The sequence below is a fragment of the Hermetia illucens genome, chromosome 3 (assembly GCF_905115235.1).
Source record: "Hermetia illucens chromosome 3, iHerIll2.2.curated.20191125, whole genome shotgun sequence".
NCBI classification, from domain to species: domain Eukaryota; kingdom Metazoa; phylum Arthropoda; class Insecta; order Diptera; family Stratiomyidae; genus Hermetia; species Hermetia illucens.
This window is the reverse complement of record NC_051851.1, coordinates 44,996,510-45,058,494: the sequence shown is the minus strand read 5'-3', so window position 1 is coordinate 45,058,494 and position 61,985 is coordinate 44,996,510. Positions and strand designations below refer to the sequence as shown.

Here is a 61,985-nt window from a genome sequence, read left to right as displayed (position 1 = left end):
TTATTTGTCATTTCTTTTTCAATGAGATTTATATTCTGCATGCGGAAGCAAAAGATCTCATGGACACATTTGCACTCGATTTATCTTAGCAATAAAACCAAAAAAAAGTGCCGGTACTTATTCACTTCCAGAATTACTGTAGGTTTACTTAGCATCAATATACAAACATAGAATCGATATTCATTTGGGATTAGTTCCTGAATATTAAGTTAGTGCACTACTTCATCTTGGTTAGAAGCACTATTGAGTACAATTGAGAGAATTGAAAAGCATTTAGACAGACTTAGTCCGTATCTTCCTGGTAATTTCCAATCTGGTTCGTTAAGAACAGGTTTGATAAAGGCTTCTATACAAACACGAGTATTTATCAATAATAGACAATAGAGGAAGTGTTTTTTCCTAATCATGTGAAATTCCTGAAATCAGCTTGGTTTCGAATCGCTAATATATTTGGATATGAGGTGATCACCAGATAGATCACTAGACATTTTTTTAAGGTGATAAAGTAATAGCATCATTTTAATATTAATATTAGTTTAAAACATTTTAAAATTTTATTTTTGGTTTTTCAGTTTTAGGTGTCTTTTTTGACTTAAGGGGGTCATCCGGTGTGAAGGGCGTTTTTTTGGCTTTTTTAAAATTTTTTTGTGAAGAACTGGATAAAGATACAAATGCAAATTTGTCACCATAGATTTATTAATATCTTGAGCGTTCATAATAATTTTTCCAGCCCGATTGCATAGTTCGTTATTGAAATACAGAGCAATTTATACACCCATCTCCAAAAAAAAAGATGTTTTTATGCTGCCACGCTAGAGAGCGGTGCGATCATCTTAAAGAAAAAATTTAAACGGCACTTCAACGTACAGACTTAACTACAGTGCCCAAACTAGGATTATTAAAAAATATGGAAAGGTAAATTTTTGATGCCGTGTTAAACTTTTTTTGTGAATTTTGGTGTTTTTTCACGACTTCTTCAATGAATTAAAAAGAAACTATTGAGTATATCGCAATTATCCTAGTTTGCGGACCGTAGAAATATGTTCTGAATAAGTTCTGAAAATTTGAAAGAATTTCGTTGGATAGATTTTGGGCTATGGTGGCAGTCGATGTTCAACATGCAGTTTCGAGAAAAACGCATTTTTTAAATGCGTAGAATGAGATTTTTAGCCATAAAACCTTAACTGACCATTAATTTACTATACCTAGTCCATAAACCTTAGGTTTCTAGAAGAAACACATGTACAGCCTTGGCTTCAATTTTTGTCCTTTTAGTGAAGTCATTCGAACGTCATTCGGATCGATAAATACAAGCTTTATTACGGCGATCGACATAAATCTGGCATGTAACTTATCACGTGTTTAACGCTATAATTTCCGAACGACTCTGAATATCAAAAAATCACTTTTCCCATATATTTTACACTATATCTAGATACAATTGATACTAAAAAAAAAATTCGATTCCGCGGATCCGACACACGGGATGACCCCCTTAACGAAAACGGTTGCCTTTGCCATATCCTCTTATAGGAACAAGGCAGGAAAATAAGATTAAAAATTAAATAGACCTTTTAACCAAATGTTCAAGTTTTGGACAATTTTTAAAATTTTAGATAAAGTCTTCTCAGAATGTAATAATATAAATTTGGGTTAGATCGGTCAATAATTCTTTGAAACAGAATACGAGAAGTTTTCAAAAATGCAGTTTCGAACTAACAACGCTTCAATTGGAAAATAGTTGCTTTTAGCGACCATTAACTTCCAGTTGTGATTACAGTTACATTTGCCACTGAAATTCTTTTCAAATGTATTACCGTCAACTCCCGTCCTCGGTATAACATTTTAATTTTTGAGTCAGGTAGTTGTGAAGCGCCATTACGATATCGAGCAGAAGATGCGGGCAGGTCAATTGTGGTGTTCGCCCTTTCATCTTTTTCATAACCATCCTGTACGCTGTTCCCTAGGGGCTTTGGTCTGCCTCTACGCAAAGTTCCTTGAAGCATTCTCGCTTGCTGGTCCGTATAGCCTGCTTAAGGGTACCTCGAAGGTTCACATATACTTGCCGTTTCTCGCCGAAGTCCATTCTTCCTCTAGACCGTTGGCAGATCCTTCTAGCAAGAAAACATGCATCCCGAATCCCGCAATATCTTCATTCCACCAATAGTTTGAGCGCCTTTTTGCGAGGAGTCGACGCCTCGGCATAGCAGCGACGCATACTCTCTATGCATTCCTACCTTTTCTGTAGCCCCACCACCGGGATTTTGTCCTCCCAATCCACAGCCCACGCGTTGAAATCACACACTATGATCTTGGGGTTTCGACTTCTTGCATCCGAAACTACCGTACCTAGCATTCCTTCGAATTCTGTTATCGTCGCGCTTGGTGGAGCATAGCGACTATATATATAGATACCAGCTATTTTTGTCCCGACGAATCCAACTTCTGGAAACTCCATCACGTCTTGAATGGCTTGATTTCCACACGCCCATATTGCCATCTGGCCAGTTACATCAACAGTCCAGACATCACTCTTATTATTGCGATAAGGCCCGCTGATTCGCTTCTTATAGATGGTCTGCGAGAGAAGGTCTTGCGCTGGCTCGCAGTGGTTGAGGTTGATTTGTATCAACCTCATTTCTTTACTGCATTCAAGGCTCTCCTAAACATTGGGCATCTGCTGCTGCCTGCAACGTGCCGACAGTCGATGCCCTTTTTCTCCTTGCAAAGCATACATCCAGGCTCAGCCTCCCTGAACATATGACCTTCGCCCTCACATTATCTGCAACTTTTCGACCTCGGTACAAAATTTTAATTTTTGAGCCAGGGAGTGTAGTTAATTATCGTGAAATAGATGTCAACAAAAAGATTTAAATATACCCTACAGTTTCAACACTACCCTTGGAAATGGTCATTTCCCAAAAGAAATGCCAATCCTCATACTTTTTTCATAACCTCGCAAAAACTTCCGTTATCAAAATCATGGAGACTTAAAGGTCTATTCTATTTCTGTAAATAAGGAATATGCTTAGTTCCAATAAAAAGTACTAATTTTTAAGGGGCTATATATGTTTAGAGTCTTAAAAAACGATTTTTCCATGATTTTCCCGTAAATTCATTTGATATTTTATTCAACTCTTCAGGAGTATGAAAAAATCTATTATTAACAAATTTTCACCAAACGGTTTTCCGCTGATACGATCATAATTTTAAATTAAGTTTTGGCAAAAAAGTCAAATTTTGACGTCACAATTAAAATATTTTATTGAAACAATCCTCTTCTTTAATTATAAAAATCTGGTGTATTTTACTAGATAATCAACTGAAGAACTTGCACTTCTTGTTCAGCCTTTGTCCCGTTTCCATTCATTCGATGTTGAGACCAATCTGAGTAAGTGAGTTCTCGTCAGCGTGAATTACGTAGTCATACCATCGAGGACGCTTCTCTCGCTACTTTTTCAAATCGGTGCAACGCCATATCGATCGCGGATGTCCTCATTTCGGATGTGATCATCGCATGTACTGTCCGCGTTGGATCAGCAACGCAATATGTTTGTCTCCATCCATTGTTCTTTATAGACAGTCAACCACTTAGTACCATAGAAGGCGATGTTTGAGACCATTGTTGATGCGTCGACCATAAAGAACGCCCCTTGTCGAACCCAACTTCATTCAAATTGCGCTGATATTTGAAACATTTTTATAATGCAATTAACCATTGCCTGATAACGTTGATCCGACATATTTTAATCGATTAGTTCTGTGAAATTGTCCTCCCCGCAAAATGCTGAAGCTCTTTCCAAGCCATCTGTTGACACATGGTTGCACGCCTCTTTGCTAGCCAGGCTCGGGGATGTGGGAGGCGAGGTCCTTTGAGCGCTTCGATCCCTCACGTGCCATTTCCTCCACTTGTTAGGTTTTTGTGGGATAACTCTTCCCTCTAGGTTACCTACAGCCACTCAGGATGGTTGTTTGATCATCGCAATATCATTAGTTCATTACAAATGGCGCCCAACGTGGGGCCCAACATTTCCTAGGTTTCAATTGCTTGAACCAGTGGAAGATAGCCTGTTCTGACTTACAATTTGTGTCGGATAGAGGATCAATAGATTGTCAACAATGTACCCGGCTTGACCCCGGGTACACTTGCTTTCACCCTTCCAGTTTTAGGTTTCACGCCTTTCCTCCCCCGGAAGCAAGTGTTCTTAAGCCTCATTTTCCCACCTTGTAGATTAGAATGTTCTGTCCTTTCCTTGGTACAATACCACAAGACTAGTCGTTTGTTGTGTTTGCCTTTGAGACTTAACGGGCCTTTGCGGCAAGTTTAGCGGGAAGTTATACAAGGAATTGAACATTAAGGGATAAAGAAATCCTCAAGATTCATTTTTGAGTTGACTGATTATGGTTTCGATATTTGATTACTTAAATTAATTTGCATATTGATATTAATCTTTTCTTATTATTAATTTTTTTTGGTTTTGATCTAAATTTCGATTAATTGTTTTACTTTTATCGTCTTAAAAATTTGGCTTTCCTCGTATATAGAAATCGTTCATCCTTCTTTCTGGTTACATTTGGTTTTAGGAACTTGCAATTATGTCACAACAAGGTTACTTTCACGTCGGCAATATCGCCTTCCCGCGACGTCAACGCACTGGAGCTCTGTTGAGCTTCACCTTTCAGCGCACCGCAGGGATTGGCATGAGTCCACGAGGAAGGCTCATGTCGGTTGGGTTTATCCTTCCACGCAGAATGTTGAGACGACGACGACTATGTCGTTTCACAAGTTGAAGGACTGGTTCGAGAGCGATTATCTGCGCTTCGAGCCTCGAACCCAAATATGCATTCGGGGTATCAGGCACCACAATAGCAGCCTGCATCAACTCGTGTCTCGCATGAAGGAGGCGGATGTGCCGATGGACGAAGAACAACTAAGTTTTACAGACTTGTCGATGAACGGATCGTAAATTTTTATAGACTTGACGATAGGTCCGGATACGAGAGCTTTCACAGACATGATGTACATGTATGGTTACGACTCGGACGATGACGACACCCTCTACGGATGCCAGACGCGACCGCTTCATACTTCCACAATAGATTGTATGTAAATAATTATGGCATCCTGAGATCTGGTTTTTGATGGCACCTCAACATCTCTGTCCATCAACCAGTTCTCTTCCTCGTGGACACTGACACACGCAACCTTACAGGGGATTTTGATCTGCTGTGTACACACCCTATTCAGAGACAGAGCAGCAGATTGGTACTGGAACTACCTCCAGTTTGTCGGACGAATCGTGGGGACCTCTTTTTGTGAGGCTCTTCGCCACTCCAAATGCTTTTCCCCATGTCACATGTTAACGTTTGCATTTTCATCCACATAACCATGCATGGTGACGTCACGGAAACTTTCAGAAATGGCAATTTCGACTCGATTTTGACTGCGTGGGATAATCAAAATTGAGGAACGCGTTCGCGTTCTATGTCGCACCGCTAGATTCTTGTAGCGCAAATACATCAATCTTCCTGCGAATTCCTGCGATATAATCCCTTATGAAGAGAGTCTAAATTGTTAACACTAAATGATCCCGCGTTTATAACTAATCACAAATGTTAGCTTGAATATATCGCCTTGAACTTCGGGGAGAAATGCATCTCCCCATTGACTTATATCATCGATTGCAGCTGCCTGGATGAGAGGGGGAATAATGGGGCCTATTTCTCACTTGATTTTTATATATAACTGCTTAATATTTGCGTAATAAGACATTAACGTAATAACCACAAAGATAAATTATATGGGGAGGAAAACAATATCTTACTATACTGCTGACATTATCGGTTTCATGACGTTGCGATGGTCGTGTGCGCCAGCCTCTAGATCTCGTTACCTTGGGGTTCCAATCCTGTTCGGTCATGGATGCTTATAATCATTTTTGTTTTGTCTGCTATAGACTTATCACTGCCATAGCATTAAGTGAAGGGAAACTAAGGCAGTCTTTTCTTAAAAAACTTAAAAAACTTCACAAAGAAATGAAGAGGAAACATGCGATAGCTTTCATCCGCTCTAAAACAGATGGGTGGTTATCCCAACACGCTGATAAGGGTTGCATTTAGAATCAAATTTTGTCGGACGCTTGATTTATGAAGTATGCAGAAACAAATACCAAAAAGGAATGAGCTAAAGAAGCTACCTCATATCTGAGTATTTAGTACTACGTATTTGGTACTCCTAGGATGAATTGAAGGCGACCTTCTGACCAATTGTTAATATACTATTATTCAATTTATTTGGGTATACTCGTATATCGGAATGAGATGTATTTTGATGCCAAATAAGTTGCGTAGAGAATACCAAATGACGACGTGGAGCACACGGTCAAAAGCTTTCTCTAAATCCAAAAATGCAATGTGCTTCTAGATTTCAGATAGGTGCATCATCGTAATTTTTTCAGACTTTTGGGTTGGTAGTTTCTGAAAATGTGTTCTGCCTCACTTTAAGTTTGCACTTTTTGACCCCTTACTCCCCTATTTTGCAACGGATATCTGCTCGTGGCTGTAGTTATTGGGATCTTTCATATGATACCCCACATGCGATGAGTCAAAGTTTTGGAGAGACCATCAATGGGTCGATCAATTTGACTATCTAGTAGGCGTGGTCTCTGCCAAGGGTGGCACCGAACTGGGTGTCGCTCGACGCAATATCAGGGTAAGATTCATTTCCCTACCTTGTATAAAATGCTGAAATGCAGTTATCTCAACACCAAGGTCAAATTGGGACTTTTCTATACTAATGTCCTTTCTGTGTTCCCATAAGTGAGTAGCACAAGTAACCACCACTGTCACTCGAAAGCTCCAAGCGGAAAAAGTGTGTGGCGGACCTTCAGACTGACAAATCACTCGATTGGGGAAGCAGAGAGATTAACGCAAAAGGGGCAGCCTATTAGAAACATTTGCCCAGGTATATATACTATTGGGCAACAAAGGTTTTTGGACACTGATCAGAAGGAGGTCCGGTTCAATTGTAGATCTAACTTTTGTCAGCTTTGCACTGTCGCGTAATACGTCCTGGCAAGTCAGCGAGGACTTCACGTTCAGGGAACACCAGGCAATCACTTTTGAACTATAGAGAAAGCCACAGGGCAAGAGACCCGCAAGCCGAAAGCCAAAATCTAAAACAACGTTCGGTTGATTTGAAAAGGCAATGGATGAGCACGTATTCATAAAGGTCTCAATAGACCAATCTAATATAGCAGCCACTTCCACGGATGGAACTCTCCATATAACGCAATGCATTGATAAAGCGTGTGACACGTGCATGCCTGGGAAATTCATATCCCCCGGTAGAATACCCAACTACTGGTAGAGCTGGCTAGCTTCCGTTCAGCTTCAGAATTAAATTAACCCGAGAGAATAGCCCAAGCAAGAGATTTCTAAAAGTGATGACGATTCCTACAGTAACAACATATGACCTTTTGGAGAACTGTAGCAGAACAGGCTTGACCGGGAACGCGATCAATGAAAAGGATAGTGTTAGCAGGTACTGTGAGGCCGTGACCCTGGAAGTAAGAAATCCGTTCAATTTGGCTGGTAGGCGTTTAAGCTCCTGCCAAACATTGTTGTACCGACTATCTCGTTGCTATTATCGGTTGCTATTTGGCAGGAGTACGTTATTTCAGCAGGTATCCGAAAGTGGACTATGGAACAACTATGGAACAACATCATGGATACAATGATATCGCTATCTCCCTATCCCGGAAGAAGGAAGGAAGGCCACGATGCTGGGTTACGCCCGATGATATAGCATTGGTTGCTGTCACAAAGGATGTGGATGATGCTGAGTTATACTTATGCGAAGCAATCAATGCCATTAAGGCCTAGTTAGATACTGTTGGACTAACACTTGCGAAGGCCAAGATGGAAGCATTACCAATTGCCGTAAGCCGCCCGCATTAAACCTGGCAACCATATCATCACTTCCAAGGAGTGGTAGGCACGAAGCTATATTTTCAACAACATTAGTTGCATGTTTGCAACAAAACGCAAGTGTGGCTCTGGGAAGTATGAAGCTGAACTTGGGAGGACTACAGTATACTTGTGGGCTAGGGTGGTGAGTTTCATCTTGTTGTCAAATCTCATACAACCCACATAAACTAAGTACAGTATATAGGAGTGCAGCCCTAAGGGTGTGCTCTGCTTCAGAACTGTCTCAAATTAAGCAGCATTCGTCACCTCAAGAATGATGCCAATTGACATCTTAGCAAACGAGATATCCTTTAGCACAGGTGAAAAAGACCCAACTCTAGATATCTATAGGTACATGGAAACAACGATAGGACCACTCAGACATGGTTGTTAGACATATATGTATATCTTTCTTAAAAAAAAGATGGTTTTCGTGTTGAAAAAAAAAAAACAAGGCTTACAAAGCGTTTTTTAAGCGAAACCCTCAGACTTTCGTAATTGAAATCCTTGCAGGTAATTGTCAACACTTGTACGAATTGTCCGCACTATTTCATAAATCCGTGTAACAAAACCCGTTCTAGAACGTTTATGCAAATTTTTTTATTTTTTCTGCTCCAAGATTTGGTGCTTGTTACATTAAGGTTGATTTTGGAGTGCTTTTGTTGCCGACAGAGATCAACCTTGAGTAGAAGATGTGCAAACTGCCGGAGTAAATTTGTAGTATCTGTACAATTATGTCGTTTTGTTTTGGCACACAACCTGCATGCTATTGTAACGAAGACTTTACTTCGAGATGACTCCTCGCATGTCAAATCCATTATGTATGTTTCGGGACTTCTATCCAAAGAGCTCATATCTGGTTTCAATTGACAGGATTCTGGTATCAAGATACCGTGCAGGAAGTTGATGGAACAATTAGGTACATAAATGAAATGAGTGGTGTACTTTTACGTATTTCAATAGTTCTGATTCGAATAATATTGATCTAGACGTGCGGTTAAAGTAAGGTATTCGTATGATTGCTTTACCTCTATGACTGTCTAGTGGCAATGCGCCGAAATAAATAATGAGAACTCATCCTAGCCGATTTACGATATTTTAATTTAAAAAATAGTGCCCTTGGTGGTCAGTCAAGCCTCCACTGTCAGATGATGCAACGGGCCGATGATGCTTTTGGCTCCTTGTTGAATTGCTAGGGGGATAGCAAGAGGAACAATGAGTTGGCGATCTCCAGTATTTCATTATATTTTTTTCGTTTTCTAAAATTCTCGGGTTTAGGCTGCTGAAGTTCGGTTAAGTATTTGTTGGACCAACGATTCCAGGATTCTTCTTTAATGTGGGAAACTAGCTTCCATCTTGTGCTAAAACTCCCTCTTGAGGGTGATATATATGCATCGACTATTGCTTCCTATGGGTTACTGATGAGAAAATGCCCCGGTATTAATGCAGTTGAATCGTCCAGGTGCTACTGTCCCGGTGGTGAGAGTATAATTTTCTATGTCTTCTTTTAGCTAAATGATTGAAATTCAGAAGTTTCAATGAAAATATTATATCATCAGCAACGCACATCATACCATAGTATAGCTTTCTTGACGATTTGGTGATTCACATGGAACTACATGTGTTCAAATTTGGCGTGCATAAGTACCATGATTGCGTTGAGTTCTCGCCGGGGTGGATCTAAAATGTTTATGGAAATAAAAGTTACTAGGCGGCTTAACCGCGCTCCACGACGGATCGCATCTTCATTTGATGCCTTTCTCCCTCAGATGATGCGTACTATAGGGTCCTTGCCCTACATCGGCATCTCTAGACTGTTTTGTGGGAGATGCTTCCTTCTCCGAAATGAAGATTTCTGGGATTTAAGATTTGAATATCCATTAGAAATATTTAATTGCGAATGCATTTTTTTCTATGAGAATATGTTCCCAGTACTATGTCTTTGAAGTTTCATATTAATTACAGTATTTCTGCTAAAAGTATTTTCTGAATTTGATACCACTCCTCAATACTGTTGAAGCACACAATTTCTACCGGAAATGCAGATACACCGTATAATAATAATAATAAAATAAAACTCGGTGTTTCTAATGAACGCAATTTGACTATTCGATATTTATCGATACTACAATAATTATTACTCAACCTTGCTCAAATAGCTGCAGAAATTTATTGTTTTCCATTGACATGCAGTTAAAATCTTCCAAATGATTAGCAGACGATAAGGAAGATCTGGGTACTTTTTTCAGTGTCGGTGGCAATTACCGCATTTCGTGAATGAATTGCTATTTGAAATACTCGCACTCTTAGTAGAATGAATCACAGACGTCTTCATAATAAAAGTGAGCAGATTAGTAACTATCTTTCCGGTCAGTACGTTGCTCTACTTACTTAGGGCCTTTTCCATAGTTCTTCCACTATGCTATGACTCATATTTCATATGCGTCGCTCAGACTAGTGATATACTGACAGATACTGCGATTATGCTGAAAAGATTAATAGTTGTTTGGTTTCGAGGAATGAAAGTCATCTTCATAATTGACTAAAAAGTCTTGGGTCAAAATCACGTTCTTGGTAACAAACAAGAAATTTGAATGGCAACCGCAGCCTAGGTCAATAACTAGAATTCCTGGAAGAATACAATTAGAAATGAAGTAAATAATATAACCAATACAAAAGTTCAGTAATAATTATGCAGTTTCTTTTCACCGAAAGCACATGTAAAGATAAGATGTACCTATGATCAAATTGAGTAGATAACTATGATCAAGAAAGATATTTAATCATAGTTCAACTTTCAAATTTTGTAGGGCTGGCTACTTCAGCGGGCAACACATGCTCAATTTCAGAAGTGTCCATTTGAGTTCAAGTGTTTCAGGAAGAAGTATTAGTGCATCATATCATAATTGGCATGACAGAGTTTGTAATTATCTCACACGGTGTTACCCTGACGCCATTTCGCGCAAAATAGTGCCATTGGGCTGATGTGCAGAGCTTTTTGTGAGGTGCAACACTCATTCTACGATATTTTATCATTACTTAATAAAACAATATTTCTATATTAAGTGTTTTAATTCGTTTTCGAACGTTTCTAGGAACTATGCCACGAAAATATCAAAATAAAGCTAGTGTTGTTCCGATTAGCTTTGAAGCAATTTTGGCAGAAATTAAATTGTCGGCAGGCGATCCCCCGATTTACCTCCGTTCGGCTAGCGAAAGATTCGAGTCGATTCCTTCCACTTTATCACGTCATTTAAAAAAGTTTAACGCGTAGTTCCCACCAGCTGAACCAAGTTTTACCAGCGTTTTATTACCGTTCTTGATAGAAAGCCTGTGATTTTCCTAATTGTAAACTAAAATTTCCTTTTTAAGGTTTTGTTTAAAAAAAAACCTTATTAAAATCTGATAATTGTCTCTCTGTCTGTTCGTCTGTCCGTCTTTTTGTTTCGCCAGGTTGCAGCAGCGTGTGGGATTTTTACCTACTAAAATCACTCCCACTTTCTCCTTCTTCCTTCCCCACGGATTCGCCGCAGGGCATTACTTCGCCGGGTGGACTGCGCTTTAAGCAACCGAGCCTTCCGTTCTTCGCATCCTGCATGACAGGAATTGTGTCAGATGTTAGTTAACTGGATCCACTCTTCAATACGGGGAATCAAAGTGTGGGTCCAGCGACTCCTCTGCGAGTCATCTCACCGTTGCTGCCATTTCTCCAGCGACTCTCGCCTTGCCGCCTTTCGGTATTCTGTACCCTTTTCAGAAGAAATCATTTTCCTTTTCTCGTACAGGCAGGGTGTCTCACTTGCCAGAATGTCTATCGGGATCATTCCCGTAATAATACACGCTGCGTCGCCTGATATTGTTCTGAAGGCGCTGCTCACCCTTAGCGCCACTAAGTGGTAAGTTATATTTACCCTCCTCCGATTATTCTCACACGCTAATAATACGATGGTATTTGCCGCTTTCTCACAGGCATAGTCCAGGTCTTCTTTTTTTTCAGCCTTTGTCCCGTTCATAAGCGGGGTCGGCTCGTCGTGATCGGCTTCGCCATTTGGCTGTATCAAATTCCTGATCTGGGTGCATTCTCGAGGCTTTCAAATCCCCATCCAGCGTATCAAGCCACCGTTGCTTAGGTCTGCCTTTTGGTCGTTTACCACCGACTTCGATGTTCAGACCAATCTTGGCAAGTGAATTCTCGTTTGCACGAATTGCGTGACCATACCATCGAAGACGCCTCTTCCGCAATTTTTCCACGATCGGTGCAACCCCATAACGATCGCGGATATCCTCATTTCGGATGTGATCTAAACGTGTCACGCCACTAGTCCAACGAAGCATCTTCGTCTCCATTACCGCAAGACGCCGTTCATTGTCTTTTATAGTCGGCCAACACTCAGAACCATAGAGGGCGACTGGACGGACGACATTGCGGTAAATTTTAGATTTAAGACGTTCGTTGATACGTCGATCACAAAGAACACCAGTTGTGGAACGCCACTTCATCCATGTTGCGTTAATGCGTGAAGCAATTTTATGATGCAGTTCTCCATTGGCTGATAGCGTTGACCCGGGGTATTTAAATCGCTCAGTTCTGGGCAGATCATTGCCGCTGACAGTGATTGTGCCTGTTTCATGAGGATCGGTCATCAAAAATTCAGTTTTGTTTAAATTCAATCTGAGACCGTGTTGTATGCGGCGATCATTCCATTTTTGGACAAGTTGCTCGAGATCATTTTTGCTATCAGATGCTAGGAAAACATCATCTGCATAAAGCAGTGTGTAGGGCGCTGGACGTTGGATATCCCGTGTGACGGTTTCCATAACAAGGACAAAGAGGAGTGGTGAGAGGGCGCTTCCTTGATGAACACCAACAGAGACACGAAGCGGTTTTGATACACCCGCCATACTTCGAACTTTACTTTTCGGATCATGGTAGAGCAATTGAACCCAGCGCACGAGTTCTTCTGGCACGAAGTGTTGTCGTAAAGCATACCAGATGAGTTCGTGTGGCACACGGTCAAACGCTTTCTCTAGATCCAGAAAGGCAATGTAAAGAGGGCGATGCTTCTCACGGTGTTTCTCCATGAGTAACCGTGCAGCGTGTAATGCGTCAGTAGTTCGGCAGTTCTTGACAAATCCGGCTTGATTCACGGTTATTTCAACGATTTCGCGAATACGGTTGTCAAGAATGCGTTCAAAAATCTTCATGGTATGGGAAAGTAACCGGATCGGACGGTAATTTGAACATTCTGCAGGACTACCTCTTTTTTTCCATATTGGAACAGTGGTACTTTCTTGCCAGTCAGATGGTGTTCTTCCTTCCTGAATAACCCGGTTAAAGAATTCACTGAGCTACAGTGTTGGGTCCCAGCTCTTCGCTTTCCAGAGCTCAGATGCAATATCGTCAGGTCCTGTTACTTTCCCCGATTTCATTTGTTTTATTGCCTCCTCGACTTCAGTTGCGCTGACTGGTGGAACTGGCCCAAATGTCGGCAATGATTGTGGAAGTGGAGGATGAGCAAATTCTTCAGTTGAAATTTTTTTTTCACGGACCTTCATTTCAACATCATCATTCCAAAGTCAAGTATCTTGGTTGGTGTACCGCTTACCCGGCTTGGTGACCCCGAGGGTTGCAGAGGCCGCTTTGTGGATCGTGTCTTTTATTTGGTTCCATGGTTCTTCCACATTCGTAATGGTCGGCAATCGTATGAATGAGACCGTTTCTTCTTTCTTCTCACCAAATCGCCACCATTTAATGCGCCGCGGGCCAGTGCGTTCCTTACGCTGTTTTATCGGTGGCTTAATTCGCAGGACGGCAATCAACGGCCGATGTTGAGGTGCGATGGTCTCATATGGAACGACTTTGCAATCAGTGACAGTGGTAAAATGTTGGCGTCTTATGAAAATATAGTCAATTTGCGTTTTACTATTCCCACTATAAAATGTAGGCAGATGAGACAATCGTTTGATGAAACAAGTACGTACGAATCGTTTGAAGAACCAAGAACCAAGTACAAGGTCATGGGTGTCCGCAAAATCAATTATACGTTCGCCACCCTCATTGCGCGTTCCGAACCCCTTTCCCCCATGGCACCTGTTACCGTCTGCCTTTTCACCCACATGACCATTAAGGTCGCCAGCAATAATTATATAATCGTCAGCAGGCACGTGACAAGTCTTTTCATCGATAAGTTGCCAGAAGGCATCTTTCTCGGCATCAGGTCGACCTGTCTGTGGTGCATACGCGCTGAAGAAGTGAATAGTGCGATCAGCTGATATAATGGTGAGCTTCATCAACCGATCATCAAATCGTTCGACTTCTTTAATGGCATCACGGAATCCCTCTGAGATGGCAATGCCAACACCATATTGAGTGTGTGGGTTACCAAAATAGAGAAGTTTGTAGCCATTTTAAACGCGTTTGCGTTCAATGTCGCAACTTTTGGCACCAGACCATCGGGTTTTTTGCAGAGCGCAGAGATCAATGCGCCTTTTCCGAAGGGCTCTTGCGAGCTCCTCGGTCTTTCCAACATTTGGGTACCAACATTTACCGTGCAGATACGTATTTGTTTTGTTCGTTGTGTGCGGACTAACTAACTAACTTGCTTACGTCCTGACGCTGTCCATGCGTCAAGAACCCTTGCCCATTTCTCGACAGGACCGGGGCCCGTCCTGCCGCGTCGACTGAGGTGGACGCCCTAGTAATTCTCCGAGGCCTGTGACTCAATCCGATCATCATATTTGTAACGGCATTGTATGCATTTGCTTGGTCGCGGGGCCTGTCACCAAGAGAGATCCGGTAGGATTTAGCATAGTAGAATAACTCCAACTATACTCTATTTATCTCTTTCCCTGATCTCAGCATTTTCTGTTTGTTTTACTGAGGATAGTACAGAGTACGTTGCCTCAAACCCTCCTCCTTTACCTGGGTTTGGGACCAGCATACTATGTTAATAGCATGGCGGAGTTAAAAAAAAAAAAAATCCTGATCCGATTACAGATATCTTCTCCTTAAGGTTATATACTGTGATGGTTTGAATAAATCAATTTTTTTCGTCGTTTATTTCGAAAGTAGGGCATATTGAAAATGTATTTCTAAAATCTCAGATTGTAATTTAAAGTATTTATTAAGTCATAGCGTAAAGAATGTAGCGCGCTGCAATTGGTAGCTGCTTCAATCGTGCCTTCCCCATTATATCCTCGATTTTGGAACATCTCATCAAGAAGGTATATATTATAAGGAAGTGTTTTTAGAATTTTTTTTTTTTTTTTTTGATAAAAAGATACCAGTAGGCCCTCTTAAGGAAGATAAAAGCTTGCTAAATTCCATGATATGGGAAGCAATAGGTGCGGTTGACTTGCAGGACCGTTAAAAGTTTCAGAACAATAACAAATTTTGATTTCTCGCTATTCAGATGTCCTTGACTTGCCCCAGTGGCAAAACCACTTTTATTGGCATTTCAATGCTCATAAATGTGCAACGAGTTGGAAACAGTATTGAAGGACACACCGGATTTGAAAGCGTCTCGTGTTGAACCCGTACCTCATTGCCGCAGAGCGTATATGGACACAAACCGGAAGTGATTCTCAAAGACTTAGTCCGCTAACCTCTACAACCTTCCGCGTTCATCACTGCATTCTTGCTCAGATTATAGAAAGCCCGCATAAGATTTCACAGTCGGGCTTTCCTCTACCCTCGGAGCGATCTTGACGGACTTACGTAAGAAAGGGGTGAAAGCAATTAGGCCAGGTCAATTCGTGAACTATGACCAATCTCAGGTCAATTCAATAATTCATACTATATGTACTTCATTATTGAATTTTTCATGTACGTGTATTTCAACTGGATTACTTTTTATCAAATGTGGATCTTATACTAAAGTTTAAATTCATATGACTTTTATCCAATTAGTTTTGAGATTTTTAAGATATTTTAGTATATTATTGTGTGTCTGCCTCTGCTGGTTTCCACTGACTTACTGATTAAAACGCAAACATATACGGTTACAAATAAAGAGTTTTTTACGTTCCTTTTAAAGAACTCATGTCCATCGGACTAACAAAATGTTACTCCGTCTCCTGAGAAAACTCGTATTTGATTTATAGAGGTCATCAACGTCAGGCTACTACTAACCAAATCCTTGAATTCCGATAAGCGTGTGACCTACACCTACGATAGGTATTAGACATTGAGCTATACAATTGGGCTATAATATATATATAATATAATAGTTATGTTACACTACGAAATCACCCTGTGCTCAAACAGGCGTTCACTACTTGGAAAATGATAACAAAGTATTTAAGGCTTAACGGTACATGGAAGAATAAAGGATGAAAATAACTTGAAAAAGGAATTTATTGTTACTTCTCGAAACGTCAAGAATGCATTCCTTTCTTGAATGTTATTTTCATTGACATCTTTTTATCAACTTAGCATTATGATCGTAATACTGCGAATTTTTGAAATATTCTTAAACTAGATGTAAAGAAACTGGAATGAGAAAAGATATAAAAGTAATAAATTGTTTAGTTGAAGTTTTCAAGAAGACTGTTGACCGTAACAGACATTGAAAGCGAATTTTATTCTAAACGCTAGTGAAGTCGATTCTTCACCATGGTCACGTGAATATTTTACAATAAATTAATTAGAATTCAGAAGTTTAAATAAAAAGGAGGCCAAATTTGTATCTTCGTCACTTTCTTTGTTTTGTTTAATTTATTTTTTATGGTTTTAAAGTTTCTAGAACTTTACTTGGAGTCATTTTGCTCTAGACTTCTTTAAATATTTCGTGGATTTGTCGATAAATTGCTTCAGTGCGTTCTACTATAAGTTTTGATGGTAAATTATTGAGTGAAAGAGATATTCCTTTGGTTTCTATTGATCGTTTTAACTAAACAACTTGATACTTTAACATCTTCGTATGAAAGAACAGACAATTTTTTGAATATAGTAGAATCTGTTACTGTTGTCGAATTAATAATAAACAATGGATATCACATCTTTAAATATATTTAACCTAAGGGACCTTAGCAGTTAACTTAATCTAAGGCTATTAATAATGAACTTAAACTAATAAGGTTTATATATTGATCGAAGGTGGTGGGTCGCACCTGGATCATAAAAAACTTCCAATCGTTATAGTCGATTTATTTGGACAGATGGCGAGGAGGAGGCTGAGAGAGAAGAGGGTTAAGAACGCCGGGAGCTGTTTTGCTTGGATAGAGGGACGCACTGAGAGTGGGATTGGCAATTGCATCATTAAACATATGAATTTTCAGTCAGTTACCTGGATGGTTGAAATTATCCCTGTCCGATCTGCCTTTAGTTTTTCCATTTCGAATATTTTGTTATTCTACTTCTTAAACGTAACACATATATCATCATCATCAACGGCGCAACAACCGGTATCCGGTCTAGGCCAGACATCCAGGTTTTGCGCCGAGGTCCACCAATTCGATATCCCTAAAAGCTGTCTGGCGTCCTGACCTACGCCATCGCTCCATCTTAGGCAGGGCCTGCCTCGTCTTCTTTTTCTACCATAGATATTGCCCTTATAGACTTTCCGGGTGGGATCATCCTCATCCATACGGATTAAGTGACCCGGCCACCGTAACCTATTGAATCGGATTTTATCCACAACCGGACGGTCATGGAATCGCTTATAGATTTCGTCATTGTGTAGGCTACGGAATCGTCCATCCTCTTGTAGGGGGCCAAGAGTTCGCAATTTTTCTTGCTAAGAACCCAAGTTTCCGAGGAATGCATGAGGACTGGCAAGATCATTGTCTTGTACAGTAAGAGCTTTGACCCTATTTTGAGACGTTTCGAGTGGAACAGTCTTTGTAAGCTGAAATAGGCTCTTTTGGCTGACAATAACCGTGCGCGGATTTCATCATCGTAGCTTTTATCGGTTATGATTTTCGACCCTAGATAGGAGAAATTGTCAAAGGTCTCAAAGTTGTATTCTCCTATCCTTATTCTTCTTCGTGTTTGACCAGTGCGGTTTGATGTTTTTGGTTGAATCGTCTTCTGTGCTGACGTTGCCACCATGTATTTTGTCTTGCCTTCATTGATGTGCAGCCCAAGATCTCGCGCCTATTGCCGCCTGCTCGATCTGGATGAAGGCAGTTTGTACGTCTCGGGTGGTTCTTCCCATGATGTCGATATCGTCAGCATAGGCCAGTAGTTGGGTGGACTTGAAGAGGATCGTACCTCTTGCATTTATCTCAGCATCACGGATCTCTTTCTGGAGGCCAGGTTAAAGAGGACACATGATCCCCTTGTCGTAGGCCGTTGTTGATGACGAATGGTCTTGAGAGTGATCCTGCTGCTTTTATCTGGCCTCGCACATTGGTCAGGGTCAGCCTAGTCAGTCTTATTAATTTCGTCGGGATATCGAATTCTCTCATGGCCGTGTACAGTTTTACCCTGGCTATGCTATCATAGGCGGCTTTAAAGTCGATGAACAGATGGTGCCACTGTTGTCCATATTCCGTTTTTCCATCGCTTGCAACACAGAGAAAATCTGATCTGTTGCTGATTTGCCTGGAGTGAAGCCTCTTTGGTATTAGCCAATGATGTTCTGGGCGTATGGGGCTATCCGGCCTAGCAAGATAGTGGAGAATATCTTATAGATGGTACTCAGCAACGTGATACCTCTAGAATTGCTGCACTGTGTGATATCTCCCTTTTTATGTATGAGACAGATAATGCCTCGTTGCCAATCGTCAGGCATTGATTCGCTGTTCCATACCTTGAGCACAAGTTGCTGAACCACTTGGTGTAACTGGTCGCCTCCATATTTAACCAATTCGGCTGTAATTCTATCGGCTCCTGGCGACTTATGATTTTTTAGCTGATGGATTGCACGGACTGTTTCTCCTAAACTTGGTGGTGGCAGTATTTGTCCGTCGTCTTCAGTTGGCGGGACCTCCAACTCGCCGATGTTCTGGTTGTTCAGTAGCTCATCAAAATACTCAACCCATCGTTCCAATATGCCCATTCTGTCGGAAATCAGATTTCCCTTTTTTGTCTCGGCAGGATGAGCATCGAGGTGTGTAAGGCTTCATCCTGCTGACTTGTTGGTAAAACTTGCGCGCCTGGTGCGGTTGCTCCCTGTACTTTTCTAGTTCACAGACTTGTTGGTTCTCCCAGGCTTCCTTTTTCCGTCTGTGAAGTCGCTTCTCCGCTCGACGGAGTTCGTGATAAGTCTCTGCGCGTGCCCGCGTTCTTTGAGAATGCAACATTACTCGGTATGCGGCATTCTTCCGTTCCGTTGCTAGCTTACATTCATCGTCTAACCAGCCGTTCCGACTCCTTTTGCGGCTTGGACCAAGTATGCTTGCGGCCGTATCCATGATAACGTTCTTCAGGTGATTGTGAAGATCATTTGTTGATGATTCATCTCCAGGTCCTCTGTTGACTGCGCTTATTGCGGCATCCATTTCCCTCTTATAGATGTCGCGGAGGGTTGTGTTGTCGATGGCTTCAGTGTTCACTCTCACCTGATTGTCAGAGGGGATTCTAGGGGGTATTGTTATTCGAGCTCGGAGCACCATGCCAACCACCAGCCGAGTCTATATTGGCCCCCTATATGTTCTGACCATTATGAATGGCTGAGAGGTGGCGGCGTTCGATCAACACGTGGTAAATTTGGTTGAAAGTGGTCCCGTCTGGAGAGGCCCAAGTTTAATTGTGGAGCGCTTTCCGCACAAACCAGGTACTTCCAACAACCATTTCGTGTGACCCTGCTAATTGAATAATCCGCAGTCCGTTATCATTTGTTTTTTCGTGTAAGCTATGGGAGCCAGCGCATCGCCTGAATACGAGCTCCTTCTCTACTTGGCTGCTAAAATCCCCAAGTATGATTTTGATATCATATCTGGGACAGGCTTCGAGGGTTCGTTCTACTGCCTCGTAGAACCTTCCTTAAAAAGGAAAACTAATATGTACGCTTATAACTTGTCGCTCATATGAGCTCATTTGATATGATGACATCAGACACGTCTTAGAAATAGCAGACTTTGACCATCTATAACTGTATTAATAATAGTTGGATTCAGTTCAAACTTCTCAGAATGATATCCAATTTTATCACTTATACTGGCGCCACTGTAATTCTAGGATGAACTTAAGGGGTGTTTCCTGGAAAATTACGAAAAATATGATGATATGGTTTAACAATTTTATTTTGTGGGCAGATATCGGAAGGGGATGTATTTTGGGACCTAGATTTCATATAGATGCATCATTGTGATTTTTTCCAAACTTTTCAGTTGGATAAGTTCTGTGAACGAGACCTGTTTCATGTATGTATGTATTCAATATAAAAAAGGGAACCAGTTGGGCAGATTACTAATTGAGGCCTTTCATTTGATATCCTACACGGCTACATTCAGTGGACTAAATCCACTTCGCATATATGCTGCCCTCCCTTTATAGATGGTGCCACTTACTATATGTAAAGGTTTCACAAAACACACCAAATTTAATGAGAAAATGCGAAACAAACAGACAAACACTGGATCGATTTTAATAAGGTTTTATTTCACGCAAAACGTTTAAAAAACACGACGCCTTAAACGATGTCTATCCCTCAAAGCACCATACCGAAGTTTTTGGGAAATTGGGGGAACCCTCTATGAGTTCATGCTACGATTTAAAGATTTGTCAGTAAAATGGTCTGAGTTTGGTGTAAATGCTACAACTACTTCTTCTACTTCTTCTTTTTCTTTAACCTTTGTCTCGTTCAAATGCGGGGTCGGCTCGTCGTGATCGGCTTCGTCATTTAGCTCTATCAAATGCTTGATATGGATGGCATATCGAGGCTTTTAAATCCCCATCCAGAGTATCAAGCCAGCGTTGTTTTGGCCGGCCTTTTGGTCGTTTACCATTGGCTTCGATGTTCAGACCAATCTTGCCAAGTGAATTCTCGTTAGCGCGAATTACGTGACCATACCATCGAAGACGCCTCTCCCGCAATTTTTCCACGATCGGCGCAACCTCATATCGATCGCAGATATCCTCATTTCGGATGTGATCAAAACGAGTCACACCACTAGTCCAACGAAACATTTTCGTCTCCATTACCACAAGACGTCGTTCATTGTCTCTTATAGTCGTCCAACAATCAGAACCATAGAGGGCGACAGGACGGACGACAATGCGGTAAATTTTAGATTTGACACGCTCGTTGATACGTCGATCATAAAGAACAAGTTGTGGAACGCCACTTCATCTAGGTTGCGTTAATGCGTGAAGAAATTTCATAACGCAGTTCTCCATTGGTTGATAGCGTTGACCCGAAGTATTTAAATCGCTCAGTTCTGGGCAGATTACCGCCGCTGACTGTGATTGTGCCTGTTTCATGAGGATCGGTCGTCAAAAATTCAGTTCTACTCAGATTCAATCTGAGACCGTGTTGCATGAGGGGATCATTCCATTTTTGGACAAGTTGCTCGAGATTATTTTTGCTATTAGATGCTAGGAAAATACTATTTGCATAAAGCAGTGTGTAGGGCACTGGACGTTGGATGTACCGTGTGACGGTGTCCATAACAAGAACAACTTCTAATTAATTAGAAATTACCTGTTTGTGTAAATTTACTGTAACTAAAATCACTGAATGTCAATATCACACTAAAATTAGTAGTCTGGCAAGTTGAAGCGTTAAGTTTCCGGTTTGCAATAGAGGTGGGGAGTGCGGGATAGATAATCTCCTTCATGGGCTCAGAAACTATACAACTGGAAGTTTGAAAAAAATCCCAAAGCTGTTATCTAAATCTAGAAATGCCCTCCATACCGATATTTGCTTAAATATAGTTAATAATAGAATTTTTATACATTTATTATTAGTATATTTTTAGAAATTGGCTGGAAACGCCCCTTTAAGTTTATCCTAGAATCATCAGGTTTGTAGGAGTATACAATATGCCGAGCTTGGTAGCAATCGCACTATTACTAAAGTTTTAATAGGTCAAGGTAGTTTCTTTTGTGCAAATTTACTGCAGTTTAAAACACTAAATATCAATACCACAATAAAATTAGTGGTCTGAAGTGGTAAGTGCATCTAATTACAAGCTACGTGCAAATGGAACAGTTCTACACTCAAATATTTTTACACCAGAAATACACAAAACTTTTCAAACCTGAAGCATTGAGCTTCCGGTTTTCGACTTGTTGTTATTTTCGAGATAATAGTTTATTGGTTTATTATCACCGGATCCGTACAATCTATTTGGAGACGCCATCAGGAATTTTAGAGAAATGTGGCAACGTAATTTGTGCGCTTGGTTTGGGCGTTTAGGGTTTCGGCTTTAAAACAGGAGCCTGATTGCCTTTTTAGCCAGTGGCTGTGGTTGGAGAGTATACCGCTCTTAATAGAGAGAATAAATTTCAGTATTATTTAATGGTTACATTACAAAAACTGTATATTAAATACCAAAGCCAATCATGCAGATTAATGCAAATAATTGCCTTGATCAAATTAGTTATAATTGAACTTAATAATAAATTAGGAAACGTGAATATAGTTCAAAAGAAAACAATATATGCTAATATATAAAATAAAGAAATACGAATATACACACATACGCATATTAATGTATATCTAAGAGTATTGACCGCATCCGGGATTCAAACTTGTCCATCTGGATTGGATTACTATCTTAAATCAGTCAATGATATTTAAATTTCACGGTGAATTACCTTTGTTGACTCATTGTTTGTTCACTTTTAATCTATAAACAATTAGACGCCGGGTAGAATAGTAGCCAATGTATAACATAATAGAAAGGGTTTTGTAGTCTTGTTCTGTCATAAACTTTGAGAAAAAAATACCATTTTGAAAAAACTATAGACCATATGAATGTTAAAGACAAAGATGTAAAATAGACTAATTTTAGTTTGAATATTTAATTCTATAATGTTTGTAGTCAAAACCTAAATTAACCTGCGGATATTTCCAATTCCTTCCTTCTTTTTATTTCCTTGTTATTGCTATCTTTTGGAAAGATTGGAATTGTTATTGATGCCACAACTAATGTTTAGTGACGAGAGCAAGTTCACTGAAATATTCTTACAAAATTTCCCGAATATATAACTTTGCATTTCTGTAGAATGTTCCTTTCTGCATCTGATTGGGAGAGCGCCATCGCACAGTGCGGCCGAACAATGGGGCATTGGGACGAAAATCAACATTGGTTGTTAAACATTAAGATTGTATTTATTTATAAATATATATAGTAGAAAACTTCCTAACATTATTATTTTAGCCTTAATTTATAATTAGATCGCAAAAAATTGAATTCTTAATTTTTTTGTTTTTTTTTTTAAATTTAATATTATATTATTGATAATTCAGTCAAATAATAACAAAACCTAATTCAATAAAGTAAATAAAATAATGTAATTAGAGTAAAATAAGGCAACTGTTCAAATCTGCAAATAAAATATTAATCTGTAGCAGATTCGATTAATTCTATGGCTTCACCATAATGAGCGACGAATTCGTGGTAACTTTCGATATCCTTTATATGGCGCGGTTAATATCTTTTTTCTTTGACATACGTTTACCCGATATTAGACGATCTGATGTCAGGAGTATTACTATCTTCCCGACTTGTTTTGCGCGTATGATATAACTGATTATGTCTAATGCCTTTATGTCTGGCTTCTTCAGAAGCCACGCCTATCCGAAGATAGAAAAACTGTATGTCACGACCATGAATTAATATTTTATGTACAGTGATTGGCCTATAATACCACCTATATAGGTTCAAATACAATTCAAAAGGATTAAAATTGCTCTTCGGTTTTTTTTTTAAGTTTTATTGGCCGGTAAAAAAATGTTAATGATGGACGAAGATTTACCCATAGGTCTTGGTTATTTGCGTCTTTCAATTTAAGAGGCACTAAGGCAACCACAAAAAAAAAACTCGTCGGTCTTTGTGGAAGAATTGACGAATTTTTTATTTTTACTTGCTATCAGCTGAGCTTTTGTCAAACCCCCACTTACAAATAAGATATAAATTGGAAGTGAACTCGGAAGTGTCAACCATTTTAAGACCAATTATTTGTTGTAAAGTCTGGTAAATCCTGCAAGGTTACTTCTGCAGTTGTTAATCACATTTATGCGAGCTAGAAAAGAACTTTTTATTTGTCTTAAGACCTTTACAGAAAGGAAGCAGTGCTCATGAATTGAGTTATTAATGTACAAAGAATTGTATACTTTCTTTCATTGAGGCCTAAGTCGAAATACAAATGCAAGGATATCAGCAGATGACCGTGATATTTATGAATGTGGTTGAGTTATTGAGAAAGATTATTGAAATGTTTGTCATTTTCCGGCGTCAGATAAAACTTCCTGTGGACATCTAGAAGATATTAAATTTTGAACAAGACGTCTTTTAGCTCTTAATAATGCTTCAGAAAAGGCTTAAAACTTCGGAAATATAAATATTTCTATCGAGCCACTCAGAATTATGTTGGACAAGATATTTTCTTGCACCCGAAGTAGTTTTCCATTTTTTGCCCAAAGCTAGACAATAATTGTTGGAAATTTTAGTAATTTCTTCTTCTCCAGCAACAGAATACTCGTCTCTTATTTTTAGAATATCCTTTTATTTAGAGGTAATTGCCGATGATTTTTCTCTTGTCGTTGGAAATCCGAAGTTCCAACAAATCGGAACTTTCGATGAAACCATCTTTAAAAAAAAAACCCACAGAGGTTATTGTTCCAGTTAATTGAAGATAATTTTTATATCCAAATCAATTGAAACTACAGGATGTATTGCGTCGAAATGGAGATTTTTGAATTTAAACATTAATATCGATGTTAGAATTTTTTTGCAAAATAAACACTCTCACACCGTTAAATTAAACGTACTACAATTCGCAAAGATGTTTTTGAAACAAATTTCAAAACTCAACTGACAAATCGCATTAATTATATGTTTACCTTTGTAGTCACACATGCATAAAAATACGCTCTTCATCTGCTTATAAACATTCATTAATTTGCTGTTATACATATCTGAAATAAACTGCATAGTTCTAAACCGCCAGTGATATATATATATATTTATATTCGATTTTTGTCCACTGAGAGCCGCACTATGATCGACACGAACAGTATAGACAGACAGACAATTAAACAAGCTTTGCGATTCCTACAAAACCCTTACATCTTGTAATTGAAAATCAACTGGCCAAACAAGGCATATTAATTTTGAGACTCGTGTTTCATTAGAATAGCAGGAATTTGGGTCCAGTGTCTGAGGCACTTTGTAGGTCATGGTTAGAAAATTGAAGAGATAAGATCCGTTAATATATATCATATAATAGTATAATATATTACATTGATGGATGCGTATTAATATATGTTTGAAAGTAATGGGCTGGTGTTTTGATACAAAGAGAATTAGAATCATGCATTCTCTTGCTACTAGCTCGTGATTGCCACTGTAAATTAGTTTCTCAAAAGTGGATTATTCCTGTTTTAAAATACTCCAAAGTTGGAGAGCAAAAAGTGGACGTAATTTGACTTAATGTCCATGACTAAGTAAAATAAGCTGATGACCAGGCGTCTTTTTTGCTATGTATTAACCAGAAACCGATCCAATATTTTACAATCGTTTTATAAATTAAATAGCTGATGGAGGAGCAACACCTTAGATATGAGGGTCTACAAGGAAAAAAAGTATACTAATTTCGATAACCACATAATGGATATCGATATTTACGTATATAATCACATGATTTAATCTTTAATAATGAATTTATTGGAGACTGTAGAGCATTCTGGTATATCCAGAAAGAACCAGTTTCATGTTTGTGTTCATCGATTTTTGTTAAATATGAATATTCGTAGATGCCTCCATCTATCGAAAACTTTAAATACAGTATATTAGCTAGTTTGGTTTCGAGCCAAGATGAAGTCTGCACGCATTTTGATTATTTTTCCTTTGGTGTTTCTAATATTCCTTAATAAAGTCTCAAACGGACAGGATGACATATATTTTCCATTAGATACTGAAAGGGCTGAAGGTGAGAATTGTAGGCGAAGTGACGGAGTGGCGGGGACTTGCAGGAGAGTTGAAAATTGCCAGCGATCTGTTCGTCATCTTCGGGACGAGGATTTCTGCTCATTTTCTGGACGTATGGCAATATATTGTTGCCCCAATTCTGCGCCGAGATTGGGTACATCTGAGATTCCCATTACATCTGTGGACGAGCGTGAGTGTATTGTTTTAGTGTTTGCTAGAATTGTTGTGTAAATTTCAGTTTTAAACTCTTTTACAACCGCAAAATGGAGTTTAAATCAAACTGATTTGAATGAAGGACAATGTGACACCAACCAAAAAAAAAATATATGTACTGAACAATGATTTCTTTTTTGACCAGTTTGCGAAGCATTTTATCCTAGACAGCAGCCACATTACAATATCTTGATAACTGGTGGAAGAAAATCTTTAGCTAATCAGCATCCCTATATGGTAATATGATGGTAAATATAATCATACCTAAGAAATAATTTGAGTTTCTCTATCAAGGCTGCAATCGGCTGGAGGGATTTTGATGGCGAAATTCAGTGGAGATGTGGAGGTAGCGTTGTTTCGCGTAAATTTGTATTAACTGCAGCACACTGCACCATGGTAAGAAGGTAAGTCTTTATCTCTTGTAGGAATGTCATTAATCATCCAGACTTGGGGTGTAATATGGAATCTTTATATCATGGTTGGTTGTTTACCCGATTTACATGCATATCTATCTTTGCAAGATTTAGGTGGTCAAAACGATTTTTCGGTATGTGCAATTTTGAAACAAAACCTTATTGAAACTAGTTCATTGTGTATCTTCCTGTCCATTTACCTGTCTGTCTTCTCTGTCATTCTATTTGTTTCTAAAAAGTATTTTTCTAAAAAAAAGTTACACCTATTGACATGAAATTTTGCGTGAGTATTCGAACTGTATGCAGCGTTTTACGTTTAGTTTAGGGAGGGTCGTCAATATATGCAAAAAGGGAGATATTTCTTTTAGCGAATATAACCATGTGGGCAATCAAATAAAGAGCCTCAATTAGTATAAGGTTTTTATTGTAGAATTTACTTATGACTTCTTTCCAGCGAGATGGTAATTTGTAAATATCATTTTTAAAAAATGATCTATTTTTAGAGGCGAAAAACTCAACTAGTGCTTGGTTAACATCGACTTGAGTTTTGAATTTTTGTCCCTGTAAAAGGTTGTGCAACGAGAGAAACAAATGATCATCGAAGAGTGCTAGGTCTGGGGGGATGGGACAGAATTTCCTAGCCTAGCTCTGCAATTTTCTGACGAATATTGCTTTATTTAAATCATCCATTTGCTTACAGTATCTCTTGGAATTTAGCTTTTCACCAGGTTTAAAAAGCTCATAATGTATTGATCGTTGGATGTTCCACTATACACACAACATTCTTTTCTTCAGGTTCAAGCTCGGCTTAAAAGTGCGGGGGGCAGGCTGTCCGGGCTTGCAATATTCTGTTTTCGTCACGATATTTTCGTATGTAATCTATTTTTCGTCATCAGTTGCCATCCGGTTCAAGAAAGCTTCATTTTTTTACCGAGCAAGCAGAGATATGCATATGAGAACTCCACGATGCATATTTTTCTCGCTTAACTCATGAGGCATCCATTTGGGATATTTATAAACCAATCCGAGTTTCCGAATATGGTCTGAAATTATCGAGTTGAACTCAGCTTCTCTGCGATCTCCGATGATGTCTTGTCTATCTATCATAGTCGTGATAATGTCGTCATCGAAATCACCTGCTTCAAATTTTTCAAACCCTCTTCTGCATGTTCTATCCGAAACTGCACCTGTACCAACAATTTTCACTAAATGTCGACACGCTTCTGCACCATTTTTCCCTTGTTGAAACTCTAACAAAATACAGTGGAGTAAATGATCTTTATCGGTAGCCATGTTTTCACGATCGTGTCTCACTTAATAATGACATGAGACATCTTTGTTTGTTATTTAGAAGAGTACACGTGTGTAAATGCAATGATAAAGAGAGGCGGTCATATATATCTCAAATCAACATGTACGTGTGGATGGAAACTTGAAGTGATACTATTGGACAGAACTTTCCGGTAGACTTAATACTTTCCCAAACAGATCTTAGTTTTGACGCCAGTCTCAAAAGAGGGAATTGAAGCACCAGAAAAGGATCACTTAAATTATGGGGCCATTCCCATTCCCAGAAATAACCAAAACGGAAAAATATGAAAAAAAAATTTAAAGCAGCTACTATAAGATACTCAAACCTCAATTTAATCATTTCTGCTAAAATAAAGTTAATAATAGTATATTACTTTATTTTGAGAAATTGAGTGGAAACCTCACTTAAGTTCACCTTAGAATCATAAAAATTATAACGAAGTAATGTAAACTATGATATATGATGATATAACATATAATATGATACTGCCAAGTTTAGTGAAAATCGTACTAATGCCATTTTCCCTGTTGTGTAAATTTATTGGGATCCAATAGACTATGTACACATTCGTGCTAGGTAGAAATAGAGCAGTTGTGCACTCGAATATTTTTATCCAGAATATACACAAAACCTTTCATACCCCAAACACCCAGCTTCCGAAAATGATTTGAAGAGGCACAAAAGGACTCAAGAAAAGGTCCTCATCAGAGTCGGCTTCAGCATCAGATGTTTGTTAATATTTCATTTGTTGAGAGCCATTACAATCCCATTTTAAAATTATCTTTAAGGGTTTCCTTTATTGGCATTGAGCGTTATCAGCACTTCCTCCATAGTGAGAAGCGCGTAACGGTAAGGTCCAATAAATTTTGAAGATTGCTGTCTTCGCAGGTAGTTGTCATTTGCAAGGAGTCCTTGGAAGAGTAACATTCTTGTTTTGCTTTTAACAAATGGTGCTGAAAGCAATATCTTATTAAAATGTCCATCTGTGTGTCTGTCGCACGCACTCGGAAACAGTGATACTTATTAACAAGATATTTACTAGAAAGGTTGGAACTGTGAACCACATATATGTTGTCAATTACATTTTCCCACGTTGAATTTAAGAAGAGGTCCTCATACACGTAAAAAAGGGTGTACATTCTTTTCACCAAATGTAGCAAGGGGGGGGGGGGGGGCGGTGCGGTATCAAATAAAAGGTATCGATTAGTACTTTTCGAAGCTGATTTTATTTTTAACATTGGTTGCAAAGTACAGGAGTGCGGGGGTGTTAAAGGGGTTAGTTACATTAAAGCCACGTTCTCAGAAACTACCTAACCGAAAAATCTGAAAAATACGGTGGTCCATGGATATAGTATTTAGGTCTTAAAATAGTCTCCATTACGATAACTGTTCAAGTAAAGCTAATAGTAGTTTATTATCATATTTTTAAAATTTTCTGAGACCCCCTCCCGCTTAATTTGAACCTAGATATGCAAAAAGATTGGTTTCAATATGAAGCATCATTTTGGAAAGTTTAGCGGAAGTCCTGCTGTTGTTATCAAAATTGTATTATAATAGGTCAGAAGTGCCCTTTTCACGTCAAATTACTACTCCCTAAGAAATAAAATATCAGTACCACATCAAATTTAATAATGGGTGCATTCAATAAACTATGAGCTATATATATTATAAATGAAACCATCGTGTACCCAAAAATTCGTAGACAAAAGATCATCAAAATTGTTCATACATGATGTGCCGAGATTCTAGTTTCCGTCTGCTAGTTGACCTCTTGAGTTCGAATTGCCGTTTGGTAAAAATCGTCATCAACAATGCTTCTAATGGTGTAAGCGGGGCAATTATTTCGTCTGCTTTCGAATATATGGTTACCATTGATTCCATGTTGGGATATCCCGGGGCATCATTCGCAGTTAGCTAACTTCGGCCTTCTGATCACATCGCGTACGGATGCCACATCTGTACACCACCTAACTTCTTCGTTTGAATAGTATCAGGCTAGCGTGTGTCCGGATAGCTGAGTGATTAGAGCACAACGCTATCGTACGGAAGATCGCGGTTCAAATCTCACTGGTGGCAGTGGGATTTGTATCGTGATTTGACGTCGGATACCAGTAGACTCAGCTGTGAATGAGTACCTGAGTCAAATCAAGATAATAATCTCATTACCTCCTACAGTGTCCTGTAGTGTACTGTTACGGTCTTGAATGAAGTGCTCTAACACACTTCAAGGCCCTGATCCAATATGGATTGTTGCACAAACGATTATTATTATTATCAGGCCAACGTACTTCGATGATATGACGCAGGCAGGTGTTGACAAAGGATTAAAGCTTTCGAGTGACAGTAAGGGTTACTTTCCATATGCTACCCTCATATAGCAACACAAAAATAACACTAGCACAAAACAGTCACAACTTTCATATTGGTGTTGGGATAACTGAATTTATAGATTTTAGATAGATATATAAACTGACCCATGCCTTCAATTTTCTGTCCGTTACTACAGATATGTAGAGAGCGACAACAATCAGACTGAGAACTTTGGCTTGGCGGATAAGGTTGCATATAGAACGTCACCGATAATAAGAAAAAATAATATCGGTGACAAGATGCAACCCAGGCGGACTCCGCTTTGAACCTCAAGTTTCTTTCAGATTTACATCATCATATGCCACTCTGCCCTTTTCACACTACGGAAAGCTTTCTCGAAATCGACCAAGAGCAGGTGGAGCGAAGATTTAAACTTCGCGTATTGCTGCAAAATGATCCGTAGGGTATTAGTCTAGTCAATGCAAAAGAATTTGGAGTGAAAACCAACCTGTTTTCTGTCAATCACGTTTCAGAGATGTTCTCTGCTGCGTTCCACGATTACTTTGGTTATTATCTTTGCGACGGCAGGGAAGACGCAGATCAAAACGGTTGCCCTACTTTCGAATCGTAAAGATCATTCCCTTCCTCCATTCTCTAGGAAAGGATCTGGAATTTCCGCACGGGTAGAGGTTACACATCTGCGGAAACTGTAGGTGTAGCGATAATTAACTCTACAGGGAGAACGTCCAGCCCAGCGGCTTTACTGAGTGGACTGATAACGTATCCACATGCTACGGTGTTCATTTCATCTACAAAGGGAAGAACCTCACAGAGCCTGCAATTGATCGCTTTTACAAGATCTAGTGACGCCACTTCGGGACTCGGTCGATCACCTGCGTAACACCCGAGAAAAGAGCATTGTTGTTGGCAGGCCAATGCTCATCGTTAGTCTTAGACGGATATTACTCAGCAGCAAATCAAAAAGATAACTCTCCGGTTGTTGAACTTACAGAGTCGCAGCCCTCCAGCTCTGCGAGAAGTGGCGGATGCAATGCGCAAGCGAACGTAAGTTTGTGATCCCCTTCGATTCCTTGCCTTGAACGAGCCTTTCCAGAACTTCGTCTAATTCTTTGTAGCATGCTTCTCCACTATACATGGTGCATAACTTAGTACTATTGTGATGCTCTTTACTCTGGGGGGGAATTTTCCAGTTAGAAGTCGGCCACAAACCTAGGTATGTCGTATTTGCGTAGCAGAAAGCTCTTTTCAAAGTGGGTGCCGCGCGAACGCATAATCTACCAAAAACAACAACGAGTTGGCAATTTTTACCAGTGTTTCAAGACTTTTCTCCATAAAAAACCCGAATTTATGCGTTGATATCTGACAATAAATATGACTCCATTGTTTCATATCAGAATCAAAATGTTCGTCATATGAGTGGACTGCAAGTGGTGAACCGACTCCAAAGCGTGTAAAAAAGCAACAGTGGGCTGACAAGGCTATGACATCAGTAGTTTGGGATGCGCATGACATAATATTCATCGACTATCTTGAGAAGGGAAAAACATCAACGACGGCTATTACATAGCGTTATTGGAGCGTTTGAAAGACGAAATTGGGGAAAAATATCAAGACAATGCACCGTGTCTCAAATCAATGAATTGCTTCCGCATTCATCCTATTCTACAGATCTGGCCCCCAGCGACTGTTTCCTTTTTCTTGAAGAGGTAATCGCCGAAGCTGAGGCCTATTTTGAGGCAACAATCGTACTATAAAAATCATCATCAACAACGACGCAGCAACCGGTGTCCGGTGTAGACTTGCCTTAATAAGGAACTCCAGACATCCCGGTTTAGCGGCGATGTCCACAAATTCGATATCTCCACAAGCTGCCTGGCGTCCTGACATACGCCATCACTCCATCTCAGGCAGGGTCTGCCTCGTCTTCTTTTTCTACCATAGATATTGCCTTTATAGACTTTCCGGGCGGGATCATTCTCATCCATACGGATTAAGTGACCCGCCCACTGCAACTTGTTCAGCCAGATTTTATTTACGACCAGACGGTCATGGTATTGCTCATCGATTTCGTCGTTATGTAGGCTACGGAATCGTCTGTCTTCATGTAGGGGGCCAAAAATTCTTCGGAGGATTCTTTTCTCGAATGTGGTCAAGAGTTCGCAATTTTTCTTGCTAAGAATCCAAGTCTCCGGGGAATACATGAGGACTGGCAAGACCATTGTACAGTAAGAGCTTTGACCCTTTTGTCTTGCTTTCATTGATATGCAACCCAGGATATCGCGCCGCCTGCTTGATCTGGATGAATGCAGATTGTACGTCTCGGATCGTTCTTCCCATGATGTCGACATCGTCAGCATAGGTCAGTAGTTGGGTGGACTTAAAAAAGATCATACTTCTTGCATTTACCTCAGCATCACGGATCACTTTCTGCAGGGCCAGGTTAAAGAGGACGCATGATAGGGCATCCTCTTGTTGTAGACCGTTGTTGATGTCGAATGGTCCTCGCACATTGATCTGCGTCAGCCTAGTCAGTCTTATCAATTTCGTCAGGATACCGAATTCTGTCATAGCCGTGTATAGTTTTACTCTGGCTATTCTGTCACAGGCAGCTTTAAAGTCGATGAAGAGATGGTGCAACTGATGTCCATATTCCAACAGTTTTTCCATCGCTTGTCACAGAGAGAAAATTTTGCTATAATCGGTGTACCGCTCCCGAAGGCAACTATCTTGAATAATAAAATCTGAATTTCCTATTGGTGGACATACTAACGAACTTTTCAGCCCACCTTGTATGCCCACCAATCATTCAATATTAGTAGATCCTCGCTTATTACAAACAAAAAACTACTATTTTTAGGGTTTTGTGTAAACACGAAACCTTATTAAAATCGATTCCGTGTCTGTCTGTCACATCCGATTTACTCGTAAACGGCTAAACCAACTGTTACGAAATTTGGTAAGAAGGTCTGATTTGTGAATCCTTTTACACCTAGCGTTTGTTCAATCATTTCGTGTTGAGTTTGAATTTTTTTTTAACCAAATATGGTAATCAAGTATCACAAAACCTTAAAAATGAGCAAGATTGAGACTCATTGATGCGGAAATTTTATTGAAACTATCAATTGTTTTCACTAGCAGGATAGATGCACAGAATGGAAAACATCCGTCGTTATGTTAGTTTGTGGGGTTTTTATTTGGTTGTTCCTTATTGGCTTCTAACATTTTTTTTGAAATCGAAATAATTTCTAAACATATTAATGAAACTGAAATAATGTTCCTTTTATTTTTAGAGCACGCCCTGACATTGTTCGAACAGGAGATCTGAATTTACGCATAACTGAGAATAATACGCACCCCGTAGACCATGATATAATTGGCATTTACGTTCATCCAGAATATCGTGCAAACTCAGTATACCACGACATAGCACTTTTGAAAATATCACCAAATTTTGGGTAATATTTGAAAATATGGTTTCTACCGTCAAGTGAAAAATCTCAGCTTCAACATCTTGATGTTAGGTTTCATTCCTTGGAAAGATCAAAGGGCGGTTGCCTAGAATTGAGATTTTTCATTTGATATTGCTCTTTCATAAATCGAACAATAAACCCAAATATTTCTTTAGGATATCACCGACGAATCAACCAGCTTGCCTTTGGTCATCAAATAATATCCCAGTTAGCGAGCTTACGGCATTGGGGTATGGAACAACTGAATACAGTGGTCCTGACGTGGAGATATTATACGAAGTGGAAATTCCCGTTTTATCCAACCAAGCGTGTCGAATAGAATTACCGCCTAGTCGATCTCTTCCTTTCGGAATAATAGATGGACAAATGTGTGCTCTGGATCCGAATGGTCAAAAGGACACTTGCCAGGTAAAGAAGTGACTACTCGATGGTCTCATCATAATGTTTAAATTTTGTTTATATACAATAAGCAGGTAAGTTAAATTTCATACAAACTAAGTAAGGTTATATTAGGGGTGCTAAGCCTTAAACGAGGGGTCCGTGGACAAAAAAATAGGGGGTAAGTTGCTCTCCATTTGGTCCGGTCCGGCATCAAGATGAAGAAATAAGTAAGGTTGTTTTATGATCAATTAGAGTATTCTGGGTGACTTAGGTTGCCCCACGGGGAGGTTGACATTCGCGGTTGTTCCACCATAAGTTAGACCTAGGTTTCTCTACATCTGGTTTTTCGGGATCCCTCTGAAATATTCCAAAAATACTTTCCTGGTTAGTGGTTATATTCTTCATTAGAAATTTATCTTGTAGCATAAGGGGTAAATTTCTCATCTGCATCTGTATCTGCTTTATGAATCTTTGATATTTTCGCTTTTCCTAAAAAGCAGCTCCTTATTTTCATTATGATTTTGTAGTGCATGTTACCTATATTATTCACGCCGTCTTGCGAGTGCCTTGCGTTCCATACAGTATTTTAGATGCTGAGCATTGTAGTTCATTATTAAAGTGGAAATTTTTAAGTCTTTAGTATTCCTTTTTCTCCGCTGGATAATGTCTATATATGTAGGTATTATTTACCTTTATTTGGTTTCTTCAATTGAGCTAGAGCGGAGTAACACTCCCTTGTTTGAAAAAAAATTGATTGACGAACTAGCCAACTGAAAATGCAAGTCATCTCACCAAAGAGGATGCACGTCATCCACAAAACTCAATGGATGTCGAAAATGCATAACGCAGATGGGGAAACTCCTTCCCTCATCACACATCTGGATAACCGCCGAAGAGAAGCTGAGGGGAAAAAACGTGTCCTCTGCCCACTAGAAGAGGAATAGCCAACTGATAAAAGGAGGCGATGGGAGAACAGCGCAGACCTACCACCAATGGCAAATGGACAAAGCAGCATTGAAAAAATACGAAAATACAACTACAGTGTAAGTTGGATATGAACAGTAGTGACTCCACTGTAGCAAAGTCGAGTTCAACTACAGAGAAGAAACAAACAAGGATGAGAGGCCCTTCTCATCAAGACGAACAAATCTTTCGCGAACGTTTTTGACGAATCTGAAACAACACCAGACCAGGAAGATGTTGAGCTCGTGGTCAAATCTATCTGACGGATTCGTTCCGGGGGAATACTTGTTGAACTTGAGTCGAAGAGTGACTGCGTTTCGTTTAATGGCGGGGAATTGCAGCTTAGAGCATCCAGTCCTTTCCTCATTGAAGAAAACTTTTTTGAGGTGTCTTCGTCTAAGATCTGAGGACTCCGGGCAGCTGCATATAAAATGCAAGATCGCCTCTTCCTGTTGCTCATATTGGCTGCATATAGCCGAATAACCCAATATGGTAGTTTAAAGAGCAGTGTCCCGACACTTCTTAAAGGACAATAAAAATGTCGATCTAGCGGTCCAGGATTTTTGTCTGCCGGAAAGTGTTCACATTTCTCCACTCTGTTGCGTGAATCCTTGAAATGTTACCCTTTAGAGTAGACTTAGCAGGAGATGGCCAGGTGTCAAAAACTGGTTCTGGCTCCACCATTGTAGATCCAGACCCTTGGTGAACCAGTCTGTCAGCTTCCCCATTACCAGCGTTGTTTGAATGCCTTGGTATCCACACCAGCAATGTTTCGTTTAGTCGACCAAGTGTCAGCAGCAACTGGTAGCAATCCCACACCAATTGGCTTGATATGTCGTCGATGCTTAATTTTCATATTGCTGCCCGACTGATGGAACAGATTCGAGTGGTGCGACCCGACCATTTTAGTTTCAAGCATTCTTCTGCTGCCAATGAAATAGCAAATATCTCTGCCTCGAACGTGGACGTTATTTTTCCAAAGGGTCGGGCCAGTTCCATAATCTGTTTACCGGGGAACACCCCTGCATCCGATCCATCTTCCATGATTATTAGCTCTTTAATCCCAAAAGACTGGTGGCCATTTATCAACCGTTCTTCTCTTTTGGTGGTTACGACAGAATATGTTTTTTCAAAGACAAATCTGGAAACCATATGATCAACCAGCATCAGAGCTACCGGATGTTTATTAAGGAATTTTTAGGTGGACAAATGACTCCATGATTTTACGCCTCACCATGCGGCAATAGTATCGAGTTTATATGCGTAGTTGGCTGCTTTCCACTTCACCTCCAAATTAATGGGGGGTAGATTTAGAATATCTTCGAGTGCCGCAGTCGACGTAGTAGTAATACTTAAGCAACTGGGCCTCCGTATCTGCCTTAGCAACTTCCTGCTGTTAGCAAAGTTCAGTTTCCGCAACCAGACGATGAATGCATACATCAAAATGAGTTTTACTATGGATGTATACATCCGACGAATCCGTTGTGGTGAAAGGCTTAGGATCCCTCATATCCAAAAATAAAATAAAATAACTAGCCCGGTCTTCCTAGCGTTCACCGTGAGTCCATTGGGAATGCACCTACTGTGGATTTAATGCAGAGTTACATTCAAGCGGTCACATATGATGTCCGCAAACTTGCCAGTAGTGGTAGATCGTCCGCAAATGTTTGCTCGTAGAACTTTTTTGTCATCCAGAAGCCATAGCAAGGTGTCCAGTAAGCAGCCATAACAGAGGGGTGAGAACCGCTCCCTGTGGGCACTCCTAAGATATCCTGCCTCAGACTTCTGACCGGCCAGTATGTGGATTTCCCCCCACTTCAGCACAGTGTGTGAAGGATCCAACTGACTGCCGCGCCTCAAATTGGCGCTGGTGAAGCATAATTGAAGGCACCTACCGATATAACAGGTACTTCTGCCCGTTGACAGATATGGCCAACTTCTCACACACAGACCGAACGAAGCTATGTCAGCTTTTCTTCTAATTGGAGTAGATTTTAATGCCCTCAAACGGAACATAGTGCAACCAGAAACTCGGGAACGGCTGTAATTGCAAGTCTATGAAGAAATTGCTTAATATTTCGACCGATTTTACAGCACGCAAGACGCCAAGATGAGGTGACACTAAGGTAAGTAGAATACAAGAGAGTGAAAAGAGAACTCCTGCACGAAATCACGCAAGAAGCACGCTGCTGCCAGGAGCTAGTCACTGAAATTAATAAGGCCCAATGGGTTCTCCGGGGGGTTGTAAAAGACTCGGTGCTCATCGATTACTCTTCCCCATTTAAGCAGGGAAAGTGGGAGGAATAGTGTAGGTACTTGTTTCTATCCACTCCATCTGAACTGAAGTTGTCAGTGAAAGAAGCAGGGGTGGTTTTGTTCTTAAAGGACGAAAAGGCGTTTGAACCGGCTGGTATTTCCGGCGAAGTACTGAAACTTTTGTACAAGTATAAGCTGAACTTGCTACTCAGCGCGTATAAGAGCAGTTGGAACCCGGATGTTTTTATCGTTGCTCGAAATTGGTGCGATATGGTCAGCAAAACTGCTTCCATATTCCAGTCTACCTTGTGGGACTATTTAAAGGACCTCTCCGTGCTCTACGACAGCCGGGAAAGACGGCATAGTATGAGGACCGCAATCGGGGCGGCTCAGAGCTCTGTCCTTTGTTCGGACCTTTGAAACGCTTGATACGATAGTCTGCTACCGCTCAAAATGTCCCATAATCGCATCTAGCTTAATATGTGGATGATGCTGCCGCACTGATGGTCACAGGCATAGCCGAGCAAACACAGATTCTCTGTGGCTCCAGAGTAAACATAAATTGCCGCCCTGGCTAAGGAGATGATTGCAGTAGCCCCCCCTACTCAGGTTAGTCTTGTCGAAGTGCACTTTCTTAGGGAATAGATCTTTTCCTCTAATCGCGGCAATTCTTTCATTTTCTGATGGCCTTGTTTGCTCTCCATGCGGCGATTTACGTTACAGGTTATTTCAGCTTCACACCGAATATCCTTATTGAGTACTAATTCCGCAGTTGTTTTCGTAGGATGATATGGGTGCAAAGCCTCTAAATCTACTCTTGCTCTTTTAGTTTGCACTGGAATTATCTCATTATTTGTAGTATAAAATCAACCTTCATTTCAATTCTCCTCGAGGAGTTCAGTCTACTGATATTCAGCCTTTACCTCGGATTCATTGCGGGATTTTGTTGTCAGCGACAGTTATTATGCCATTCTCCAGGTTGCTTTGGCTTGGAGGTGAAGATGCTGGAGGTTCAAGGTATACTTCTTTGGCTTGACTTTGGAGGCTTTTTCTTATTTCTTTATTAATAATTCCTCTTGGGGCTTCAGACATTAGATTACGTCTGGCGATGGGTCTGATTTGATCTGAAATATTTTGTCCTGTAACAGGAATGTCTGGGAACTGTCTGCTAAAAAGTAGGCGTATCTTATAATATATTATTTCCTGTGGTTATCGTTATATGAAATTAGATTATCAATATCACAATTTATACTATATGTTGTTGCAATCGAAAATATTTTATTTCCAGGGAGATTCGGGAGGACCATTACAATTCTCAAATAATGTTGGTGGACGCAGGAGACCTACAATAGTGGGAATAACGTCGTTTGGCCAGTATTGCGCTGGACCGTCTCCTGGAATATACACACGAGTATCGGCATATTTGAATTGGATTGAGCCAATATTATTAAGTGACCTATAGTTTCCGGTATATTGAGTTCTAGAAGGTTTTTTTTAACTTAATAGAAACGAAGTATCTGTACCAAGAACAACTCAGTTATGCTATATTCACTTATATTGAAGTGGCTGCCACTCGGTAAATTGTGTTCAGTCTCTCAAAATGTGATTCAATTAACAAAATCCAATTAAAGATGTTATGCCTTCCAGATGTTGTTGCAGTTATTTGCTACTTAGAGCTGTTCACTCGATCTTAACATATGTAGTCAAACTAATGATGTAAATGGCGCTGTATGAATGAATGAATTTACGTAATTTATTTATGACTTTTTTCTTTTAAGTAATTTATGTAATTTAAGTTATGGTAAATATCAATAGGTCAATAAATATTTATGGAATTTATTTACGAGATATTATATACGTTTGGGTCCGGATAGCTGAGTGGTTAGAGCACAAGGCTGTACGGAAGATCGCGGTTCAAATTTTACTGGTGGTAGTGGGATTCGCATCGTGATTTGATGTCGGATGCTACTCGACTCAGCTTTGAAAGAGGACCTGAGCCAAATCAGGGTAATAATCCCGAGCGAAGGCAATGCTGGCCATATTGCCTCCTACAGTGTTCTGTATGTACGGTTATAGTCTTGAATGAAGTGCTCTAACACACTTCGAGGCCCTGATCCAATATGGGTTGTTGCGCCAACGATTATTATTATTATTATATATGTTTGCAGAATAGGGTACCTCTCATATCTATGGACCAGGTGCACAGCTATGAAATACAGTATTTTCCAAAAACGCGTCCAGTTTGGAGGAGTGTTAAACGAACATTTATTCAAAGTAGATTCCTTTGCCAGTAATATTTTCCCCATCTTTTGGGCAATTCGTGAATATCACGCCAGTAAAAAATCCTAACCCCCCGCAAACCATTCACCGATTAATTGTTTCACACCTTTCTACAAACCAAGGCCTTTCTCAACGAGTGCGGGACCCATTGATGCAAGCAAATGTTAAAAGGAAGGAGCCAAGTTTGGCCAGAATGTGACATGGAGTAGAATTTCCCAGTTGAGTCCTTCCAACCGGTTTTGCTTCACGTTGTAATCATCTTGTGTTGCCTCTTTTGGTACTCTGGTCGCATTTCAACCAGCGGGCAGTCCAAACCATTCAATTGCTTTTGGTAGCAGCTAGTATTAACCGTTACATCTAGATTTAACAGGCCCTTTCGATCCAACCAAACACAGTGCATCGTTTTCCCGCTAAAGTGATTCGGTCTTACAGTCAGTGTAGCTGGTGTGCCTGGCAGACCCTAAAAAAAAGAAATTCAATTTCCATCAGCAGTAACGATTCGACGCAAAAACGGCTTTCTTTGCAACTTATAAGCAAAATTTGACAGGTGCTTTTTTGTCTCCCCATCTTTCTCTCTTGTTCAACTCATGTGGTACCCATTTCCGATCTACGAGTTGTTGTTTTTTTTGCGAGTCATCTTCATTCAATTTTCTTTTTCTTCAGCCTTTGTCCCGTTCAATTGCGGGATCGGCTCGCCATGATCGGCCTCGCCCTTATCAAATGCCTTATCTGGACGCAATCTCGAGGCTTTTAAATCCCCATCCAGCGTATCAAGCCACCGTTGTTTCGGCCTGCCTTTTGGTCGTTTACCACCGACTTCGATGTTCAGACCAATCTGGGCAAGTGAATTCTCGTTAGCGCGAATTACGTGACCATACCATCGAAGACGCATCTCTCGCAATTTTTCCACGATCGGTGCAACCCCATAACGATCGTGGATATCCTTATTTTGGATGTGATCAAAACGAGTCACGCTACTAGTCAAACGCAACATCTTCGTCTCCATTACCGCAAAACGTCGTTCATTGTCTTTTATAGTCGCCCAACATTCAGAACCATAGAGGGCCACAGGACAGACCACATTGCGGTAAATTTTAGATTTGAGATGCATGTTGATACGTCATTCACAAAGAATACATTTTATTGCCTCCTCGACTGCAGTCGCGTTGACAGCTCGAACTGCCCCAAATGTCGGCAATGATTGTGGAAGTGGAGAATGAGCAAATTCTTCATTTGAAATCTGCTCGAAGTATTTCCGCGATCTATCCGTTGCGGCTCGACGGTTGGTAAGCAAAGTACCGTTCTTGTCATTAACGCAACAGAAGGTTTCGATATCCTATCTGCGTTCGTTTCGGCTTTTGGCAAGTCGATACAGATCTCTCTCGCCATACCGAGTGTCCAGTTTATTGCAAAGATTTTTGTAATGGTCCGTTTGGATGAGAGCGACTGGCATTCTTAAAAATTTGCCAAGTGTAGAGGCGTTTCCTTTCACGGACCTTTGTTTCCACATCGTCATTCCAAAGCCTAGTATCTCGGTTGATGAACCACTTACCTGGCTTGGTGAAGCCGAGGGTTGCAGAGGCCGTTTTGTGAATCGTGTCATTCATTTGGTTGCACGATTCTTCCATATTGGTAATACTTACTAAACGCGTGAGATTATTTCTTCTTTCTTCTCATGAAATCGCCACCATTTAATATGCGGCGGGCCAATTAATTCGTAGGACAGCAATCAACGGCCGATGTTGAGGTGCGATGGTTTCATAGGGAACGGCTTTGCAATCAGTGGCGGTGGTAAATTGTTGGCGTCTTATGAGAAGATAGTCGATTTACATTTTACTGTTCCCACTATAAAATGTAGGAAGATGAGACTGTGGCGCGGCAGGATTCGCAGCATTCGAAATTTATTTCGAATGTTGCGAGCGAATGGATGGCGCGGATCTATCCACTTTGCGTGGCACACCAAGGGAGTGGAAGATCGCAGTAATTATGTTTTTCAGACCTGTCACTGAATTTAATTATTAAGTTGAAAATTGCTAAAGAATATGGAAGTCCTTTTTGAAAATAGAATTTGAGTTGAGTTTACTGTATAGAATTCGCGTTGAGTTTGCTGTATAAAATTCGCATTGAGTTCGCTTAAATATTTCAATAAAAATAATAAGTAATCATAATTACTTAATTGGATTACTTAATTGGTGACCCCGGAACTCGCACCAACAGCATCAACAACTAGGATCCCGAATTCCCAGAACCTGCAAAATTGAAAAACTCAAGCACATCATCATCCCCATCAACAAATCGCAGTCTGCGCAAGCACAATCGCCCAGCAGGCAGCCGCAACAACCGATTGGAGATAAATAAGAGTTCCGCAGCCGCAGCCGCCATCGCTGCCGCAGCCACTTTCGCCGCCGCACTCAACTCCACCATCGCCGACATTGGTGAAGTTCTATTAACGACAAAAATTCGTCCGAACAACACGGCAGAAATAGAACTTCCAAGGACTGAGAAATCCTTCCAAAACATCAGTAGACCGTACGGCAAGCGATTTTCACGCGTTCGCATCTACAGTTGAGTGTGGAGTGCCGTGGTAAACATCACGAAAACGTGTCACATCTCCACATCCCGAGTCGGAGCAGAGGCAAGAAAGAAAAACGCGAGAAAACCTTCTCTACACAGTGTACTGCGCGACACACGTCGGACCCTCACCAGAAGTGGATTTTCACGCGACTTCCCGTACGCACGCCCTCCTGCACAACACCTTTCACGCACCGAACTAGTCATCATTGCCACAACGATCAACAACGGCAACAAACGGACATCCCCAGCACCGCCAACGCCGCAGCTACAGCCGACAAACAACGAGGAGTTATTCTTAAGAGAAGTTATTATTCATTTATATATAATATATTATTTATTCAGTTAAAAAAAAAAAAAAAATAGTAATAAAAAAATTGAAATCGCTGCAAGAGACGGCGTGCAGGTGTTTAGCATCGCGAGTCCTCCATTCTCATTGGTGGTGTTTTTGGTCTGCGCTGGATAGCGTCCGCTTCGTTTTTTCTCGTTTCGTGCGTGCATTTGTGGGTGCGGCCTGCCGTGTCGGTGTAAAGTTCACCGCGTTTCAGAATAAACTCACCGCGTTTGCATTTCAATCTCGTACTTTTCGTGAAACAAGATGTCTTTTGACAATAAAGACGCAGCAGGCCCATCGAACCCGCAAGTGACCGCCCTCGCCGTACGGGTTTCTTCCTTTTTGGCGGCGGAACCCCGAACTGTGGTTCGTGCATCTGGAAGCACAGTTCCAAATGTCCGGCATCACATCGGACGCGACCCGTTTCAACTACGCGGTGATCGGCCTGGACGAAGAGTCCATACTTCTGGTGTCCGACGTGGTGAAGTCGACATCGTATGTGCAGCTCAAGAGCGAGTTGATCAGGCGCCTGTCGGCAAGCGAGTCGGCAAAATTAGACCACTTGCTGGCAGGTTTAACCTTAGGTGATCGAACTCCCAGCCAATTGCTTCGTGAAATGAGGCAATTGGGTGGGAGTAAGATCGGCGAAGACCTGATCAAGTCGCTCTGGCTGCGTCGGCTCCCGGAGGGCACCCAGGCGATCCTCGCTTGCGTCTCCGGTTCCTTGGAGGAACTGGCAGCGACGGCCGACCAGGTTCAGGAGGTGTACGTACGCCCAACCTTGGCGGCCGTTCAACCACCGTCGGATGAGGTGGGTGAATTGAGGCGCGAGATTGCTGCATTAACAGCCAGTATGGCCGAGATGCGGGCGACGTTGGACGCTCAGCGTTCGGGCGCCAGATCGCGAGCACGCTCGCGGTCTGCCATCCGAAAAGGGCGATCAGGTAGCAGGTCGTCAAGACAGTCCACGGACCCAGGGATTTGCTGGTACCACCGCAGATTCGGGGATAAAGCGACAAGATGTACGCTACCGTGTAGATTCTCTTCTACCGCAAAAAACTAGGTCCGCGGGGGGTTTTGGCGGCGGCCACCCAGAACGCAGCACCACGTCGCCTAACTATTTTTGACCCCCTCAGCAGGCGCAACTACCTCGTCGACACGGGTGCGGAGGTTTCGGTTCTTCCCGTACCCCAGCATCATCAACTTTTCCCTCAATCGCTCAAACTTGCGGCAGCAAATTCCTCCCGCATAAACACGTACGGGTATAGGCAAGTGGACGTGAGTCTTGGCTTGCGTAGGACGTTTTCGTGGCGTTTCATCCTGGCGGATGTCAGCTTCCCCATACTAGGCGCAGACTTCCTGTGTCACTATGGATTGCTGGTGGACTTGCAAAACAAGTCTCTTATAGATTCCACGACCAACCTTAATACGTCGGGACATATGGTATCTCACCCAGGCAATAATCTTTCCCTTCTTTTAGAAGACATTACCGACTCTCGTGTTCGGGCACTTCTCCAAAAGTTCAGCCAGATTACTACCAACTGTAGTCTCTCCAAACCAGTGAAGCACAATGTGCAGCACCACATTATCACTACTGGTTCCCCGATCTTCTCGAAGGTGCGTCCTCTACCATCTCAGAAACTGGCAATTGCACGGAAAGAGTTTGAACAACTCGTTCAACAGGGTATCTGCAGGCCCTCAAACAGCTGTTGGTCTTCCCCACTGCATATGGTCCCTAAGCCAAACGGCGAATGGCGCCCATGTGGGGATTACAGAAGGCTAAATGCACAGACTGTTCCTGACCGATATCCAATTCCACTCATCCACGACTTTGCGCATCACCTCGCGAATTGCCGCATCTTTTCGACCTTGGACTTAACCAAGGCTTATCACCAAATTCCAGTAGCTCCTGAAGACATTCCAAAGACGGCAATATGCACACCCTTTGGACTCTTCGAGTTCACCCGGATGACTTTCGGATTGTGCAACGCGGCGCAAACCTTTCAAAGGTTCATTCACTCAGTCCTGCGAAACCTCGAATTCTGTTTCGTATATTTGGATGATGTTTTGGTCGCTTCTTCCACTGAGTCTGAGCACTTAGCCCATCTCGAGTGCATTTTTCAACGTCTCCTTGAGGCCGGTTTAGTCCTAAACGTTGAGAAATGCAAATTCCTTCAACAACAGGTGAGATTCCTCGGCCATTTCATTTCCCCTGAAGGAATACAGCCCGACCCAGACAAGGTGCAAGCAATCACAAGCTTCCCGCGTCCAATGACAGTGAGGGAGTTGAGGAGGTTCTTGGGCATGCTAAACTTCTACCGTCGTTTCCTGCCCAAGGCCGCCCATCTCCAGTCCATTTTGAACGCGTACTTGTCTGGCCCCAAAACTAAGGACACACGAGAGATCGTGTGGTCTGAAGAGGCTATCTGCGCGTTTGACAAATCTCGTCAACAACTGGCTGACGCTACACTCTTGGCATTCCCTCTGCAAGATGCACCCCTAGCCGTTTTTGTTGATGCCTCTGACATCGCAGTAGGTGCTGCCCTTCACCAAAAGGTGGACCAAGTTTGGCAGCCGTTGAGCTTCTTCTCGAAACAGTTGAATCCCGCTCAACGGAACTACAGCACCTACGATCGCGAACTGCTCGCCGCATACCTGTCCATCAAATACTTCCGTTTCTCCCTAGAAGGCAGGCCGTTCACAGTGTTCACGGACCATAAGCCTCTCACGTTCGCTTTGAAACAGAAGCCCGACAAAGCGTCCCCTCGTCAGCTTCGACACCTGAGCTTCATAAGCCAGTTTACGTCGGACATCCAGCACGTGTCCGGGAAGGACAACATTGTTGCTGACGCTTTGTCTCGTGTCTCCGAAGTTAACATCCCCGCCTCACTCGATTTTTCGGCTATTGCCAAGGCGCAAGTGGATGACGCAGCACTTCAGAGCCTCAAGTCCAACCCTAAATACAAATTTCGGGAGTTGCCCATCTTCGGCTCAAACCTCTCGCTCTGCTGCGAAGACTCGGAAAAGGGACCTCGGCCATACATTCCGGCCACATTTCGCAAGGAAGTGTTCCACGCAGTTCACGACTTGGCGCACCCCGGCATCAGGACAACAAACCGGTTAGTCACCGGAAAATACTTCTGGCCCTCCATGAACAAGGATATTAATTCCTGGGCCAGAGAGTGCATCGCATGCCAAAAATGTAAGGTCTCCAGGCATGTTAGGAAAGAAGTGGGCTCATTCCCCCGCACTACCAAGCGTTTCCACACCATACACCTCGACATTATAGGGCCTTTGCGAGACTCGCATGGTTATAAGTATTGCCTCACAATCATCGACAGGTTCACGCGGTGGCCTGAGGCAATACCTCTGAAAGACATCACGGCGCAATCATGTGCTGAAGCCCTCTGTCGAGAGTGGATACCTCGCTTTGGCGTCCCTGCAGTGGTCATCACTGACCAGGGAATGCAATTTGAGTCCACCCTTTTCTCCGAGTTAGGCAAACTCCTTGGTTTTAAACGCCAGCGGACTACGGCATACCACCCACAATCCAATGGGATGTTGGAACGTTGGCACCGGACGCTGAAAGCCGCCATTATGGCACGCGACGACCCGTCCTGGACGCAAGTCTTGCCTCTCGTCCTACTCGGCCTTCGTACAACCCGCCGAGAGGAATTTGCTGCCAGCCCCGCGGAGCTGGTTTACGGAGAGAACCCAAGACTCCCAAGCGATCCGGTCTTCGACAAGAGATCGGGTCTCACGGAGTCGGGGTTGGTGCGTCTGCTGAGGGACAATCTCCGGCGCATCAAGGCGACACCACCCACTCGACACTCGTCCATACCTGCTTGTTCGCCCAAGGAACTGGACACATGCACGCATGTGCTGATCAGGACGGATGCCGTCCGGAAGCCGCTGCAGCCTCCATATGAGGGCCCGTACCGCGTTCTCGAGCGGGGAGAACGTTTCTTCCAGCTCGAGATCGGTGGTCACAAAAAGGCGGTCTCTTTGTCCAGGCTGAAACCCGCGTGCGCCCCGAAGCAACGTCGTGTCCGCTTTGTGGATTAACGGCGAACGAAGTTCGGGGATCAGTCGCTGAAACCCCCTAGGTTTCATCTGGGGGCGGAGTGATGTGGCGCGGCAGGATTCGCAGCATTCGAAATTTATTTCGAATGTTGCGAGCGAATGGATGGCGCGGATCTATCCACTTTGCGTGGCACACCAAGGGAGTGGAAGATCGCAGTAATTATGTTTTTCAGACCTGTCACTGAATTTAATTATTAAGTTGAAAATTGCTAAAGAATATGGAAGTCCTTTTTGAAAATAGAATTTGAGTTGAGTTTACTGTATAGAATTCGCGTTGAGTTTGCTGTATAAAATTCGCATTGAGTTCGCTTAAATATTTCAATAAAAATAATAAGTAATCATAATTACTTAATTGGATTACTTAAAGACAATAGTTTGATGAACCACATTCATAAGTACATGATCATGGGTGTCCGCAAAATCGATTATACGCTCGCCATCCTCATTGCGCGCTCCGAAACCCTTTCTCCCATGGCACTTGTTACCATCTGCCTCTTTACATGACAAGCCTTTTCATCGAGAAGTAGCCAGAAGGCATCTTTCTCGGCATCAGGTCGACATGTATGCGGTGGGTACGTGGTGAAGAAGTAAATGGTGCGATTAGCTGATATAATGGTGAACTTCATCAGCCGATCATCAAATCGTTCGACTTCTTTAATAGCATCACGGAAACCCTCTGAAATGGCAATGCCAACACCGTATTGAATGTGTGGTCTAGCAAAATAGAGAAGTTGATAGTCATTTTTATCGCATTCGCTTTCAATGCCGCAGTTTTTGGCACCAGATCATCGGGTTTCTTGTAATCCTTGTGGAAATCATCACTTTAGAAAAGCTAAAACCATCCTTTACGCGTATCTTGCGATGGATCGCCCTTACCACAAGCCTTTCGAAGTAATTAGTATAGTTCAGCAGCACAAATGATATAAGATGCGACATATTAATAAATAAGGGGAAGCTGCGAAAAGAAGCAGGGAAGGTCAGCCCATAAGAAGGATATATGCCAAAAACTCAAAGCTGAACCCATAAGAAAGTAAGTTCCGTGTAGCTTAGAGAAAAGAAGAAACGGCATAGCTATGCATACTAGCGTGGTTAAGGGCATCACACTGGCTGCTTGTGTTCACCCGGAACTGTTTTCGGTTAGGTATGATGCTAGTAGACTGTGAGACGGGGAACACGGCAGAATGGCTAAGGACTATAGTCCTTAAAATTGCCTGAATGGGAGGGAGCAGAACTGTTGAATTGTGCTGGGTACGAGGCGTTCATTGTGACTCACTACCTTGTTAAACCCACCATGATGGGGACAAAGGAGTTTCTAAACCTCATTATTGCGCAAAATTACTACCATACACGGCTGTGGAGAGTACTTAGAAGCGAATTAGAGGGCAAAAAGAAACTACTCACAATCTGGGTGGATGACCGATCATTTTAAGTAAGACCAAGTGCCATATCAACTAAAGGTATGGTAATAATCCGCTACCTGTATACAGGAAGAAACCGAAGAAGGATATTTCAAAGGATACACCAGGTGGACAATCTACCGACATCTCTAAAGGGATTGTGATGATTATTCAGATCGAACAGGGAAATGTAAGCAAAGAGGTAAACCTGTTACCTACTGATGGGGAGGAGCGATCCTTACCTTGATATCCTAAGGCTAAGGATGGACAGCGAATTGCAGACAAGTGTCATGCGAGAAGAGGCAGATGATACTCTGTCATTGGACAAACATTAGCGGAGACAATGGCTAGCATGAGGCCGTATGAGGTCGACGAATTTCGCGTTGCATTGAAGAAAGTGAGTTCATTTCCCAAGTAGGGGATCTGCATTTCAGTTCTTACTAGATAATCTAATAGCGTCCCTTTGCATTACCGTTAAGGCTTCCTCAACAAATAGCATCATATGCTGCTATTATCCCCACACTTTTACACTAAGCCTATAGAATAGCTGTTTCACTGGAAACTTCGTCCTCATTTTAAGAGAAACAAGCATAGTATCAAAGAATCTCGTTGTTTCCTTGTTGAACTTTCAATGGTAGTTTGACCATTGTGGTGTCAACTTCATATGATAAGTAGCCTTTGGGCTACAATTCACCTACTGGGTTTGAGAGGTGACACCTGCAACCCTAAAATCCCCTTGCGGAGCGCCAATAGTCAGAAAAGTTCCAACTCCTATCAAGTTTACCTCATGCTAATGGGTTGCATGTAAAACCCACCCATCGGCCTCGGCGAGCCGGCCGAGTCGACATCGTATGAGGACTGTTTCCAATTTTTTTTACTTTTAAGCTGGAACTATAACAGGCATATACGGCAACGTACTTGAAATGCCTCAAAGAGCATTGGATGTGACTGTCCATATTGAACGTACGTCGTGAAATGTTCCCCTCCGAGAGTTTCGTTAAACACAGAAAATTCGGAGACAACTGAATTTAGCATAGGAAATATCAAACAAATGTCGTAGAAAATGTCTTTCGAAATTTGTTTTTGCGAAGTGGGGTAAGCAAATGAAGTGTTGGAAACATCCTACTCGAAATGTCAAGTATTCAAACGAATCAATGGGCGAGAATTAGTTTTGGCAGATCTCTAATTTACGTTCGTTAAGATTTTGACATTATGATATGACCAGTTCCGGCTTTAGTCGCAAAGACCCCGGGCGATCATCATCATCATCAATGGCGCAATAACTGGTATCCGGTCTAGGCCTGCCTTAATAAGGAACTGCAGACATACCAGCTTTGCGCTGAGGTCCACCAATTCGATATCCCTAAAAGCTGTCTGGCGTCCTGACCTACGACATCGCTCCATCTCAGGAAGGCTCTGCCTTGTCTTCTTTTTCTACCATAAATACTGCCCTTATAGACTTTCCGGGCTGGATCATCCTCATCCATACGGATTAAGTGATCCAGCCACCGTAACCTATTGAACCGGATTTTATCCACAACCGGACGGTTATGGAATCACTGATAGATTTCGTCATTGTGTAGGCTACGGAATCGTCCATCCTCTTGTAGGGGGCCAAGAGTTCGCAATTTTTCTTGCTAAGAACCCAAGTTTCCGAGGAATATATGAGGACTGCCAAGATCATAGTCTTGTACAGTAAGAGCTTTGACCCTATTGTGAGACGTTTCGAGTGGAACGGTCTTTGTAAGCTGAAATAGGCTCTGTTGGCTGATAATAGCCGTGCGCGGATTTCATCATCGTAGCTTTTATCGGTTATGATTTGCGACCCTAGATAGGAGAAATTGTCAACGGTCTCAAAGTTGTATTCTCCTATCCTTATTCTTCTTCGTGTTTGTGTTTGACCAGTGTGGTTTGATGTTTTTGGTTGAATCGTCTTCTGTGCTGACGTTGCCACCATGTATTTTGTCTTGCCTTCATTGATGTGCAGCCCAAGATCTCGCAGTGAGCGCCGCCTGCTCGATCTGGATGAAGGCAGTTTGTACGTCTCGGGTGGTTCTTCCCATGATGTTGATATCGCCAGCATAGACCAGTAGTTGGGTGAACTTGAAGAGGATCGTACCTCTTTCATTTACCTCAGCATCACAGATCACTTTCTCGAGGGCCAGGTTAAAGAGGACGCATGATAGGGCATCCCCTTTTCGTAGACCGTTGTTAATGTCGAATGGTCTTGAGAGTGATCCTGCTGCTTTTATCTGGCCTCCCAGATTGGTCAGGGTCAGCCTAGTCAGTCTTATCAATTTCATCAGGATATCGAATTCTCTCATGGCCGTGTACAGTTTTTCCCTGGCTATGCTATCATAGGCGGCTTTAAGGTGGATGAAAAGATGGTGCAACTGATGTCCATATTCCAACAGTTTTTCCATCGCTTGCCGCATAGAGAAAATCTGATCTGTTGCTGATTTGGCTATAGTGAAGCCTCTTTGGTATGGGCGAATGATGTTCTGGGCGTATGGGGTTATCTGGCCTAGCAAGATAGTGGAGAATATCTTATAGATGGTACTCAGCAACCTGATATATCTATAATTGCTGCATTGTGTGATACCTCCCTTTTTATGTATGAGACAGATAATGCCTCGTTGCCAATCGTGAGACATTGATTCGCTATCCCATACCCTGAGCACATGTTGATGGTGTAAATAGTCCCCTCCATATTTAACCAATTCTTCTGCAATTCCATCGGCTCCTGGCGACTTATGATTTCTAAGTCGATGAATTGCACGGACTGTTTCTCCTATATTTGGTGGTGGCAGTATTTGTCCGTCGTCTTCAGTTGGCGGGATCTCCAACTCGCCGATGTTCTGGTTGTTTAGTTGTTCATCAAAGTACTCAACCCATCGCTCCAATATGCCCATTCTGTCGGAAATAAATTTTCCCTCTTTGTTTTGGCAGGATGAGCATCGAAGTGTATAAGGGTTCATCTTGCTGATTTGTTGGTAAAACTTCCCCGCCTGGTGCGGTTGCCCCCTGTACTTTTCTAGTTCACAGACTTGTTGGTTCTCCCAGGCTTCCTTTTTTCGCCTTTGAAGTCGTTTCTCCGCTCGACAGAGTTCGTGATAAGTTCCTGCGTGTGCCCGCGTTCTTTGAGAATGCAACATTACTCGGTATGCGGCATTCTTCCGTTCCGTTGCTAGCTTACATTCAACCTCAAACCAGCTGTTCCGAATTTTCTTGCGACTGGGGCCAAGTATCTTTGTGGCCGTATCAATGATAACGTTCTTCAGTTGGTTGTGAAGATCATTTGTTGATGCGTCACGTCCAGGATCTCTGTTGACAGCGGCTACTGCGCATCCATTTCCCCCTTATAGGTGTTGTGAATGGCTTCAGTACTCACTCTCACCTGATTGTCAGAGGGGATTGTAGGTGGTATCGCAATTCGAACTCGGAGCACTATACCAACGAGATAGTGGTCCGAGTCTACATTGGCGTCCCTATATGTTCTGACATTCATCAAGGCTAAGAGGTGGCGCGGTCGATCAGGACGTGGTCGATTTGGTTGAAAGTGGTCCCGTCTGGAGAGGCCATGTATGTTTGTAGACCGCTTTCCACCAGGTACATCCAACAACCATTTCGCACGATACTACTAACTGAATAATCCGCAGTCCGTTATCATTGGTATCTCTATGTAAGCTATGGGAGCCAACGTATCGCCTGAATACAGGCTCCGTCTCTACTTGACAGCCTCCAAGTATGATTTTGATATCATACCTGGGACAGGCTTCGTGGGCCCACTCAACTGCCTCGTAGAAGGTATCCTTCTCCGACGCTGGAGTCTCCTCTGCAGGGGTGTGAACATTTATGAGGCTTATATTTCTAAATTTGCCTCGCAACGCAGAGTGCATAGCCTTTCGCTTATATTTTCAAAGCCGATAATGGCAGGTTTCATTTTTTGGCTAACCTAGTTCGAGCACATGGTTTACTAGATGGCCACTATAATATATTGTGTAGCGGCTCTTCTCCAGGAAACCGGTCCCTGTCCATCGCATATCTTGCAACGCTGTTACATTGCCCTTATGTTGGGACAGGGTATCGGTTAGCTGCTCAGTAGCATTCGGTCTGTACAGGGAGCGCACGTTTCATGAGAAAATGCGCAAATCGTTAATCCGCTGTGGTTGCCGGGGTCGTCATTGTAAAATCCATCCTGTCCGAGGCTCTTTCCGTAGCTCCGTAACATCGGTTTTCCGTGTAGGGTTGTCAGGTTTACCCAACCCCCACCTTCCAGGACTAGTTGGTACATTTTCTCCCGTTTTTAGGCGCGGGAGACTTGTCATCATCCTTCTCCGTCTGCAGTTTTTCATGAAGAAAGAGCTCCCAGCGATAACCACGTAGAGGTGGTGATAGGGTTGTGTAGTAGAGGTTGGTTCAGCAGGCGTTTCCCAGGTTTTATGCTCCAACGTGGCTGCCAATTCACGTTTCGCCCTGGGATCTATACTACCCTTTGACAGAATATATAGGGGGTCAATGTAGACTTGGATCATTATCTTGTTGGCGTAGTGCTCCGAGCTCGAATTACAACACCACCCAGACTCCTCTCTGATAATCAGGTGAAAGTGAATACTGAAGCTATCCACAACAAAGCCCTCCGAAGCAACTATATGGGGGAAATGTATGCCGCAATAACCGCAGGTAACAGATGTCCTCGAGATCAAGCATCAACAAATGATCTTCACAAACACCTGAAAGTTGTAATCATTGATATGGCCACAAACATACTAGGCTCCGGCCGGAAGAAAAGTTGGAACCGCTGGTTCGGCGATGAATGTAAGCTGGCAACGAAACGGAGTGCTGCGTACGCGGCAATGCTGCGCTTTCAAAAACGCGCACACAGACTTATCACGAACTCCGTTGAATCGAGAAGCGACTGCACTGAAGGAAAAAGTCTGTGAACTCGAGAAGTTCAGGGAGCAACCGCACCAGGTGCGGAAGTTTTACCAACAAGTTAGCAGGATGAAGCTTTATACACCTCGATGTTCATCCTGCCGAAACAAAGAGGGAAATCTGATTTCCGACAGAATGGGTATATTGGAACGATGGCAAATGTAATTCCCTTGTTAAGGCCGACTGAAACAATAATGGCTTGAAACGGTAGATGGTGATTTGAATGCTTATTCCAAATCAAGCCTATGATGGAGAAAAATAGCGCAACCGATCAGGACGAGCCCACACTGTTATTGAAAGAGATAAAGGCTAAAAAAAGTAACCCACATGTAGTCGCTTGCTCTTACGCGTTTATATGTATGTAGTTAACATAAAAGAATCACAAAATCTTTCGTATCTAAACCATAAGCTGAGTTAATTGGCTATCGCTTATTTTCCGCGCCCCTCTGTTTAGGGGAAATCAATGCTGTTTCAAAAAGTAAGGCTGGAAACGTTATTTGCGATTGTTGATAGAAGCTTACGCTGTTTAAGGTTTTGTGTAAAACTAGTCCTCATTAAAATCGGTTTACTGTCAGTCTGTTTGTTTGTCAGTCCGTTACACGCATTTTTCTCGGAGACGGTTGTTCTAACTGACACCCAATTTGGTGGAAAGGTAGGAACTGTGAACGCTCACACATACAGGGAGTTACATAATTCTCCATCGAATTTAAGGGGGGTCCGCATACATGCAAAATGAGGGTGTACATTTTTTTTCATTAAATATAGTCATATGAGGTATCAAATGAAGATCTCGGTTAGTACTTTCCGAAGTCGGTCTTAGTTTTGACATTTGCTGGACAGGTGGGTGGGTGATCATTTCTTTAACGGACTCATTCTCAGAAACTACCGGACCGAAATATGTGAAAAAAAAATCAAGAGGCTGCCACTATATAGTACCTAGGCTCCGAAATACCCTTCATACCTATATCTGTTCAAATAAAGTTAATAATAGTATGTTACTATCGTTTTTAGTAATTGGCTAAAATTGATAGACCAGTAGCTTACTCCAAAGCTTTGTACTGATGAAGGGAGTAAGTTGCCCCCGAAATATATATATACATAATAAAATAAAATTGTAGTTTGGAGTAAGCTACTGGTCTATCAATTTTAGACTTAACTGCAAATAGAAGATAATATCTAACCTCTTAGTAATTGACTGCAAAGCCCCGCTTAATATAGAGCATGATCCTACCAAGTTTGGTGGCAATCGCACTATTACTACAAATACGTCAAATTTGTCGCTTATTTGCAAATTCCAGACTTTGATTGTCAATATCACGTGAATGTGGATATTCTCACATAATGTATGCATATATTACGTGCTACGTGCTAATGGGACAAATGCACACTCAAATATCTTTATAGAAGAAATACACAAAACCTTTCGTACCTGAGCGTCCAGTTTCCGGTTTCCTGACTTGTTCTTAGTTTCAGTTGTTGATTCTTACAGAAAATTTTATCTAAGTATATGCTATGCACCCACAATACCAAATATAATATTTCAAATGCATCATATGCTATACACAGACGGACAATTTTGGCCTAGAATAATAGAAGTAACATCGCTATTGATCACCAATGGTCTTTGGCCGGCAACTATTTTCGAAGTATATTTAGGTTTATGTAATTAATAATGTAATACTTGTAATACTTTTGGTGTGAAATTAATTATTGAATGTACGCAGTGTATATTGTATCTATATTTAGTGAAATCGCTTACATCAAATAATTATGTATAAAGAAGCGCTTGCTGCCGTTATTTTAACGCCCACAAGCAGGTTTTCACAGCCAAATTGAAATGCGATAAAAGAATATAGTTTTACTTGTTAATTTCTTTATAATAAATCAACTTGACATGTATTAAGGTAGATAAAATGCCGTCGTTTTTGGTTTCAAGAGTTATATGTTAAAGATACTTTATGCATGCAAGTGCAAAATAAATGCCTTAATTTTCGAAAGTCATCATATTTAAGTTAGTAATTTGCATAAAATTATTTAGAGTTTAAAGTGATTTTTCAAGACACAATGCAATGAAGGTTAAAGACATGTATTTTTTTAAAACGAGTTTTTAACTGCTCTTCTCCAATTGCAGAAGCAAAACAACATATATGTATTGTGATAATTTCAGTACTCCAAGATATTACAAACTTCTAGTTAACATCTAGACAGAATGGGGTCCAAACGTGCCGCAGTAGAATTCCTGGTTGCTTTTCTTTTAAATTTTCTTCTTACAATTAGCGGCCAAGATTCGATTTATTATCCATTAGATAACGAGAAGTCAGTGGGCGAAAAGTGCATAAGAAGTGATGGATTAAGTGGAATTTGTGAAAATATCGAAAATTGCCCCCAGAAAAATGTGCCTCTACAGAATTCGGACTTTTGCTCTTTTTCTTGTCAAACAGTAATCTACTGCTGCCCAGAAGTGCTGGAGAAAATTGAAAAATCAAAAACCTCGTTGAGGCTGGTGGAGGAAAGTATGTCGAAAATTTTATTTGTTAGACTTGTGTGGTGTTTTTTCACAATTTTATTAGGTATTTACCTTTATTTTTGCCCAAAAAAAAATTGGATAAATCTGACTAAAAATGAGATAAATCTGATCTAATTTACATTTCACCCTTGAACTTTGAAAGAAATTTGTTAGCTAGTGTCAAAAGACCCAAAACAAAAAAAAAGTCCAAAAGAATAATAACTCCACTAAAAGAATTTGCTTCGTTCTTATTTCACCGTTTGAAACTTGAATTTTAAAAACTAATATCAATATAAGTGGAATTCTTGGAGAAATACTACTTTAATCTAAAGGTTCCCGGAATTAATTCAGAAAATTGAGAATACAAAATTATTAATTAAAGCTGTGACTTTCCCCTTCAGAGTAATCCCCATTATTTTATTGTGCATTTATACCAGCGCTTCTTCCAATGCACGAAAAACTGTGTACACTCGGTGGCTGGTATTTCGATTTTTCTATTCTTGGCAACTGAAACTCATTCTCCATGACGATTTTTTCGACTCGATTGATCAGAAGGAATTTCCAAGGTGCCAAATCAGATTAATTCCGTAACTGTTTAGTAAAAAATTCGAAGATGGTGTCTGCCCGCTGAACCGAGTGTCACAAAATTCCCTTTACATGCAGCTAGTAGGGCTATTTTATGTTACGTTTGAATACAGTGAGTTACATAATTCTACATCGAATTTAAGGGGGCTCCTCATACATGCGAAAGGGGGGTGTACATTTTTTTCACAGAATATAATCATGTGGGGTGTCAAATGAAAAGTCTCGTTTAGAACTTTTCGAAACTGATTTTATTTATGATATTGGGTGAAACATAGGCGAGTGAATTCATCCCAGAAGTGCAAAATTTGGCATCAGTATTGGCGATAATATAGGACATAATAAAAAGTTTGAACGCAATCCAACTATTATTAACAAAGCTATTGAAAGTCAAAGCTTTGCTTTTCAGGTAAATTTATTGCAACCTAAGACTTGTATGACGTCATTATCATATAAAGTGAACTTATATGAACGGCGAAGTCCATGGGGACGTTTTAGTTTTTTTTTTGGGTTATTTGCATATCAATTTTAATTACTCAAGGTTGACATGTGTATATATATCTATGTGCTAATAAAGCTTGCGGGTAGTAACCAATATAATTGATATGTGTGTACTTTGTTGTCAGCGGTTTTTAATTCATGTATATATATGTGTGCTGTTGTGCACGGAGTAAAGTGAAAATGCGTGAAAATTCATAAGATCAATTTGTGTGAAATTAACTTTAAAGCCTGATTCAAATTAGAATATAGTGATAAAATGAAGTCAGTAGGGATACCAAACGTAAAACGAAAGTAAATTTATACAGAAAATTTAATAGAAGAAAATGAAGCAGCATTCATGACAAGAGGTCTAGAGAAGAGCGATAAAAATAATAGCACTTCAATATTTCTTTCAACAATAAACAAAAACGAAATAATATTTAGGTATAGTATATTAACGAAGAAAGGCTCAATATTTGGTTGTGTGTCTTTTGACCTTGATAAGTGCTTCGCACTGATGTTTCTTCGAATCCAAAAGCTTTTATCACCTTTCAACAGAGATCACTTTCCAAAAACGTTCTACATTCTAGTCAAGTTTGCTGTTATTTTTTGGTTTTCGATTCGAATTGTGGTCAGGCGATTTAGTAGGTCGCTCCGTTACGGCGCTTTTTTGTCCAAAAACAATTCTTTAGATTTTCAGCCCGTATGTTTTGGATCACTGTCCTGCTGTTGGACCTATTTAAGAGATATAGTAGAGATAGTATATCAGGTGATAATAGCCTGAAAAATATCTGCATAAACATTTTGATCCACGATGCTCTTGATCCAAAATATTGGACCAACACCATTAGTAAGAAATGCAGGCCAATATCAAGCATTACGATTCTGGCCACTCCATCGTACCTAATCGTTTTCATTGTCAAGCGAGAATCGTATTCATATTTCGATGGATTTCGAATATACTGTCTTCCTCCTTAGAGACAAACAAGTCGGGAAACCGGAAGCTAGACGCTTCAGGTATGAAAGGTTTTGTGTATTTCTTTTATAAAGAGATTTGGGTGTATATTTGTCCCATTAGCATGTAGCACGTAAAATATGCATATATTATGTGAAAATAGCCACTTTCAAGTGATATTGGCATTCATAGTCTTGAATTTGCAGAGGAGCGACAGATTTGACCTAGTATAACTTTGTTAGTAATAGTGCGATTTTCACCAAATTTGGCAGGATCATGCTCTATGCTGTAACCTACATTGCTGCAAAATTGCGATTCTAGGATGAACTTAAGGGGGGTTTTTCGGTAAATTACTAAAAATTATAGTAATATACTATTATTAACTTTATTTGAACAGGTATCGATTTGGAGGGTATTTCGGAGCCTAGGCACCACCCCTGATTTTTTCCAGATTTTTCGGTTGAGTAGTTCCTGAGAATGAAAGAGACCTTTAATTTGATACCCCACATGACTATATTTGATGAAAAAAAAATTTACACCCCCCTTTTGCATGTATGGGGACCCCCCCCCCCCTTAAATTCATCGTAAAAGGATGTAACTCACTATATGCGTGAGCGTTCACAGTTCCTACCTTTCTACCAAATCTGGTGTCAATCGCTATAACCGTCTCCGAGAAAAATGCGTGTGACGGACAGACAGTCAGATAGACAGGCAGACAGACAGACAGTAAACCGATTTTAATAAGGTTTTGTGTTTACACAAAACCTTAAAAAGAATGATTCTCCTTTCGTCCATCCATAAAATATTAATCCATTTTTGGATAGGGCATTCCCCATGTCATTTTGCTGATCGAATTATTTTTGTAATATGTGTTGCCTTCAAAAATAGCTCGTTTCTTGGGTTTCGGTCCTTCAAATCATGGTACCTTAATCTATTCCGAACTATTTTAGCTCATGCCCTCAATTTGAATTCCTCTTTTATATAAGTTGCGTGCAATGACGGATTTTCGTTCGAAAACTTAACGATACATTTATCGTCCGAAAACGATAAAACCCGTTTTTGAACAACGAGTTGCAATTGTTTTTAAGGTTTTGTGTTGAACAGAACCTTATTAAAATCGATTCACTGTCTGTCTGTCTGCTACAGGCACTTTTCTCCAAAACGGCTAAACCGATCCGTACAAAATTCGGTGGGCATATGGGAACTATGAAGTCCCACACATACAGTCAGTAACATAAATTTACGTGAAATTTAAAGAGGGGCTCCCATGCGTGCAAACGGGGAATGTAAACATTTTTTTTCATCGATTATAGTCGTGTGAGGTGGCAAATAAAAGGTCTCGATTAGTACTTCGAATCTGATATTAGTTTCGATGTGAATTGTAAAATGCGCGAGTAAGGAATTAAAATGTGCACACTGAAAGTGAGACAGGAATCATTATCAAAAACTATTCAACCCAAAAAATCCGAAAAAAATCAAGATAGTGCGCTTATGTGAAATCTGGTCCTCAAAATATGTCTCATTCCGAAATTTGCTCAAGTGAATTTACTAATAGGATATTACCAGAAATTGACTGAAACCCCCCTTGAGTTCATTCCAGGGGTACCAAATTGTGCACCAGGGACAACGTCTCGCATAAACAGGTCAAGTTTCATGGAAATCCAGCCATTAATATCAAAGTTATAGCAATTCAAACTTATCAATTTCGGTTGTAGCGATAGACATAAAATTTGGTGGAAAGGTGGGAACTGTGGACGCTCGCGTATGCAGTGAGTTACATCCTTTTACGTCAAATTTAATGCGGGTCCCCATACATGCAAAAGGGGGTGCACATTTTTTTCGCTAAATATAGTCATGTAGGGCATCAAATGAAAGGTTTGGTTTTGTAGTAATAGTAGATTGATATTTGATGGAAAGGTGAGGAGTGCAGGAGTTACAAAAAGGACGCGGAACTCACAATATTATCCCAGAAGTTACAAAATGGATTAAACGACGGTACATAGAAGTCAGCTACGACCTAACTCAATTTCTACCTTACCGCTTAGAGGGTGACGACAAAAAATGGCAGACAGACCGGCAGACAGCAAGCCGATATTAATAAGGTTTTGTTTTACACAAAACCTTACCTTCAATAATATTTAAATGGAAATTTAAAGGTGACATGGTTTTGTGATGAAAATTTCAAAAATAATTTAATGATCATTTATAAGGTAAACTTTTAGATGAAGTTGGAATGGGTAATAGGGATTCGAAAGGAGATTAATGGGGCTGCATAAGGTTGCTAGGTAGGAAGGAAGGAAGCTACTGCAATGTCTAAAATTGTAAAGTATCGAAAATACACTGCCAGATAAACTCAATATGGTGTCATTTTCAAAATTGTTGAGCTATGGTGCTAAAACCAAAAAAAAAAAACACAGAACTTAAATCGGCTCAGTAGGAACAACTTACGATAATAATTCCCGGAACTTCTTGATCAAGGTAGTGCATTACATTAATGTTAATGAATTTTCCTTTCAGTTTGCGAAGAATACTACCCGAGAGATACATTCGAAATTTTGGTCGTTGGGGGAGAACGCTCTTTACCTGAAGAGCATCCGCATATGGTAATTTTGAATGGCTTTTTTTAATACTTCCTATTTTACGGAAGACCTCATTTATAGGCTGCTATCGGCTGGAGTTCAGAAGACGGAATTGATTGGAGATGTGGAGGAAGTGTGATCACAAACAAATTTATTATAACTGCTGCTCACTGTACTAGCTCCCGAGGGTAAGTTTTCTGTTAATTTATAATGCTGTTTGAGTACGGTCCACTAATTTGTTTTGTATCGCCACTGTAATGTTTGTTTTAAATCTCTTTCTTTCAAGGTTTTTTTCAACAAAATTTTATTAAAATCGGTTTAAAATTTTCCTGTGTGTCTCTCTGTATGTTTGTTACACTCAATTTATCCGAGAACTGACAAAGCGTGATGAAATTTGTACGTAGTCTGGGAAGTTCTGTCTGCAAACGGAACAATTTTGTGTTGAGTTTAAGAGGGTGGACGTTTTTTCTCAGCATATGGTTTTTGGACCTATCTATAAAAAAGTTCAATTTGTATCAGTAATCATCGAGAAGGAATGGAATGAAATAAAAGTGAGTTCGATTGCTTCTCACCACGCAACCACGTGGAATACACCATTTCCCTCTGAAAGCACCGATAAAAGGATACAAGAGACCTCGAAATATACAAATTTTTCAAATTCAGGCCTATTGATTTGCCTGGATCGATAATCAGTTTCGCCAAAGCCGAAAATCGTTCCTACTTCTTGCATTTTGACGATTGCCAGTATATTGTCCACATGTCTGATCCAGAATGTCAAGAGTATACCAGCTTCCGGGAGTTCCACGTTCTCCAAAAATATTTCGCGTAACGTAATATAACGTTAATAGGACAACTAGGCAAGAAAGATGTTATAACTACAGTAATATCGGTGTAAATCCAAAAACGGAAGAAAACACACTGAAGAAAAATATCCCAAAATATCGTATTTGTCTTTCTTATCAGCATTTTTAGACAATAGAGGAACTAGAACCTATTTAAACAAATGAATCAAATTAGAGTTTCTTAATTGCAGAGTCCAACCTGATATTATCCGAACTGGAGACTTAAATCTGCTCGAAACGGAGAACGACACGTATCCAGTTGATTTCAAGATAAATGGCATATTCGTACATCCTCAGTACTCAGCGTCGTTGATTTACCATGATATTGCACTTTTAAAAATTTCGCCAGAATTCGAGTAATTGTTGTTGATAACGAGTAAGCGCAGAAAGAAACTATCTTTTAAGTTTTGGATATTTTCTTCCTTATTTTACTCGAATTTTGGTTATAGTTCCTTCTAGTTGACATTATTCATTCTAGAATTACATCAACAACAAAACCAGCTTGTCTTTGGGCAACAGAGGATATTCCACAGCAAGAATTGACAGCTTTGGGCTACGGAACGCTCGAATACAGTGGACCTCAAGCTAATACTCTATACCAAGCAACGATCCCAATTCTACCAAATGAAATGTGTAGTTTGAAGATCCCAATTAATGAGCATTTTCCAAACGGGATAAAAGATGGACAAATGTGCGCTCTTGATCCAAATGGGCAAAAAGATACTTGTCAGGTACACCTTCAAATTTAATATTATAATTTGTTTAAATATTAAATTATAAATTTGCAATGTTATGATGGACTTTATTATCATTTAGGGAGACTCTGGAGGACCGTTGCAATTTAAACACTATATTGGGACAGTAAGCATGCCGGCTATAGTAGGAATCACATCATTTGGGCAATACTGCGCTGGACCTAGCCCCGGAGTGTACACAAGAGTTTCAGCTTATTTAGATTGGATTGAATCTGTACTAAAAGCTGACCAATGATAAGCTCTGTTTTCAATAAAGCTGCTGAGCTTCACGGTTTCCTCATAGAATTTTTATTCACAACTTTGACTGTCCCGACAGATCTGCTTTTCCTACTAA

General features: G+C 40.9%; 2 protein-coding genes across 3 annotated transcripts; both read left to right on the top strand.

Moving 5' to 3' along the window:
- Positions 1-25,898: 25,898 nt before the first annotated feature.
- On the top strand, positions 25,899-39,111 carry LOC119651843 (serine protease snake-like). Of its 2 annotated transcripts, XR_005249498.1 has the most exons (7): positions 25,899-26,203; positions 26,372-26,463; positions 26,521-26,630; positions 33,573-33,737; positions 33,908-34,160; positions 38,641-38,928; positions 39,000-39,111. XR_005249498.1 is itself a non-coding variant. In XM_038055642.1 (6 exons), exons 1-6 carry the CDS (start codon positions 25,900-25,902, stop codon positions 38,812-38,814), a joined length of 1,098 nt encoding a protein of 365 aa, XP_037911570.1. In that variant the 5' UTR covers position 25,899; the 3' UTR covers positions 38,815-39,086. The 2 variants fall into 2 exon arrangements, 1 of the variants encoding a protein (XP_037911570.1); XM_038055642.1 differs by having other exon boundaries at positions 38,641-39,086.
- A 16,026-nt stretch (positions 39,112-55,137) lies between these two features.
- On the top strand, positions 55,138-61,927 carry LOC119651844 (venom protease-like). Its single transcript, XM_038055643.1, has 6 exons — positions 55,138-55,465; positions 59,993-60,078; positions 60,136-60,242; positions 61,088-61,252; positions 61,375-61,627; positions 61,713-61,927. Exons 1-6 carry the CDS (start codon positions 55,162-55,164, stop codon positions 61,884-61,886), a joined length of 1,089 nt encoding a protein of 362 aa, XP_037911571.1. The 5' UTR covers positions 55,138-55,161; the 3' UTR covers positions 61,887-61,927.
- The last annotated feature ends 58 nt before the right edge of the window (positions 61,928-61,985 follow it).

What these genes read in the sequence shown, in the direction of transcription:
- LOC119651843 (XM_038055642.1), top strand. Translation starts at nt 25,900, where the DNA reads ATGAAGTCTGCACGCATTTTGATTATTTTTCCTTTGGTGTTTCTAATA. An exon ending in CTAATCAGCATCCCTATATG is followed by an intron (nt 26,464 to 26,520) that starts GTAATATGATGG and finishes TTCTCTATCAAG; the next exon opens with GCTGCAATCGGCTGGAGGGA. An exon ending in CACTGCACCATGGTAAGAAG is followed by an intron (nt 26,631 to 33,572) that starts GTAAGTCTTTAT and finishes TTTTATTTTTAG; the next exon opens with AGCACGCCCTGACATTGTTC.
- LOC119651844 (XM_038055643.1), top strand. Translation starts at nt 55,162, where the DNA reads ATGGGGTCCAAACGTGCCGCAGTAGAATTCCTGGTTGCTTTTCTTTTA. An exon ending in CTGAAGAGCATCCGCATATG is followed by an intron (nt 60,079 to 60,135) that starts GTAATTTTGAAT and finishes CCTCATTTATAG; the next exon opens with GCTGCTATCGGCTGGAGTTC. An exon ending in GGCAAAAAGATACTTGTCAG is followed by an intron (nt 61,628 to 61,712) that starts GTACACCTTCAA and finishes ATTATCATTTAG; the next exon opens with GGAGACTCTGGAGGACCGTT.